The sequence below is a fragment of the Urocitellus parryii genome, chromosome 7 (genome assembly GCF_045843805.1).
Source record: "Urocitellus parryii isolate mUroPar1 chromosome 7, mUroPar1.hap1, whole genome shotgun sequence".
Taxonomy (NCBI): domain Eukaryota; kingdom Metazoa; phylum Chordata; class Mammalia; order Rodentia; family Sciuridae; genus Urocitellus; species Urocitellus parryii.
The window spans coordinates 56,054,822-56,126,910 of NC_135537.1; positions in this window are offsets into that span (position 1 = coordinate 56,054,822).

Sequence of the window (72,089 nt, forward strand, 5' to 3'; positions counted from 1 at the left end):
ACTATATAAAAATATATTTTAACTTAAGAGTTCATAGTGGTACTACACCACAAGTCCACTTGTTTCACCTTTGGAGCATCCTGAAGTGAAACCTGATGAACAGCAAGAATCTTGTATGTATCCTACCTTTCTGTATGACTAGTATTTGGGCAAATAAACTATGGATGAGGGGAAATTTCTCTTTATGAGTGTACTTTAGCATTTTTGTTTTCAAATGTTTTTATGAATTACAATTTTACACAATTGGAGGGTTCATTTTGACATGTCTGTGAATGCATATAACAGATTTGATCCATTTCAATCCCCAATATCACTTTTTCCCCTCTTCTCTTCCCTCCCCCTAATGCCCTTTCTCTAATCTATTGGTCAGCTTCCTATTAATTTATTTTTTTTGTTTAGTATTATACATAAAAGTATAATTCATATACTTTTATAATAAAAGTATAATTGATTTTGACATAATCACACTTTTTTTAAAGGTATTTGCTGATCTTTATATACTGGAAGATGATTTGTATGTCACCCCTCATTCTTCTTTCCAGTTTAAATAAACTTCTTGTGTAACTGTTGAACTTTGTGATGCCACCCCTCAGAGGACATTCCAAATTCCTTTTTCATCAAATTCTATAGTCAGTAGAACCCAGAAAAGAGGGGCACTCAGTCCAATCCTTATTTTTCAAAAAAGGGAGCTCAATTGCCCAAGTGGCAAGGTGACCTGATCAGCATCACACGGCTAGGATCTAGGGCTCTGATACTGGCAACAATACTAGCCCTCACCCTTCCCCAGTCTAGTGATCTTTCCACAAGCAATTTTTCTTAAAGGCAATTGCTTTTAGTTTCTCTTCCTTGTCTGGTTAATCTTCTCTTCTTCCTTTGTATCCTTCCAATCTTCATTGTCATGCTGGAATTTTCTGCTGTTAGAATGTTGGTGACCCTACTTTTGGTCAATACTTCAGTATTGATTTTTGTTGTGGATTTTTATTGTGGTGGAAGTTGTTTTCTTTACCCTTTTCTGCCTTTGTAGTATTTATGACTCCATTGAGACCTTTCTACAACCTTCCTGCTTTCCTAAGCCTTGCTGATTTTCCAATAACGGATAACTGGGAGTTAGGTTTACTCCTGGGCAACTCTATGAAGCAACCAGCATATGGTCTTCAAGGCCACCAAACTTCTGCCTCTCATGATAGCCCATCAGCACCCATACAACACTGCCAAATACTTAGAGAGCCTCACAGACACAGCCTTGCTCTTCTTTAACATTCAGGCAGCCATGATCTCATAGGAATGAACAACTGTTCTGGAACATCAGAACCTCCTGGCAATTCATGAACAGTGACAGAGCTCAGAGGCAATCGTAGGGATTGGGAGAGTTGCGGTACCTGAGAAGGCAGAATAGCACTGAAGTTAAAGCTAGTTAAGTTTCCCTCAAATGGCATTTTGGCCGGGATAGTACAGATCTTATTGGGCCTTCTTGATGAAGAGCTTCAAAAGGTTTTACAGAGAACAGAGAAGTTGGCCAAAGACATAGAAGAGCTCACTAAATGTGTCCAGAAGAGACCAGAATCAAGAAAATGTTAAGACTGAGTTCACCGACACATGAATACTTATCAGGTACCCCTAGGAAATCTTAGAGGTGTTTTTGACAGATTAAGGAAGCCTGGAATTCTAAAATTGGATGTTGTAGTGGCTTGAATGATGCCCTCTCTCCAGCAAAAAATTAAAAAAAAAAAAAAGACATGTCCCTATTCTAATTCTTAAAATGATACCTTATTTAGAAGAGGGATTTAGCAGATGTGATTGGGTTAAGGACCTTGAGATACCATCATTCTGTATTGTCTGGGTGGGCCCTAGATGCTATGGCAAGTGTCCTCAGAGAGTCAGAAGAGAACACAGACAGAAGAGGAGCAAGAATTGTGACCACAGAGACAGATGGGGGAAAGGCAGCTAGCTATAGGCAAGAATGGCTGAGTCACCAGACACTAGAAGAGAAAAGGAGCACCTCTTTTCTCCCCTAAGGCCTACACAGAGAGAATGGCACTGCTGACAGTTTGATTTTGGACTCCTAACCTCCAGAACCATAAGAGAAAACAATTTCGTCCTAAGTCACTGACTTTGTGGTAGTTTCAGGAAATTAATGCAGGCATGAAGAAAGCCAGATAAATATGGTTTACCTATGTCAAAGGTTCATCTTTGTTTAGGGGAACTTAAGGAAACATTTGTTACCCAGTAAAAGGACCAAGATTCAGCTCTCCTGTTACCCCTCATTTCCCGCTCTCAAATCCACGCAACGTTCTGCACGACCCCTTCTCTTTCTCATCTCCAGTAAAGATCTTGGCATCCAAATCGCATCAGCCTCTGCTGCTCATGGTAATGACAAACACATTACTCGCCTGTTATCAACCCTAACTTTCTAGGTAACTCTTTCTTGTATCTTTGAGTCCAAAATCTTTTGATTCCACCAGAAACCTTGATTCATTAACATACCAATTATCTAGGTTTCATCCCCCTCCTTGGGTTCTCACTCAAAGTGTAAATTCCATGGTGTGTCCTTAAAATCATTATGTTTCCCCTCACCATCACATTTATTGTAGCCTTTTGTCCATGATCCACTCCTTTTGATAAAATCCTATTTGGTCCATATATTTGATGAATCTTTAGACAAAGCACCTGTACAGCTGAACATTCTTAGAAAAAAAAGCAACCATGCTCTTCTTTTAAAATTGTAGTCCACGTATTATAATATGTTTCTACAGTCTATTCTGTCTTCCATCCCAACCCATGGCTATTTTATTTTATGTGTTTTCTTCTATTAAATCATCTGCCCACTTTCCCTGATCTTTACTCTCAATGATGAGTATGCTCCCTTTTGCTGAAAAATTAGATACAATGGAAGAGAGTTTTCAACACTTACCATCACCTCACCAATTAGCCAGAGAAGCTCCCCTCCACATTGTCTTTCTCACATAAGAATGCATAAATTACACACTCTTGACTAAGACCTGTGCAATGGAATACGTCCCCTCTCTTTGACACAAGGATGTTGCTCTAGCAATTCTCATCTGCATCATAAAACTTCACTTCTCTCCTGGACCTGCTTGCAATCTCACCATTATTTCTAACTTTTGAAAAATACATGCTATTAATCCCAATTCCTTCTCCATCTCCCACTAGATTTTCTTTCTCCCATTTATAGCAAAATTACACAAAAGTCTTGTTGATACTGTCTACCCTCAATTTCTCTTGGGCTTCCTTAAACCCATGTCAATAAGGTTGGCTCTCAACACATTATCAGCTTACTATTATCAAGGTTATTCATGACTTCCATGATATGAAACCCAATAGTTGGCTCTCAATTCTCGTTTGGTGTACTAGTTAGTAGTATGTGATATTATTGATCCTATCCTCTTTTAATTTTTTTCTTGGATAATATTTTCTCTAAATGACTTTCAAGAGATCCATTATCTCTTGTTTTTATTTCTATATTCCTTCTCTTTCTGCATATTCTGTACCTCCTTCCATGAACCCTGAATGTCTTAATGTTAAAAGGATAGCCCTCACAATTTTTTTCCTATCTATATTCACTCCATTGATGAATTCACTAGTTTGTATCTTTAAATCTGACTGTATGCTAATAACTTATGGCTGTGTTTCCAATCCAGTCTTTTCTCATTCTTTTATTTATGTACACTGTTCAGTTTTATTCATCTATACATGGATAGTGAACAGTTACCTTAGCAAGTCTACAACTAAACTCCCAATTCTCAAACTTTCTCCTCCTAAGTGTCCCTAATATGAATTGATGATAGACCCATTTTTGAAATGGTGTGAGCCAAATATGTGGGGTCAGTAGGTTGATATTGAAGTCATTAAATGATTTCTTTGATACCGTTGACTATTTAAAAAATGCATATAGAGCTAAGCTACTTTACATTTCCTCCCATCACTACTATACTCCTTAAAGTTATGCAGACTATCACTCCCTAGCTTTTCTTTTTTTCTTCTTTCCTAGGGTTTTGTTTCTTGTTCTTGTTTGATATTTTCCAGTACTATGAATTCTTATTTCCAGGAAGTTTTGCATTATCCTTTCATGGAACTTAGCTCCTATTTTGATCCATATTCTCCCTGCAGAAGAGGATTCTGACATTGTAATCTACCACATTTTGCTATAGTATAATCCCCTCAGTGATTTTGTTCCCTAATTTTTTTAAAAAATATATTTTTTTAGTTGTAGATGGACATGATATCTTTATTTTTATTTATTTATTTTTGTGTGGTGGTGAGGATTGAACCCAGGGCCTAACACATGCAAGGCAAGCACTTTATCACTGAACTCTAACCTCAGCCATGTTCCTTAAATTTAAGCATGTCACCTTTCCAACTGCTCATGTCAGTGCCACACTGTGAAGGCAAATTCATTTTCTTAATTCTTGTTTTTTCCCATCCTCACAGGATTACAGATGGCTTCCCAGGTCTTTGTGTATTCTTGTATCTGGCTCTTTTATGTTATCTTCTGAACAGAACTGAAAGCTATACTTCTCAAATGATGGAGGTGGAAAATAGCAGAGTCATTTTATAAGTTTCTGCCTAGATTAAACATACTAATCCAAAGTACCATTTCTAAAATCTTCCTTATCAGGGGTTATACACTATATTATGTATTTGCAAGGATATAAATTTAGCCTCACTATTTATTCACCCCTCTCATGATTTCTGTGTGAAATATGCAGTCTTTAAAACACTAAATACAAATGCTTTATTCAACCTTCAGCATTTGGACATAAGTGAATGATTTCACGTTAATGGTGGCAGTTTACTCTTCATCTCCTTTCTCCCTAAAGTATGTATAAAAAGTGATGGGAAAAGTTGGAAATTAAATTTTGGTAAATTTTGTGGAATTATTTATAATTTTTTGAAGATATAGTCCAGTGAAATATTAAGAATCCCTAACGAGATGCCTGATCTAGGTGGAAATTTTCTCACCACCACCGATTTAATCTGTGATCTTGTTCATATCTTATACATTCTCTGAGCTATTTTTTTTCATATAAAATTTGTAATTCAATTACTGGTTTACCATATCAATTTCAACTCTGAAATAGCAACTTTGATTTTTTTAATGCTACAAAAGATCTGATGGTTGCAGAAATCATTTTTTTATTAAAAATAGATTTTAAAGCAAATATTTTATTTTTACATTTCACTATAGTTGTACCTCAATACACCCAGCCTATTTAATCCTGTGATTGTAAAACTGAAAGTCACTTGCCAAGAGTTTCTCAGTTCTTTTTATGGAAGTAAATACATGTACATGTTATGATGGCAATACATAAAATATAAACACATTTCTGAGTTTTTTTCAAATTTCTTATATTAGAGTTGAGAAAATATAGACGTGTATTAAGTGAACTGTTTTCTTAATGATATAATTTTAAACACATTCAGGCTCTGGAGGTTCCCAATACCACCCTCAGGTTCAATAATTCACGACAAGGACTCACAGAACTCAGCAAAGCTCTTGCACTCCCAGGGCAATTTATTATAGTGAGCAGAAATATATTAAAATCAGCTGCAAGAAAAGGAACGTATTACTTGGTCCAGAAAAAAGCACATGTAGCACTTCCAGTTGTCGTTCACAAGAAGAGTCATGTGAATGGAGCTGTAAGAAACTCAGCTGATGGGGGGAGAAGGAGAATTGAAATGGAAGATGTTAGAGTGGCCAATTAAAGCAACAAACCAGAAGGAAAGAGCCTTAACTGCTTGCTGAGATGTTGTGAGTAATTGGCTGAAACTCACAAAAGGACAAACTCCTCTTATTCCTTTTTCCTATGGAAGGTGTGTAGGTGCAGGGTCAGGTAGATTCTGTCAATCTCATGTTGAGGAATCCCTCAAAGAAAAAACTCAGACAAGGCTTTTATAGATCTCTGTGGTCATAGGTCAGGTGACAGTGAAGACTTGGAGTGGACAAGCACTTAAGAACCCAAAGTGGTGTAAAATATGTTCAGTCTCTCCCCTTCCCTCTTCATAAGGAGGTGTTAGCAGAGGCACCGGAAATGGACCTTGGCAGAAAATTTCAGATAAAGAGACATAGTCATGGAGACCCTAGGGCTAGGGCAGTGTAGGTATGAAACAGCATAGCCAGCCAGGGGGAACTGAGCAGCGGGCTGCAACTCCCTTCTGTGACTGCTGTACACTGGCTGTGCCTTAGGTTGGTAAATAGTTCAGAATGGTCTATGGTCAGGCTTTTAAAAATCACACATAGGTTTTTCACAAAGAGAGGGACTCCTCACTTATTTCTCCAAGTAACAGTGTGTGACAGAACACATGGAGCACGTCCACCAGAGTCTTAGTGCACAGGGATTTTACTGATTATTGGTCACAAGAGCATGGCTGACCTTAGTCTCTCACTGCTCTAGAAGTCAAGCTCCTATAACATGACACAAGGCTTCCACTGTAAAACACAGTATTTGCACATATTACCTGATATGGTCCAAGGTTCCAGGCAAAGCAAAGACTCCTGAGGCAGGACATTCCAAAGACTAGAAGGTTAACTTTCAGGGAACGAGGGCAAAGGCCAGAACCTTCTGTTGCACAAGGTACTACATGAAACTATGGGGTAGAAATAAAACATAAGAATGATGTATACTCAAAAAATATACAGGTGGTATAGGACCATAGAAGGAAAAAATAATAAGGCTGAGTAGATAGTGCTTCTTTCTTGTTTCATCTACACTGCTACCATATTGTTGTGTTGCTTTGTTTACATCAATGATTTTCAGTGCCTTTGCATTCAAAAGCACCAGACTAGCAACAAAGATTGGTATTTATAAACCAGATAGGATGGTTCTTCACTTTTTAAAATTCAGGCAATGTATTTTACCTAAAAAAAAAAAAAAAAAACAAAACTTGCCCTAGAAAGTCTGAAAGAGTGGAAGACCATGATTTTTAATGAGTCATGTTTAATTAGTGATAAAAGAATGTCATTAAAAGGTTATAAGAAAAAAAAAACCATTTGTTCTTTAGGTTACAAAAAGTACTGTCATACTGATAGGACCACTCTTTGTCAAAATTTCTGTGAGTTAAATTCAATATCAAGTATTGTCTACTGCCTAGCTATCCTGTGAGGTCATTATGAGGCAAATTATGTGTCTTAAGATGAACAAAGACAAACAATTCTTGCATTCTTTGTATTCTATTCTAAAATTCAAAGAGTACCCTTTTAAAAACAGAGGATATTTTTTTGTTAACCTGGTAAAGAAGTTGTTTTCTCTGTAAGTGTCTTATAATGAAAAAATGGTTTTCTATTCATAATGTTAAGAATGATGAAAAATGGGATCCAGGAGAGTAAAAACTTACTGAACTTGATTCTGTGGAAGAAGTACTTGCTGTCTGTAGCCTCTGCATGAGGAAGAATACTGTGGTTGCCTGTAACTACCTCCTCCTCCTCCTCCTCTCCCTCTTCTTCCTCTTCTTTTTCTTCTCATTACTTGGCTTCCTTTATATTTAATTTTAACTGGTCTCACTCATGTGGATAAGCAGGCTGCTATGCATATATTGTGTCCTTGGTTCTGCATCTTCTCAAAAATGATTGAGAACTCTGCTGCTTCCTGAAGTAGATATGTTGTCCACCCTAAGTGAATCATACAAATTTGGCTATTTGAACAAAGACTTTCATGAAATTCTTCTTTTGTACAACTCTATCTACCTTTCTCTTCAAAAAGAACTAACCAACAACAACAACAAAAGAAGCTAGAACCAAAGAACTGAGATTCCTGCTCTTTCAAGCAGATGGGTCAATTTAACTTGAACATTTCAAAATAATTGCAAAATCTTACAAAACAAATCTTTAGAACTATTTGGTTGGATTTACTAGTACACTATCTGGCATACAGAATTCAACAAAAATACGTTGGTTGAAGTCATCAAATTAATTTATTCAACATAGTTAAGTGAGTTTATGTACTGAGCCATGGCCTTAATCATCACTTAAAATGACAATCTGCAAACTTGGAACTGTTCACACTTGGAAGAATAAACAAACTCAAATGTTTTAACAAAATATAATTCTCCTTTTCTAACTTGCTGAAAGTAACCATTATTTTTAAGTGACCAGAATGTTGTGTTTTTTTTGTTTTGTTTTGTTTTATGACTCAGTAGTGTATTGTCTCTTGTTTCTTCAAGAAGTCAAAGCTATCATTGGACAGAAGAAGAAACGATTTGAGTTGAGAAGCCATGATAAATGTATCCAATTCCATTTGCATTTAATAATCCAACTGATTGGCATTAGCATTAGGTTAAAATATTTATTGCACTTATTCAAGACAAATTGCATCAATATAATTTATTATTTAAGAACAAATGGGAATAATCTGTACCAGTGAAGATAACATTATGCTTCAAACCATGCTTGACAATGGGGGGTTTAAGGAAGTGTTAAACTACTGGTTTATAATTTATAAAATACAAAAATGTACTGGTAAATATTTTAACATCTTTAGGAAAGAAGAATTAAAGGTGTGACAACCATACCAAGGTTGGGGGTAGGGCATGCCCCAAAGACATTCCCACAGAAAAGTCTGCCAGAGAAACCTTTCAGAGAGGACTGAATTAATCAGACTGTCTCCCTGTGGGTCCTTTCACAATCCTATTGTAAATGAGCAAAGTAATTTACATCTAAACAGATTCTTCAATAAATAACTTCTACCAATGAGTCACATACATCCCCCTTTTCACTCTAACTGCCATGACTAAGCACTTAGTTTCTGAAAACTCAAAATGAAGTAAGATTTAGACTAAGAACACTTAAATAAATAAGCTTATCATTTTCTTAGTTTCACTAGATTTGTTTTACCACTGGGGAAATCTGCATTAATAAAACTGTTCTATTGTACTGTCATCATGAAGGATGCTGCCTAGATTTCCACTGATCTTTCTGTTACTCTTTTGACATCATCCTGAATATTGCTTTCCCATCACTTTGACATCATAGTATAGCCTCGCCAGACCTGTGGTGATATTGCTTTGCATTGTTTTAACATCACAGTCTGGTCTGTGTAGATTTGTATTGACCTCATTTTGCCATCAATTTGACATTGTAATTTGGTCTCCATGGAAACATGAAACCATTTTGTCATTACAATCTGTCATTATAATGTGGTGTCCATGGGCTTATCAAAATGGTTTCCATATAGCAATTTGACATCACAACACAATCTCTATAGGCTCCCCCTTGGAATGTTATGATGATGGTAAATTGCATCGAAATGAGTGGGAATAGAATTATGATAAGCATGAGAAAAATATCCATTGTATGTACTCACGAAATATTTTTCAATCTTATGTATGTGCATAATTTAAGGGTTTTTTTCCCCCTCAAATCATTGTGGTAGGTGACTTTTGTGATATGTATTAAATCTTATGTATTTTATATGTCAAACTCTTGAAAAAAAAATCCTCGTTGACTAAAAGTAAATTTTCTTCTCATCAACAATCAGAATGCACAAAATGTTATCTCTGTTCATTTCCTTCAGTTTTCCACCCAGTCACTGACAATAAAATCTGTCTTTGTTATATGATAAGAGAAAAACTCTAAGATGTTTCAAATTTAATTACAAGGGTCTGAGGATGGAGGAGAGGAGAGATGGGGGTGGTTATTCTGTTAACAAGTTAAGGGCTGAGAACAAAAGAGGGTTTCTTGAATGCATTTTAAAATCTTAACAAAAATTTCATCACTACCCATATTTGCTACCCTATCCTCTTTACAAGGCCAACCAATTCAAGAGCCACAATTCCTTCCCCTTAGGAATGCACACCTATCCCAAAACTTCCATGTCTGCAAAGAAATCCCACCCCTCTCATCTGAAACTAATATAGGTTCAGTGTAAACAATTTGTGCCTTCCTTCCCCAGATTTTTGTTATGAAAAATCCTCTGAGCTCTGGTCCAGTGGAAATTTTCCCAGCTGCTACTTAGCCCTGGTGCTGGTGATCAGTCCTTTCTTTTTAGCTAGCCTCTGTAGCAGTTCAATAAACCATTTTATTTCAGAGATATCTTGGTCTCTAGAGTTTTTGTTTCACAAACAACAGAGTGCTAAGTAAAGAACTCTCTCCAAGACAAAGCCCAAATTCTTCTTTCTGATATTTGAATTATTTTGAAATGCTTAAAATATAATTTTATTATTCCCTAAAATCAGATTTCGGCATTAACTTCCATAACTTTTTTATTTTTTTAGGAATCCTTGGTAACCAATACACAAGCAAGCTACTTATATTGTTTTAGATAGAAATATCATTTATTTTCAAAAAAAAAAATAAACCACAGGAAGAAAATGAGTGACACTGGCCTCAAAAGTGCTAACACCAAAGTGACTGAATTTGTTTGGACTCTCTCTAGTTCTCCTATTAACTTCTTTCTGAGTGGCAGTCCATTTTGTCTTATTTTATCCAGGTAGTTGAGGAAGGAAGCAAAGATATGATGGATAGCAATTGAGGACTTGAATCTCTAGGCTTAGGACCTACAAGGAATCAAATAAATCTGCAAAGCCATCCTCAACAACCCTGGTCTGAAAAACCTGAGAAAAAAAAAAATTCTCTCATCCAAGACTTCATTACTTGCTAATTTCTAGATTTATCATTGTAATCAGATGTGTAAGACAAGATGGGCCAATTTGGGTGGCCTATGATTCCTTTCACCAAGGTTATAGGAGTATTGTGATCCAAACCAAAAAAAGACAAAAAGAGAATTTCAGAATAAGAAATGGGAAGTCCTAGTCAAATGTGGTGGTGCACTCCTGTAATCCTGGCAACTCAGGAGGCTGAAGCAGCAGGACACAAATTTGAGGCCAGCCAGGTCAACTTAGTGAGACTGTGTCTCAAAATAAAAAATAAAACGGACTCTTGATGTGCCATGACCTATGCAGCAACCACAAAAGGTCTGGAGAAGGGGCAACAGGAGCTTAAGAAAAACACAGACACTCTTTTATGTAAGGCTGGGGCCAGGTGGGACACTGTCCTCTGATGGAGGAACAGCCATCCACAACTAGCTCAGCATGTTTATTATATAGAGTCCCATTTTTAGAAGTTAAAATGCAGATGCTCTGTAAATTGTTCAGAGCTTTTGAGTTATCAAGAGACTTCTTTGTGCACTAAAATGTTACAGAGTTAAGAACATTTTGTGACTATCCTGCTGTACCCAGAAACCCCATTGTACTGGTACATTTGCTAACTGTTAGTGTCAGAGATGAGTGCCTTTTGCAAAGAATGTTTCCCAAGCCGGGCTTTGCCAACACCACAGGATCAGTCCATGATCATTGCTCTTTTGCTCTCCACAGTGATGTAGCTCAGGGGTAAAGTGCCCCTGGGTTCAATCCCCAGTTCAAAATGTAAATAAAATAAAATAAAATAAAATAAAATAAAATAAAATAAAATAAAATAAAATAAAATAAAATAAAATAAAGAAAGAGAAAGAGAAGGAGGAAAAGGAGGAGGAGGAGGAAGAGAGGAGGAGGAGGAAAAGGAGTAAAGAAATGGGATGCTCTGGAAAGGAAAAATAAGGAAAAATGTTTTGGTATTCATGACAGCATTGTATTCTTACTTGCTGCTCTGAAGTTTTCCTTAGTGATTTCTATTCTCATTTCTAACAGCCATACTCAATTTTCATTTTCTAGGATTCCGTTTTTCATGTATCTCAATGTACCCTATTACAATATGTCATTCCATCTTTTACTCTTGTGACCAAATTCTGTTGCACTCTGCTATGTCATAGTCACAAATCCATTAAGCTAGCCACCATTACCCAGAGATAAAGATAATTTTTGTAAGAACTTGATACTGTTTAGACCTGAAATCTTTTGAATCATTATATTTCTCATTTATTTTTTATTTATAAATTTAAGATGTACACATCTTTTTCTGTGGAATATATCTGGAAAACAGGACATTAAAGAGCCAACAATGTTCTAAACAAAAAATGTATAATTAAACCCTCCAACATAAAGTGTTCTGAAATAATTTTAAATAGATTCTCATATTATCTCCAAACATTCATTCAGAGAACACCTTACAATATCTGTTTTATACATAAGTGAACTAATGTCTTTGAAAATTAAGTAGCTCTGATTCTAGTATATTCAGATTCAGACTGGGACTTACTGGGACATACTCTTAGCTCCCCTGCTTCTCATGTATGTAGATAAAGACTGAATTTGACCATTAGGATTACTGGTTTTTCCAGTTGGCAAACAGCACAATATGTGACTTCTCAGTTTCTGTGATCATATGAAATACACACACACACACACACACACACACACACACACACACACCACTACTGACCTTTTACTCTGGAAACCCATGGCTAATACAATACCTACAGAATTGGGTAATTTTCTTTTTGCTTGAGGTTCCTAAGTAATCCCATTTCCTGTATTTGACAGGAAGTGACCTTCCTTCATCACTTGTAAGCTTGAGAACCCTTTAAGTCAGGTAGCAGGCAGAGTTTTCTTTTTCAGGAGGGTTCCCTACAATCACCCTTGGGTTTTTTTAAACTGGTCATATCTGATTCTATGCATCATGTTTAAACATAACATTTTATTCAAAGCCTTGGTAATATAGCCAATGTTTCCAATTGTGTCCTATTGCAAAGAGAAATGATTCTTTAATGTAATTATACTGCCATGCACTCAATAATAAGAACAGTCAATAATATTTTCTGAATTCTAGAGGGATCAGGAAGGAAGAAAAGATTAATATTATAAATATAAATGAATTTTATTTCTGTTTACAAAACTAAAATCTACCAACTTATCACAAATATAGATAACTTAAGTGAAAAGGAAAGATGTTCCTTATATCAGGAAAATAGAATATTAAGGAATGAGCATCATTCAAAAACAATACTGTGATCATCCCATGTAATTAACTCATGCCCTACTTGATCTCCAGATAGCTGTTTCAGAACCTGTTCATCTTCTCCATTGGATTTCTAGAAAGCCTTAGTCCAGCTCTCCTGTAGCTGATTGCAAACAATTTCAGAGACAAATGTAATAAAACAAAAGCTACCTGTGATCAAATTTCTAAGAATTTCATAGCTTCTGAACAAACAAAATTTTACCCACACAAATGTAAGAGAAGGCTAAGTACTTTTCCTTGTTTGACATGTTCCCCATGCAATTCAACATATCAAATAAACCAAGTTAATTTTAGCATTTCTCTTTATAAGATAAAACAATGAATCCTTTGAAATTTTCCAGGGAACCTTTGGGAAATCTCAATATTAGTCTGAGAGCAAGATTTCATGTAGGATTTGATTTTGGAAGGGTAAGATTGCCAAAAATATAAGGAAAAAAAACCAAAAACTTTTAGCTGCTTTTAAAGTGAGAAGTCTTGATTCTCTTACATAGTGAAGGACAAAAGTTAATACACCGCATGGAAAATTGTTCTTATAAAATAATATTTTAGTTTTTAGACAGATTATTAAGAAATCTAAAATAAAAACTTTTACAATCTTTTTTGGAGAACACATCAGTAATCCAAGAAAAGATTGATCCTGTATTGATCATGTATTGTTTCTTTGAAGAGAAAAAATAAATTCCTGTTTTATATCAGTAAACTGTCTGACTTAATAAAAATAAAAAGCTAAGAAACCTTTCATAAATAAGTTTATTCAATCTTATAAGCTTTTACCACATATGAACTTTTTCCCCCCATAAATCTTCTACAACTTTCTATATCCATTCAGTGTTTATCCTGTATTATTCTCTTTCTCATTCAGGAACAATATCTTATTATAACAAAGTTATTCTTTTCTCCTTACAAAACACCTTCTTCATACCTTTTATCTTTCTTTATCCTTAACACGTACTACTTTCCTTAATTTTTTTCATAAAGAATTCTTTCCTAGGGGCTGGGGTTGTGGCTCAGTGGTAGAGGGCTTGCCTAGCATGTGTGAAGCATTAGGTTCAATCTTCATCACCACATAAAAGTAAATAAACAAAATAAAGATGTTGCATCCCTCTATAACTGTTTTTTTTAAAAAAGAGGTTTTTCCTTATTAATAGTAGTGCTTTCATTTATAAATGTCAATTACAATTTTTAACCATTAGTAATATTTTTACAAAGAAAATTAACAAGTAGTCAATTATGAATTGTCTGTCACCAGTATTCTGTAGCAAGCTAGTAATTTTTATGAACTTACCATCTCCAAATTTCATAGGTACCATTCCTCACAAAACATTTTTCAAAAAAATAAAAAATAGCAAAACAACATTATTAACAGATCAAATATACTTTGCCTCTCTGCGTCATGTAAAAGAAAGAAGCCATAAGAATGTCAACTTAAACTATGTTTATCAATGAGTGGTTATATAGCATATTTTAGTTAGAAATGATCTAGATATTTAATGAATGTCTAATAGTTGATTAGCTTGATAAAAATGAAGATTTCAAGTTATAAAAATATTTGGGCAGTGTTTTTAGGGAGACACATTTCAAGATTAAACAAAACTAGCCAGCATCTAGCTTAATTTACCTTTTCTTGATATTTATGGCACATGAATATTAGACAAGCCCTGCAAAATCAAAAAAGTGAAAAGGTTAAAAACATGATTTTTGTTTTACTGTATTAACATACATGGAGTAATAGTTACCAATCCATTGTCATTGTATCTTTACTTCTACATTTGTTTTTCGGTTGAATTGATAAATTAAACATTCAGGAGATACAATAGTAAAATAGACTTATTTCACTAGTAAATCTGATAGAATAAAGATGAATGCTCATATATTTAATGCTGATAACTCAGAAGGTTGTTTTTATTAAAGCAATAATAATCAAATAATCTTATATATTAAAGGTTTACAATAGTCATTGTGCAAACTAGCAAATAATTTGGGTTAGTTTCTATATTTCTGGAATTTTTAGGAATAGATAATTTATATAAGCACTGATTTATATTTAAAAAACTCATTCAGGGATTTTGTAATAATACTCAGGGGCAGAAAATACCACATATTTATGATATACACAAACATACACACACATACACACATTAGTATGTACAAAGAAAAACACAGAGATGTTATAATTTTTTTTTTATTCTAAAATTAAGCCATTAGTCAGGTACACACAACAATATATTCTAATTTTTATTCCACTTTATATTTTTATACAGATTGTGTTTCTCACAGATGGAACAAGTTAAGGTCATGTGCTTCATAGGAGGGCCAATACATTTTATCATTATTTGCCAAGAAGACTTCAGATTTTTTCTTTGCTCAGATGTAAAATTTTAAGGAAGCTGTGGAGTACACATTAGGTGAGAGGCTCAGAGGACATCAAACAGCTGTTGGGATGTCTCCAAAGTCTCATCTGCATGAATAAAATATCCAGTATATTTTCACTTGGACCTTTTTTTTTTTTTTTTTTTTTTTCTTTGCAGCCTCAGGGAGTTGCTTTTTGGAATCCTTGAATCCTTTGAAAGCCTCAGTAGGGACAAGAGACCAAAAGTTCAGGTGACCAAAGGGCTAGAGCAGGAAGGCAAAGGCCTAGCAGGGTGGACAGAGGGATGGAAGAAGCAGGGGTGAAAGGCATGAAAGGCAGACTGATGAAAGGATTCAGAGACTGAAGGAGGTGAAAGGAGGAGGAAGGAGCAGAAGCAAACTTCAGGGAGATGCCATACATCAGCCAGGTTGGGGAGAGCCTACCTTTCCTGAATAAGCTACTGGAGATCTTTTCTTCTTCTCTTAGTAAAATCACATGAGCAAGAAAGGAAGTGGACAGAGCTGGCAGAGCATCCAGATTGGGGGAATCCAGAAGAAACCATTAGTCAACTAAGAAGCCCTCATCATCTTAACTCATGGTAACTTTTTGCATATACCAGAGAAATCTGGGGCTGCATCCCAACACTGTTTGTTATTGAGACTAGCATCTTAAACAGAGAAGCCCAGAACTCTAGTGCATCCCCTTTTTACCCAGAATACAGGCTCTATTTTTCAGGGACCCTGAACCACGTCTAAGAGTATATGCCAAATGTTGAGAGTCAAAATCTGTCCTTACCACTTTAGCCGTCTGTCCTTGAAGTACTAGCTCAGAAATCAGACTCCCTAATGAATACCTGATCAATCAGCCAGGAGTGAAAGCAAAGGCTTTAAAGATACACACTCAGGGTTTTGGGTGAGAGGTACAGAGTCCAGCAATGAATATGATACTATCTAAATCATTGCACCAAAACTGTCAAAGAAAATCAGATCTGGACAATTCATAGAGCGTTAAAGACAAATTCTATTCAGAACTATTACAACAGAGATTAAAAAAAAAAAAAAAGACCTCAGTCTACATGTAGACTTAACTCAAAATACAACATGGACAAATGTGGACTGATAGCCAAGGAACAAGTATCAGTGGAAAATTACTAAGAGACATATGTACTTTTTTTGCTAAACTGACCTAATGAGATTCTTAATGAAGGCAAGCCAAAGTGTTCAAATATTGATTGGAGTATGAAAGGAAATACAGAATTCGACAAAATACAGAGCGTGATCATTTGTTGGGGTACAGAGTGCTGGCTAAACTGACTTGACAAGATTATTGCTAAAACTGAGCTCTTATGATCTCCAGGAATGGGATCAAATTAAAAAGGGCTCAGAAGAATCTGGCTAGAATTTGGTTAAGGAGAGAAGAGTTGTCACTTGGAATGTTGTTTACATGAAATGGCACTGAAATTATTGTTTAATTTTTAAAAGTTACTTTTAGGTTTGATTTCATCTGGATTCAGCAAATCTTTTAAGTCACTTTTTCACAAGTAAATATACTGTTTGAAAGTAATAAAATCATACTTAAAATTGACCAAAATCTACATTTTCCTATTAACATACATCAAAGTGCAATTTTTGTTGCTTAACAAAAATAAACCTCAAATTAAAATGTACTAATTGTATTTATACTTTGTAAAGACAGCAACCTTAAAAGACCAGTTGGAAAGAAGGAGACTTATTTTATTCTGGTTGTGGAATCTAAGTCTCTAGGTCAAGTGATATAACTCAGATGACTTCAAAAGTCAGGCAGGAATATAAGCAAATGGCTTGCTTCAAAACAGGATCTCAGTAATATTCTTTGGACAAAATCACTTCTTGAATATTAAGCACACAGGAGACTGTTTTAATGAAACTTGCAGTCTTTGTATTTTCCTTTTCAGTAGCAAGTGAACACCAGTTAAATACAGTAATAGATGGCAAGTAAGACTTACCCTTAGTATTAAGGAAACATCAGGGAATAGCAACAACTGTGGGCATTATGGATAAAATATGTATTTTTGAAAAGACTTGCTGCTCCTCAGTTCAAACTGATTACTCCCATGTGAAAATGCACAATCACGGTAGCCAGATAGCCTGATTTTTCAAGGGAAGCAATATATTCATATGCTAATCTGAAGTCTTTAGATATTAAAATGTTTGTAACCAATTTAAAATGATCAAAAGCATCATTCAGGCACTGTGATATCCAGATGCCCTATACAGAATTAGAAGTTCATGTAGAAAAAGATGAACTATTAAATAAAATAAAAATGCTGAAAGGGAGTGTTTTAAAGACTGCTGTAAGAAGTCTGCTACTGTTATAAGGTTCATGGAGTTCAAGTTCAGAGTATGGATTGAACTAATCTTTTATCAATTAAGTAAAAGTGTACTTTCCCTTGCTTGGGCTGACAATTCTCTAATTTAAAAACAATAGCCACAGAACTAATTGAAACCCTCACAGCTCAAAATTGCTAAGTAAATAGGTAGATTGTTTGCTAGGAGACCTTAGCTTTCAAGTGACAGGTCCTGAGGTTGAAGTTAGAATTTAGGCTCAAATTAAGATATAACATGGAATTCTGCCTTCCAATCATAGACATTTGCCTGAGGGAAGGTGCCCCTGGATAACTGCAGTCAATTTATTGTACTTCAATCAAACAAAAGAAAAGGTTACCTTAACTATATTCTAGAAACTCAGAGCACAATCGCTGTCTTATTTCTTCCTTCTTCTAACATACAGAGTTTTAACAGCAAAGCAGAAAGTTATTATAAGTAATGTTGATTTAAAATAAATGAAGTGTCTTAGGTGAGATAATCTAAGAGTCATTGTTGATGCTTTGAGATTCAACATCTCTTCTTTGTAACAAATATTTTTAACACTTCACACAATGAAATTCTAAAATACTTTTAAAATAACAATTAAGAATAGCAACAAAAACTCCTAACTCAAACATAAGAAAAAATAATCCAAAATATAGAATAAGATAATATACATTATAATGTAAACAAAAACATCCAAAAATGGCCCTGCAAATCAGTAGTACACACATTAAAACTGCTCTCCTGCATTCAGTCCGCACTGTACACATATTTTGCTTAGATAAGTGGTTTGCAGAGTTCTGTGAGCTCTTAGAACAACTGACTGGTGAGATGCTATGGTTTGTAGCTGAACTATCCCCCAAAGGTGCATATTTAAAATCATAGACCTGCTGGGCATGGTTGCACTATACCTATAATCCCAGAGACTCAGGGAAAAGAGGCAGGAGCATCATCAGTTTGAGGCCAGCCTAGACAACTTAGTGAGATCCTATCTCAAAATAAAATGAAAAGGGCTGGGGACATAGCACTGTGTCAAAGTGCCCATGGGTTTAAGCCCGAGTACAAAAAAACCCAAACAAACAAATAAATTAAAAAAATAAAATTTCCATTCCCCATCCTGCGACTTTATTAGGAGATAATAAAGCTTTAAGAGGTGGGACCTAGTAGAAGAAATTAAGGATATGGGGGCATGCTGTTGAATGGATATTGAGACCCTCACTTTTCTTTTCTTTGCTTCCCAGCAACCAGAAGTGGGAAGCTTTGCTCCACCACAGTCCATGCCATGCATTTCTGCCTCACCAAAGGCCCCAAAGCAACAGAGAAAACAAACTGCAGACTGAAACCTCTGAAAATATGAGCCCAAACAAACCATTTCTCCTTTTAGTTTGATTAGCTCTGGTTTTATTGTTACAGCACAGGAAAGCTGACTAACACAAGATTTTCACATTAAAGTATGTTTTGAAAAAGCTGTTAATTCATGTTAATGTATTTGATATTCTGAATGTCTTACAGAAATGAGATTTATTAATTCTATTTATCTTAATGATTCTCAATTTTATTTGATCAAAGGCATACTTTTTCTATAACATTTAATTGCATCTCTTTGGCAAACCAATCTCTAATTGCACTCAGAAGTAAGGTTTTAATATCCCAGGTACATCCATCCAACCTTTCATAGTCATTCTATTATATGAATTTTTACTGATATAACATGGAGTTCTGCCTTCCAATCATAGACATTTGGGGCCAGAAACAAACTCCCCATACCTAGACTAATTCATACATGATTATTATGACTCCATGTTTTTAATTTACATATACAATTATAAGTTTATATATAAAACATATAAAATTATAAGCTTAAACAGTTTGCATCTCTATGTTAACTTCAATTTCTTAAGACTTATATGTATGCAAGCGGCCAAAATATAGACATTCGCAAGGTGTGCATTTCAGGATATTATTTGAGACTAAAATAATACCTGTATTCCTAGCTTTAAATTATATATGCTATTCTGCCTTGCCTGTACATTCTTCTTGCACTTTCTCATGTGATGGTAAAATGAGGCTGCACCACATTAAATTTCATCTGTGACATTCCTAGTCATGACTATGTTAAGATTTCCCTATAGCTTTATCCTATGCTCTGCTTTGTCTACTATTTTTAAACCAAGGTATTGTTGGGTTTACTCCTATTACCAGGTCATTTGTACAAGCCAAATGAGATTGGCCCTAGTATAGAACTCAGGGAAAATTTGTTACCTTTCTTTCCTGGAGTCTTTCATTCAAAATTGAGAGAAAGTGCTATGTATTTGTGTGTATATGTATGTGTTCCCTTTTGAAATTCTTTCTCAAACACAATTTATTTAATCTATTATTACAATATTTTGTGGAAATGCCAAAGAAAGATGATAGGAAAACAAGATTTTTGCATACAATTCAATGGGAGCAAACCTATAAATCCATCTTTAGCTAAATGTAACACGTGTGAAAAATGAAGTGTGGAAAGAACATATTGAAAGACATGAAAATCAAAACAGATAGTAAAACTAACTATATGAACATCTTCACATACTACTTCAAGTTTCAAGGGGTTATGCAAAACTTTCTATTCTTTTTCAAATTTGTGGGTGTTTTTTTCCCACAGTGAATTTAGCACTACACTTTGAAGGCTTCATGTGTATGTGATGTAATGTTTTATTTTTCAGGAATCATCTTAATTATGTATTATTTTCACAACAGGGATGGTATCATGCTTTAAAATTTCTCAACTGATTTATTTAAAATTTCTCAACTGTATAAATTGTTACCCAATTTATCCTTAAAAATACTATGCTTTGAGACAATTTTTAATTTGTTATATTTTACTAGTTGAGTTATGAATCAGAATGTCAATTGTCATGAGATTTCCTCAGCAATTTAAAATATTTGATAGGGGGATTTTTTTAACATTATAAAGTTTTTTTGAAGCCATTTGAGATTCTGAGAATTTTGTTTTTACCAGATATATTTGTCCCTGTGGCATCTCTGTACACAAAAGAAATTACAGAGATTTTTTTTTTTTTTACCATTGCTCATCTGAGAAATTAAACATGAAATAGCTTTCCTTAGAAATATCTACTTTCTGCTTCAAATGCTCATACTTAAAACACCCATTCAGTCTTGCTTATAAATGACCATGGGGAACGGTCCTGAGATCACATGGTAAAGGAACAGAAGCACTCAGTTTTCCCACTCTCCTTTCCAGGACTTAAGGTATATGAAGGGAGCCACCTTAAAACCTCAGACTAGTTCCTGGACAGCAGCTAAATATTAATGAGTGATCTAAATCAGTGTTAAATGGAATGAATTTTAATATTTAGATTATTCTTCTGGACAAGGCCTATCCAAATCTGTCCTTGATACACAGACTATATGCACAATAAAAATAGTAAATTATATTTTAGGTTGATATCTTCATGTAGCAATAGGTAACTAGAAATCTACCCTTTAGATCATATTAAAATATTTATTATATAAAATATAGTTGCAAATATATATATTTATAAATAACTTATTTACTATTCGTTTAATAAAAAGCGAAGTCATGTTAGCTCCTTTTTTTTTTTTGTATTCCCTCAACTTTTTCTACAGTCCTCCAGTACAGTTTTTTTTTTTCAATTTTTCTTTCTTCAGACTATAGATGAGTCTGAGACAATGTGTATTTCTTCAGTAGAATATCTAAAAGTTTAAGCAAATGTGATTTTGTTGAGACAGACTGGTCTGTTACTTAATTTCAGAAAGTCTCATTTTTTTTTGCCTGTACCATACAAGAAAGAACAGTACTTAATCAATGAACTTTTAAAGATTAATAGTTATGATCTTTAATATAGAATAGGATGGAAAGTTCTCAAAATAATTTTAGATAGCTAAATTTCCTTCTCCTGAATTCCATATCTCATCAAGATGAAATAACAAGTAACCAGTTTACTCTCTCACCTGAAACAAAAGAAAATTAGAAAGAGAGCATATATAAAACAACATTTTTCAAGACACTAAAAATCAAACAGCCAAGAAAAGTTTTATATGGCCTAGATATAAGGTGTCCATCAAAAGCTCATGTGTAAGACAATGCAACAAAATTCAGAGATGAAAGGATTAAGTTATGAAAGCCTCAACTTAATCAATGCCTAATCCACTAAAAAAATATATACTAAAGGGCTATTGTAGGTAGGTAGGTACAGTGTGGCTGGAGGAAGCAGGTCACTGGGGTTATGCCTTTGGGGTTTATATTTTGTCCTTGTTGAGAGGATCTAGATCTCTATGCTTCCTGATTGTCATGTCCTGAGCAGTTTTTATCTGCCATGACCATGCACCATGATATTCTGCCTCACTTGGGGCCCAAAGGTATGGAGTTACCAGACTGTGAACCAAACCTCTGAAACTGTGAGCCAAAATAAACTTTTCCTTCTCCATGTTGTTCTTGTCAGGTCTTCTGGTCACAGCAGTAACAAAGCTAACTAAAACAGTGATCTTCAAAAGATAGGAAGCTAATTAAGTGATGCCAAGAGTATTCCACTTTATCTTGAGAGAGTTTCTATGCCGAGACATGTAGATGAGGAAGACAATTGGAATGTGAGGAGCCCCATGAGCTGAGGGGTTAAAGCTGAGAGTTTGATCAAAGTGCTTGTGTTCATGGGAAAAAGTACTATAAACAAGAGCTGTACACAGAAAGAAACCTAGATGCTAAAGTAGGCTCTTTCCAGTACTCAGCAGATGCTGATCAACACAAACCTTTGAGAGAACCACCTGTATCTCGGAAAAAGAATCACCTGAGATGATTACAAGTAAGGGACACAGCACTCACTTAGAGCCAGAATTATTGCCCATCTCCACCAAGCAGACTGCAGAACTTCATAATTCCAGAGACATCGGGTAGAGTACCCAGAGATGGGTCTTGCCTAATAGTTGGGAATAACTATCAATATACTGAGCACTGTTCTAACCCCACCTAAAATAACTTAAAAACTAGATGTGAAAAGAGTAAACCATACGTAAATTACTTAGGCACATTCAGGAACAAAACTCAAGAATATTTGCAGAAATACAAAAATGGCCTCCACACAGGTAGTTAAAATTCATGTCTGAAATCCAGTTAAAAAAATACCTTTTCAAACAAGTAAGAATAAATACCCTATATTGAGTAGAAAATTTAATGAAGTTGAACTTGAAACTGACACAGGTGTGAGAATTGCAGAGAATGTTAAAAATTGCTATTATACCTGAATTCCACATGTTCAAAATATTAAGTAAAGAGATATGAGACAAACACGCACACACACACACACACACACACACACACACACACGTTGGACCCAAACCAATCTTCTTGACATGAAGACAATAATGGGGGAGGTAAAATGTACACTGAGTGGAATTAAAAGCAGATTAAATAGAAGAAATTACACTTTTATAATTGAATAATTAACATACTTCACAAGTTTATTAAAAAATGGTTAAGAAAAAGCTATACTAGAATAAGGCCTTAGAGTTAAACAGAAAAAAGTAGGGAAGAGAAAAAGGATTCTGTAGCGTATACTGCTCAAAGTAGCTTGCACACATGGTCTCATTTATCGCAACAATATTGTACATGTTTTCAAAACAAAACAAAAATAGAAGTTAAGAGACTTCAGAAACTAGTCCAATGTTACACTGCTTGAGATTATATGAACGAGCATTTGAGTCATTTGCTTTACTCCCCTGTTCTCCTGGACATCTATTTGCTGAAACATGTATTTCTTTCCATCCTTTCAGTAGGAAAGAGGATAATAAGCAGAGAAGGCATACATCTTCCTGTTTAGGGCAGAAATGTACAATTTGAACCCATATATACTGCTTCTGTTTTTATTGGACAAACTTAGTCTATGCCCACATCACCATAAAAGGGAGGCTAGGAAATTAGAAAATTTCGTTTTTAATGGGATCCCCTGCTTATAACTGGCAGCTTTGTGGGGCCCCTCTCCAGCTTGCTCAAGAATGCTGTAGTAGAACAATTCAGTTCAGTAAGCTAATTTTTGATTTTATTGATACCTAGAGAAAAGAACAAACAGACAACCACAACAACAAGAATGAGGAAGAAGAAGGAGAGGCAGTTTTCCCGTAGAGTCAATGATAAAAGTACAATTTTTTAAATTCTGAGTTACTTAGCATATGTTTCTGCTCAACTGACTGATCTGTGACATTATACAGAAGAGATCTAAAAAAAATCTTCTCTTTTGGAGCAAACAAAAACAGAAATTATGCCTGGGGGAAGCAAATAACCATTATTGTCCTGGCCACTAAGAAATCAGATAAATTGTGGTTTGTACTATTTTTTTTTAATAACATGAGAAAGTCATTGGAAAGACTAGCTCCCTTTTGTAATGTTATACTTTTAAAAATATCATCTCCTGAAACAGAATTTAAAACAATAGGGTTATAAGAAATAGTGATTCCGGTATGTGCAACTTTAGGAAGTAATTCTCAAAACTTTTACTCTCTTTTTTTTCTAGTTATCTTTAATAGTAATTGCTATATTCTTTGTGATCTCATCATGTTCCAATAAATTATTTTGAGATAAAAAAAATGATTCTGGAAGCATACAACTGATAAATTAAATAAGGAAATAAAATCCTCATAAATAAGGCAAATCTCATATAAATATGTTATTTTTAAATTATTTTGTTTTAAAAATCTATTACTTGGGCAATTATTTTCCAATTTTGAGTGCAATGTTACATTTTAATAAGAAAAAATTGGAAAAATGTAAGAAAATTTCTATCAAATTTATATATATATATATATTTTAATTGTTGATGGACCTTTATTTTATTTATTTTTATGTGGAACTGAGGATCAGACCCAGTGCATCACATGTGCTAGGAAAGCGCTCTACCACTGAGTTACAACCTGAGCCCTCAAATTTCTTGGCCACATAAATATCATATACAATTTGTATAATTATCAAAAACTGATCAAAAAGTCTGTCATGGTGGTGAACCACTTTAATCCCAGGGACTTGGGAGGTTAAAGCAGGAATATTGCAAGTTCCATGACAGCTTCAGCAACTTAGCAAGACCCTGTCTCAAAATAAAAAAATAAAAATGAGCTGGGGATGGGGCTCAGTGGTCAAGTACCCTAGGTTCAATTCCAAATAGTGCAAATAAATAAATAACGCAAAACAATTTTGAAGCATAATGTGATTGGATCAATAGTTGTTTTGTTTCATATGCAAAATGATTTACATTTGAGAGAAAAAAAATGATAGAAGGGGTATGCAAATAGGACTCTTGAGATGACACTGCTATTCTGGTTTTTATGCTGTCTGAATATAGCCTTGAGTTTTGATCTGTTCCAGTACTCTATCTTGTCCTTTATAACTCTCTCTCTTTCTGAATGCTTTTGAAGAGAATGCTACGGATATGATGAGGAATGGAAACTGATTTACTGGAAGGGAACAAACATGTTTTCAGAATACCTGGTCGTATCATGATGATTGAAAGGTGTGATTAATGAACTGAAAAAAAACAAAACAAAAAAACCTTACTTTTGTTTTCTAAAAATAAATATGAATTTAGATACACCTCAGGAAATTTCCCACAAGTTCCCAGAAATAATTTTCTTCATTTTAACTTTATAGTTTCAGAAGATTTCTTTCTTTTGTACAGATTGATCTTTCCATTTTACCATAAAGCCTATACCACATAAATAAAATAAGTGCAATTTGTTCATTTTGTAGTTTAAACTGTTTAGGGAAGCAAGTTATACCATAAATAATTATCAGCATAAAATAAATTTGTCTCAGGTCTAGCTAAGATGTAATATGACTTTGTATGTAACAAACCACTACAATTTTAAGTATTTTCAATTTTTTATATACTGCTTCCACAAAGATAAATGGAGATTGTTCAAATATAAATCAAAAGTACAGGATTATACTCATGGACTTATGATAAGGTCCTAAATCTTGCTTCTAAAATTCCCATTAAAATTGTCTATGAAAATATGAGGAAAAATGTCTAGACCAGCAAAAAATAGTGAAAAAAAAAAAACCCTCTTACCAATATATCAGAAACAGGTGGAATCTCTCATAGATAAAATATCTAAGATACAATTTGGAACCAAATTAAATAAAAAGATAAGTCATTACCACTTCAAATGACAAAATGTTATACAATCCCTGTCTTCCACTTTCATTGGAGTATATAGTATTTTCAGTAAGCATTGAGAGTAAAACCTTATTGAACCTCAAATGATACATTCTGTTATGCTTTGGATGTAAGGTGCCCCCCAAAAGTTCATGTGTGAGACAATGTAATAAGGTTTAGAAGACAAATGATTGGGTTATGAGAGCCTTAACCCAATCAGTGAATTAATTCTCTTATGGGATTAATGAAGTGGTAACTGAAGATAAGTAGGGTATGGCAGGAGGAGGTGGGTGATTGGGGGCATGTCTTTGGGGTATATATTTTATATCATACAAGTGGAGTATTTCTCTGCTCTCTGATCATTATGTGAGCCACTTCCCTCCACCACACTCTTCCACCATGATGTTGTGCCTCACCACAAGTCCCAAGGAATGGAGCCAACCTTCTATAGATTGAGGCCTCCTCCTCTAAAATTGTTCTTGTCAGGTCTTTTAGTAAAGCAAAATTAGAAATATAAACAAAACACATCCTTAATTCAAAGAAACTTTGAATTTACAGCCAAATTATTGTTTCTTTAAGAAACAAGCAAATTTAGAAAATAGGCATTACCAGTATTAACATTCTCTCATGATATCCTAGGGTGAATAAATCTTCAAATGTTACCTACCAGTATTCTCCCTTTAATCTGAATCACCAAACATAGAGATTTCCTTGTGAAAAATTTGAGTGGTGATTCACACCTGTTATTAACAGAAGCTCATTCAGTTCTTTATTAAGTTTCACATCAACATTGGCAAGCATACAGAATGAGCATATTAAGCAGTGTGGATGTGATGGTGCATGAACGGGAAGCTTTTCATCCTCACTGTGCTCACCACTACTTCAAAAATAAAAATCATCTTAGGGTAAATGTAGAGATGAAACAATGTTGAAGCATCCTGTTGCTGAGGAAGATGAAAATCCTTCTTTTAGGCATCCTTATTTTCTGTGAGTTATTAATTTGAAATTCCATTTTATATGGGTCTGGAAAGGTAGAAAGGAAGCCTCTTCCATTTACCAATCCTATTCTTATCAAGAACACTGAAATTATTTTTTTCTCTTTCTCTGTTCTTGTTTGTGTTTATAGATAAGCTCTACATTGAACTGGGTAAATGGTTGATTATAGAATTCAACCAATTCTTAATAAGGTCTGAGGGAGGAATTTGGTTCCAATTTTGCTTTATTGAAAAAAAAAAAAATTGAACTCTGGTTCTCAACTGCTGAGCCACATCCCAGTCCTATTTTGTATTTTATTTAGAGACAGGGTCTGACCGAGTTGCTTAGCACCTCGCTTTTGCTGAAGCTGGTTTTGAACTTGCAATCCTCCTGCCTCAGCCTCCTGAGCTGCTGGGATTACAGGCATGCACCCCCATGCCTGGCCAAAAATATGTTTTTGATAAAAATCCATAAACTTATTTGGATATATTGATAAATATATTTGGATTTCTTTCTTGGCTTTGAACACTAATTGCCAGTTCTATTGTAATAGGAAAACTTAGAATTAAAAGACCCTGCAGTTCTGTGAAAGTATTCTGTAGCAAAAGAGATGGAAAGACAATATAAATATTCTTCAGCACCAACTTGATGTTCAAAAATTCATTTCTGACTCTAACTATCCTGAGTCATCTCAGGATTGAAAGCTTGGCATCTTTGCCTCCATTTTGCATCTTTCTCCCGTGCTCTGAGTCACATTGGATTCCAGGAACAACAGGTCTGATCCATAAACATCTTCTGAGGAGTTCACATTACCTCTTAAGCAAGAGAAGTTTCTCAATCATGAGCAATGCCCCACCTGACCAATCCCAAGATAATAATGAACCACACCACATGTGTCCAAGGGCATTGCTTTATTTGCTGTGCAAACCTCCTGCCGTGCAATCTTCCAGCTATGAGAGCTATCTTGCCCTCAGTTGCCTTTCTATCAAATATCAAAGTCATTATCAGCCTCTCAAAGACAGGGCTAAGGACAGGTTTACCTTATCTTTCCAGTGTAGCTATACTAATTAAAGTTTCTTTTGTGTTCTTTGTCAAAAATTTTCTGACTGGTCTTTGGGGTTAATGGCCTGATCCTGATTAGTTGGACTCCCCAGAGTCAGGCTGCTGACATAAGACACTGGTAAGGATCACACAAAACTGTCTCCACTTCTGGACTTCAACTAGTGGTTCCCAGGCTACCCACATGGCTTCCTGGTTGACTATAAATGCAGCGTTCCCCAAAATAACCTGTCAAGTTTGACAATTCTTTAGATTGATTCAATAAACTCAGAAAGGTGTTTTACTACGGTTTACTACAAAGGATATAACTCTGAAATATCCAAATGGCACAGATGTGTGTGAAAAAGTATGGAAATAGAGAGGCAGGGAATTTCCATGCCTGCTCTGGGTATGCCACCCTCCCAGCACCACACATGTTCACCAACCTAGAAGCTCAGAAAGAGATTTTTATGGAAGTCTCATTAGGTAGTCATACTTGAGTAAGTCAATGGCCACTGGTGATTGAACTCACCTTCCAGCCCGTCTCTTCTACCTGGAGTTCAAAAGCATGGTGCTAAATGTTGTAGTGTGAACTGATAAATGCAATCAATAAGAGTGTAAGTTATAGGTTATAAAAATATAGATTATAGATATAAGATTTTGATAAGTGAGACAAGACAATTATAAAGCAAGAACTGTTGGGGCTGGAGATATAGCTTAGTTGATAGAGTGCTTGCCTTGCATGCCCAAAGCCATGGGTTTAATCCCAAACACCACAAAAATAAATAAATAAATTAATTAATTAATTAATTAATTAATAAAAACATAAAAAAATTAAAAATAAAGCAAGAACTGTCATATGCAGGCCTGAAACTCCATTTTGCTTCCTTCTATAAAAAACGGTTACAAGAGCTGTTTCTGAGAAACTGAAATGAAGCTGTTTTCTACTATATCAAAAAGAAGAAGAAGAAGAAGAAGAAGAAGAAGAAGAAGAAGAAGAAGAAGAAGAAGAAGAAGAAGAAGAAGAAAGAAAAAGAAAAAAAATACATTATCTTCTGTACTTTGTACCCCAGAAAATGTACTCAACCCAGGATATGGTGGTCTTGGTGACCCAAGACTTTGAAGTAGATTCTCACCCAGGCTAACCACTTGTTTGAACCCAGGATACTGTTTTCTAACACCTGCTTAAATCCAAGATGCAATTATCTGAGTTGCTCTGCTAAATGCAGTTTTAGTTTCTGTGATTGGCTTGCTTGCATAACAATAAGGAAAGTCTCTGAACTGTGGTTTTTGTCCTTAAATTCCCAAGACACAGGCCAGGAAATTGCTGTTCCCCCACAGAGCTTCAGTCTCTAAGGGTGGGTGAAAGTCCCTGGCCAGGTAAATAAACCTCTCTTTGATTTGAATTTAGACGTAGAGTGTTTTCTGAAGCAGCTCCTCATAACACTAAATATTTCAGTTCTCAAATTCCATGCTTGAATTCTGTGGCTACCAGCTTCTATCACGAAGCTATGTAGGAACCCACCAGCATTTTTCTCATGAGCATAACCTCTGAAAGGGACTCATTATGAATAACAAAAGATACCTCATCAGTCATGAAATTCCAACATATTTTTTGGAGCTCTATGCTAGCAGCCAGCAAGGACAACAAAAAAAGAAAACCTATTATTTATTTGTATTACATCCACAGTGTAATGATCACTATAAACCAGTAATTCTCAATCATATGTGATTTTACTTCTAATGGCAAGGTCTGGAGACATTTTGGATTGTCATTAAAAGGGTGGATAATACAGTCATATATTTAATAGAGGCCAGAAATTCATCTAAATATTCCTAAACAAAGATTATGTGATACAACTATCAATAGTGCCCATGTTGAAAAACCCTGCTATAAAGAATGTAAATCATATGGTCATATTCTTATTTTTCAAGTTAATGTGATAAGTACCTTTTATATTTTCCAAATGTTAAATCAACCTTACATTCCTGGAACAGAACTAACTTGGTCATGATATATCATCATTTTCATATATGACTGTTTATTTTGGTCACATTTTAAGATGACTTTTCACCTATATTCATGATAGTTATTAATTTGCAGTTTTTTTTAGAAAGTTCTAATATGGTATGTTATGGAAAATAGGATTCATAAAACAATTAGGGCATCTACATAGATTTTACCTAATATTGTCCATATTATATACACTTTCCATTTGGAAAGTTTGTTGTTTTTTTCTTAAATTTAAGATTAACATTTTTTACCAAAGGACAATTTTGATTTATTTCTCTTGTGATGGTTTCATACAATGTGCTGTTTGAACCAATTCATCCATTTTTATACAAATTATAAAATGTATAACTGTAAAGTTTTCACAACATTTTTTAAAAAAATATCTACCTATGCTTATAAGGAAGGCTATTACCTTAATTCTATTATGTTTATAAATAGACACGCTTATTGACATTTTGAAGAAACAATTTTTAGCTTTACTTATTTTTTTTCCACTAGTGGTATTCTATTTTATTATTTTCTTCTTTCTTCAGGTTTGATTTTTTTAATTATTTTTGGTAGTGCATTAGTCATTGAATTTTCTAACACATGCAATAACAGATATGAATTCCTGTCCCTCCTACTCCCTTTCTTCTTTTTTCTTTTTTTTCAACAATTTTTAGCAACTTGTCACAAATATTGATTTGTTATTAATTTGTTCCCAATGTGGGGATCATTAACTGTTATGATTTTCATAATATAATTGTATTTCTGTTAGTTATACATGGATTATTTACTACCATCTAATTCAGTTGTCATGCAGTTGGATATTTTCTTATTGGCCTTATATTTAATGTCATTTCTTATTTAATGTCAAGGTTGTAATATAAGATGCCTTTAAATAATTGAACATAGTTTCAATTATTTAAAATTTATTCAAGTTTTCTTCACTTCCCAGAACATCATAAATTTTGATATATGCTCTGGATGCCCTTGAAAAAGTAAATTCTGAATTTCTGGACATTATGTTTTGTTTAGGTAAATTATGTCAGGTGTATTGACTGAGTTGCTCTAATTTACTCAACATTAATGTAAGAAAAAGCCACAAAAAAGTGATTTTTAAAAATTTGATTATTTGATCCTCAATTAAAATGTGTGCTAAGTCTCACAAAGAAATTTGTTTCTTTCTTCTTTCAGCTTTGTCAAATTTATTTTAATATATTTTGAATTTATATTACAAATGTATTATTTATACACATATTAATGAGTATGCATAGATTTAAATTTATAATAATTTACTGAATTTCTCAGCTTAACATATTGAAATTTTCTCTGTATCTCAGTATAGTTTCTCAGGTTTGAGTATATTTTGCTTTTTATTAGTATAGCTTCCTTTGATTAGTGTTTGCTGGTGTATCTTTTTTTATATCATTTTAGCCTTTTAGATCTTTTCCTTTAAGGAGTGTACCATAAAAAAAAAGATGTATAGATTTTTGTTTTATATCTAGAATAATAAACTTAACTTTAATTTGAAATATTACTTAATTGGTGTTTACTATAATTGCTAATAAGTACTTATTTTTTTCTGTTAAAGTCAACATTTATTATTGATACACCTAACAAACCAAGAATCAAAAGCAATTTTATTTATTCAAGGGTGCCAAAAGCCAAGTGCCAATGTCTTGGCTTGGCACAGAATCACGAGCCACCACACAGCTTTGTAGGTTCAAATAGCAATTCTTTATTCCCGATCTCACACCAGCTTCCGCACGCGTTCAGGGGCAATTCCCAATATGTCCGATCCCAAATCCTACTCCACGAGGCTTTTTCCAAATCCCATTTTAATCTCACGAGAACTCAACAAGCAGCAGGAACACCCTAATCCCAGCATCAATAATCTTCAACCTCAACTTCCCTAAAACTCCTATTGTCACGCCCTAAACCCAAGGACTGAGATACTTCCTGCAGGAATACACCCTAATCCTGGATCCACCCTGGTGATTGAGCATGGTCACCTTTCTCAAACACACAAGCAAGGTCGCAGCAAATTTCCAAGGCAAGTCCATTTAACATGGGGTACACTGGCAAGGATTACGATGCGTCATACCTACTTGGTAATGGCCCTCAGCACAAGGGTATATAAGTCTTCCAGCAAACACCACAAATAAAATATTGAAATATTGAAATATTGAATAAAATATTGAAAACTTTCCATCTAAACTCAAAAATGAATCAAAGATGTCAGTACAAAAACCATTTTGTATTGGAAGTCCCAGCCAATGTAATAACGTAAGAAAAAGACATTAAAATATGAGGATTTTAATGAAAAAACACTGTCATTATTTGCAGAATATGATTGTGCACATGAAAACTCCAAAAGAATTGCCTACCCCAGGATAGTGCAATATAAATATTCCAAGAAAGAACCTCTCTCTAGTTCCACAGTAATAAGTCTGGGGTCCCTGTACTTGAGTCTGCGTCTTTTCACAATTCTGTCTAGTTGATCTTTTTATCAGAACTCTTAAAATGGCTATCTAAGGTAGACTGCAGTACAAATTACTTAAGTATTTCTCTTCTATTAGAAAATTCAAAAGTTTTGCAGTCACCAATAATGCTGTAAAACACAGGTAAGTATCCAAAATGTTTCTTATCCCTAATAAGTATTCATTTTGAATATCCTGCTAGTTTGTATTTTACTTGACTCAAATATTTTATGTTCATCTTTGCCTTTTCTGACTTCTTTTAGAATAATCAAAACTATTCATAATTTATCTGTTAAGTACTTCCTCATATATTTACATTATTTTTCTTTTAACCTGCTTTTCTTTGGATTAATAAAATAATTTACATCCTTCATTTTTTTCTTATTTTTAAATTTTTTATGTCATAATATTTATTTCAGTATAAAATTTTCCTTAAGTAATTCCTTTCTTTTTCCTCTTCTTTTTTTTTCAATTTATTTTAAAATGTACGGATACTTGAAATGTTGTCATTCAGCTTTCATTTATTTGAACTCATCTTTATTTCAATATCATTTTAGAAAGATTATTTTTTGGCTATATCAATTTCTATAGCCAGGCATGGTGATGCATAACTGTAATCTCAGCTACTCAGGAGGATGAAGCAGGAGGATCACAAGTTTGAGGCCAGCCTCAGCAATTTAGCCAGACCTTCAACAACTTAGAATATAAAAACTTTAAAAATTCAAATGTAGGGCTGGGGATGTGGCTCAAGTGGTAACATGGTGGCCTGGCATGCATGGGGCGCTAGGTTCGATCCTCAGCACCACAAAAAAAAATAAAATAAAGATGTTGTGTCCACCGAAAACTAAAAAAATAAACATTAAAAAATTCTCTCTCTTAAAAAAAATCGAACATGACAGCACCTTAAAGTTTCTGTTCCAATTTCTATTAGTTTTCATAATTTCTTTAGGTATCAGATGAAATTAAAATAATATACTTTCTGGTTTTCCTCTCTAGCTCTTTTAATATTTTTCTCTTTGCATTGACTTTTTTGTAGTTTGAAACTATTGTTCATAGATGTGTTGATTTTGTTTGGTTTTTCCTGAATTTTTTCAATAATGTGTTGATGCATTTCAGCAGTTTTAAAATTTTGTCATGATTCATCTTCTTCTTTATTCTTTTTCCTTCCTTTTTCAGAATAGCACTTTGTACATTTAAATTCCACTGGTTACTTTTTATCTGTGTTTTGCATTATTTTCTCACATTATGCTTCAATACAAGTATTTTCTATTAATCTATTTTCTGGCTAACAAATCCTGCTGGTAAAACCAATGTATAAGTCCTAATTCAGATATTTATTTAAGAATGTACAATTGGTTATTATTATACATTCTCATTCTGTTTCATTCATTCATTTTTATCTATTTTTCTCTACCATTTCTTTTAGATATTTTCATACATTTGTGACAATTTAAAGTAACTGTTCTGAATATCAACATTTGGATCACATGGTAGTATGCTTTTATCGTCTCTCTCACATCTTTGATTATCAATTCAATAATCCTTTTGTTGTCTCAAACATTGAATGTAATGATGGATGTTTCTGTTAAATGTTTTAGTGGCTAAATATGATTTAAATTCTATCAGGAAAGTTTTATTCTTTACTCTGATGAGCATAAAAAATGTGTCCTACATCCTTTAGTCATAACAGGTTGAATTTTGTCAAATCTGGCCTCCAGTTTTGATACAACTCAACCAATTCTGGTTTTCCTGTTCCTAAACTATAGCCCACCATTCCTTTCAATCAACATCAAGTGAAAACTTACCTCCTCAGCCCTATTGAACAGAAGGAGTATGTTTGACTTTTCAGAAATTTTTATTTTATTCCTTTAATCTCCAAGCCCTCACATCTTTAGAATTTATATAAATTTTTAAAAAGCAGTGTGTGTGTGTGTGAGGTTGCTTGAATTTCTAGTTATATCAGTCACTCCAGCCCCCTACATTCACTAAACCCTCATCTGGTTTCTTCTCAATCCAGGTATCTGTCTATCCTGCACCCAGGATTTGAAAATTCCCTTAGGGACATTTTCTGGCACTTCATTTACTCTGAGTTTCTCTCTTTTGTGCAGTTTGGGAATTGTGCTCCTTTGGTCCTATTTACTTCTTGTTTCTCTGATAGTCTTAACATTAGATGGTTGTAATATACCATTCTCTGTCAGTTTTATTATTGAAAAAGGTCACTAGTGAGCTATATCATTAACATGACCAAACACCTGTGTGTCTTTCCACAATGTCAGATTTTGTTGACTAACAAATTAAAGATCATCCCACTTTTATCAGTGGCAGTTCACTGAGTACTTGTGGGTCACCTGGTAGTCAACAGCAGAACAATTGCTTTTTTTTTTTATTCCAATTTTAAATGCTAATACTTAGAACACTAAGGTTACATGTCACACTGTACATAAACATATTACAAAAATGCTAAGAAGATGTTAAGGCAACCACAAGGGTTCAAGAGGCTGAGCTAAGAGCAAAGGCAGAGAACAGATATAAATGCAGAAAACCACTGCATATGGTCAGATAAGATTACCAAACAAATCAAAAGAACTTGTTCAGGGCACTGAGCTGTCAAAGTGCAGTAACTTATTCTAGTGTAAGGTCCAGACAGTTGATAGCAGTTTTATAGTGTCAGCTTGAGATGCTAGCTTGGATTGGGCCATGTATGGTTGTTATGGGCAGGAGAAACCACACTCTGCTAAGACCAGAGGACAGAGCACAATCTCTGTATTGATTTTCCTGGGCCAGGTTCATGACAAATGACCAGGGGACAAGCTCTCTGTGCCACTGTTTCCAGTCTTGGGGTGTGCTTCCTTTTATGGTCTTCAAGTGAGCGGTTGCTTCATTCCTTGGTCCGTTGTGTCCAATAAGCTCGTGGGTCTGGTTTTTCTGTTGTGAGTTTGATAAACCCATGTATCCATGTGCTTCTGATTAATTTTGTAAGTACACAGGTGGTCATTTTTATTAACACTATTAATTTATTTATCAGTTTGTGTCTTATGTCTGTATAGGCAGATGGTGGTTGTCTACTTGTACACACGAAGTGTAGAGTCATTCTACCTGAGCACTTACACTCCCAATGGAGTGGCTTATGGCTACTGCTTTATAAAATGAGTAACTCAGTTTTAGGCACAGCCTGAAAACTTCTATAGAATATGTCATGGAGTAACTCAGAAAGGGGCTCAGCTGGCTCTCCACAGAATCATTAGCAGTTAAACTTCTTTCTTGTTTTAAAATAAGACAATATTTTGTTCCACTATAGCTGCAGTGTTGATCTTAAGGTAATTTGATAACAGTGAGAAAGCAAAGAAAAAGTCAAACCTTAAAGGGTCTTTGTAGCCCAGTTGTACTATGCATAATAATCCTGTCTGCCTTAGTTATAAAATCATAATGCCCATTGGTTTTGACAAAACGATCAGTTTCAGACAGTGCTATTTGCATCCTTGTCTAAGTCTCATATAGAAATTAATACCATTTCTGTTTAATAACTTAAGACAAATTTGTCTTTTTGGAAAAATTTTGTATTCAGCATAACTAATAACACTTCCATTAGCTTGCAGAAACATCTCACAGATATTTTGGGATTAGTAGATTAGTTTACAGAATATCTGTATCATAAAACTGATGAGACTCCTAAGCCAGTATTAAGCATGTCTCTTTGCAGCTGCAATAGATTCCACAACTTAAATCTCTGTTATTTGTCTTCTAATCCATCCTCTTTGTACAGAAAGAGCAACCCATTTCACAATCAAATCTTGGGAGCTATTCATCTTCTCTTTTACCTTTTAGTTAAGGCAAAAGAAAAAAAGAAGAGTATAAAACAAGATATTTACATCATCGTATATATAGAAGATCATAAGCAAATCAACCAGTGTGTGGGAAGGTTTTGGAAAAATAAGATTTAAAATTTTACTAAAAATAAAAATGTGTTTTAGTACAATCACCCTGTATACTGGGAAAATTCAAGATTAAATGTAATTCAATAAAAAGAGGATAATGAAAATAAACAAAGAAAAACTGGTTGATTAAATATTTCTTTCTAATACAAGTAGGAAACAAAGGTGAATTATAGTATAGCATAGACAGACAGAAATTAATCATGTGTTCAATTTCCCAGGAAGAAGATAAAATGACATTTAAGGTATTTTAAAATGGCACATTGGGCATTGACTTTGAAGATATTATTCCAAAGATCTAATAATAGAACATAATCCATTTCATTTAGACTTCAGTTAAATGTGTTTTTGATGTAATAATACATTAACATAATATTCTAATATTTTAAATTATGACTTCGGGTCATGACTAATTAATCTATGGGGTTTTATTAGACTCTGATAAACCCTAGAAAGAGTTGGTAAAAAGAAAAATGATGTTTTAATGACTTTTGTAAAGCATTTTAGTCTTTAAAAAGAAATCTGACTATAAAGGTTTAAAATTAAAATTAAATTATTATTTAAGGTTTAACTTCTTTGATTTGTTTGGACTGAGCATTAATAGAGATACTTAAATAAGTAGATACAAACTGCCTACTGCCTTACTTAGTTTCAGAATTGCTATATGATTTTATATATATATATATATATATATATATATATATATATATTTTTTTTTTTTTTTTTTCCCTGTTTGGGATTCACAAAAAGGTGGCGGAGGTTAACATCCGTCTTTCCAGATGTGAGAACATTGACATCATCACCTAAATAATTTGCATATTTTTTATATCTAAAGAATATTGGGATTATTGATCTATAAAAATTAAATAACTATGAACAAAGGTTATACGATTTTCTAAAATCAGTTCATTTGATATTAAGTGTACTTAAATGCAATGTATATAAGTATAGTTTTCCAAAATAAATGACTATGAATAACAGACCTAATAAAGAGTCTATTTTCCCTCGAGATCAAAACCACCACAAGTTTATTCTTCAAGAAGCTGCCAGATCTCAGGATCTCATAGCTGATTCCAAAACAGAAATGGAAAAGTAAAAAATTACAAGGGCAGACAACTTGCAACTTGCCAGAATAATGCCAAAGCGTTTATTCAGTTTTCTTCTCATAAGTCAAATGATAATTCATGAAGATTTTCAGCTTTTCCAGAGCTCAGATTTTCACTGTAATGTAGTTTTCATTTGTTGGTATTAAATTAAGTCAAGATGGATTTTTTTAAGCTACTATAAATTATATACCCACTAATATGCAAGCTCAGAGGTCCACAAACAAGGTCCTGAAACAAAATGAGCCTGCCACCAGCTTTTTCCATGATGTATGATCCAAGTGTGTCTTTTACATTTTTAAATATTTGAAGAAAATTTAACAAAATAATATTTTGTGACACATGAAGATTAAATGAAAATCAAATTTCAGAGTCCATTAATACAGTTTTATTGAAACAGAGTTAAGTTAGTTACGGTGAACTCTCCATTGAAATAATAATGTTTTGGATACATTGAGTTAAATAAAACCGATTAGGAAAATGAATTATAACTCTGCCTTTCAATATGAATATTAGAACATTTAATAGATATCTCACATTACATTGCTATTGGACAATGTTGCTTTGATGATTGATCTCACTAATGATCTACAAGAGAGGTGTGAATAAGAGTTTCATGTCTCTTTTAATAGAATAAATTGATCAAAACAATAGAATAAGTTTCAAATCCTACAAGAGATTGGAGTTATTTAAGCTAACAGTTACAGAGAATATGGTAAAGTGATAAATAATGGCATCATGAATATCAAGATTTATCCCATTCAAAGTCCTAATATCCTAATTCTCCAATTTCATTTTTTAAAATTAACATTATAAGACTCAATAGTTTTAGAAAAAAAATGGATGTAGTACCTTTAGATAACTCATATCAACTAATCACCCAAAACATCAATTATATTATTGTTTTAAGCCCCAGAACAATTCTGTCTCAGAAAATTTTACTTTAATATCAAAATTTTCATTAAAGCACAAATAGTCTGATTAAAATCAAGTTTAGTGTACTGACTCCCTGTTTGCCAAGGTATCCTCTCACTCATTCCAGCCTTCAGATAGCTTGAGAGAACTGTGCAGAGATATTCTGAAAAATAGAATGTAAGACAAGTAGCCAGGGCGTGAGTATGTTGAGGTCCTTCCAACAGTGATTTATTTTCTTACAATCAGTGGCTATTTAAAAAAACAAATGTTTTTACTAGTGCACTGTATACAAAATAGCAGTAGGTACTCTTTTTGACATTAAAAAGGCTACTTTTTAACTTGATATATAAAGTTCAGTACAGAAACTTTTTGAGAATAATTATTAAATGACATGAAATATGTAAACTTAAAAATAAGCACATGTGATTTATGATTAACCATAAATAAAAAGATACTTCCTAACTTACAAAGTCCATCCACATCTTTTAATAACTTGAGCCATAAGAAATTATTAATTATGAAAATGGTAATTTCACATAGTTCAAGATGACAGATTAAAAAGATACTGATAATGGGTATAATGGCTACTTGAGCTGAATTTTTAAGAGCAGCATCTTTTTCACTCTATTAATATCATACCTCAGGCTAAAACTAACACTAGATAGAGGTACTTAGTATAAAATCTGTTATATTGCAGGGACGCTAGATCCGAATTATCTGAGAAAATCCTTCAATTATGCAAAAGGGAGGGTCAAGTAGGCTAGTTGATTATCTTTGGAGGGGCAACCAATAGATTTTGTTTAGGATTTTCAATCTTAGAACAACTTTCTACCATGACAAATTATATAGCATATGGAATTGGCAATTGGACAAAGGGATTTCAAGTCTACTTTTTTCCTCTTGTGCTTTCATTAATAACTGCCTTCCATACTTATCTGTCTGAATCACACCATTAAATGGAGATTCACACTGTGGGAAGAATTTTTTTAACAGAAAGTTTTATGCAATGTAAAATACTCCCTCTAAAAATTAGGATTTTATATTTATCCAAAAACCCAATAAACAGATATCCATATCTAAAAAATACTATAATTCTTGTTTTGGATTTAGTAATTAATTTATCACAGCCTGGTAATTCCAGTTGGCACAGGATAAAAATTTCATGAACTATTAAGCAGTTTTAGCTATGTTCCTTCCTTCTTCATAGACATGATGTGAGAATACACATAAGCCTACAGTCTGTTGAGAAGAAACTTGGGATATCAGTTCATTCAACATCTACTTAGTGCATCTTCACAAATGTATCAGAAATTGGAAATAAAGAGATTATTTAAGTCTTTGTTCTATAAAAATTCATAGTTCTCTTGGAGAGAAAAGTCAATGAATAGTACACACGTGGCAGCTTAAGTGTGGTTGTGAATATTGTTTGTTACTTGCCATACAAGTTATAAAATTATAAATAATATATACATTGTTTTATTCTACTATGGAAGTTATAACTTGTTATTTTTGTTTGTCCTTCCTATAGGAAGCTGACTACAACTAGCAATGTGAGGATGTGGGTCAAATTATTGTAATAAGAATGTAAGTGAATCTATAGTAATTGGAATGAGTTTAGAGATATTATAGTACAAAATATACTAACTTTGTTTAATTACAAATTTTAATTTTATGACTATTTATATTTATGACTCCTTTGTTTTGGTGATTAGTGATTACATAGCCAGAAGGCAAATCAAACAATTAGAGAATACAAAAAATCCAAATACTAGAAAACAGATTGTATGTCTTCAGCTCCATATATAAATAATTTCATTTTAGGTGTTTATATATGGAGAGGTGGTGGAAATAGTAAAATATAGACAGCAATATGGCTGGGAGAAATAAAAATGAATGAAAGTGTACACATTTTTAAGATTCTTGCAGGTCACTGATTCACTTTATTGATAAAAGATTATGAAAAGTAGTGATCACAGCAAAAATGACTTTAACACCTTGATCTAAATACAGGTAAGCTTGTGCTTAGATGGCTGCCTTATTCCATGAACACCAAGGCCTCCCTGGAATGTCAAATTCTGAATGCTCACAATTTTATGACAAAAAAAAAAATATATATATATATATATTCTGCGCAAGTTATTTCATAGATTCTTCATCTAAAACTGGTCTAGATTATCTTGGATGAAATTGAACATTTTTATCACCCATTTCCCTTGAATAGTTTTGAGCGAAAAATAAACAAAACAATTTGGGAGAAAATAATCTTTTCTTAGTCATAAATGGAACAAAACCAAAACACTTCAAGACTGATGGTCTTCAATGTTAAGTTCCATCAGAAACCCAACAAACAATCTGAATGACTGTATTATTTTCAGAAATTGTTCTGAAGAATGGCATGTAATACAGTTCTGATCAACTTTTTATTAGGTTAAAATTCATGATTCCTAAATATCCTCCGTATTTGGGAAGCAGCACAAAAAGATGGCTATAAAAATTTCTAGGGATATTAGAGATTAAAAGCATTATGGACTCCTTCATGTCGTAAACAAAATGAAGCATATCTTTGTGGGCAAAATTTTCTTATTAGAACAAATTTGCAAGTACAAATTTTAAAGTTGTTTTTCAGACCTGAGAGAAGTTAAAAATTAGGAAACTATCTTTTAAAAGACCACAGTCATTGAATTTAACCAGGAAAGTTGTTGAAATTTATAAGATACAAAATTTCACAACTGCTCCATCATGGGCATAAACTTTGAATTATAAGTTGGTTAACTTTCTAAGAATTATGGCCATTTCCTTATTGCTTTCAGTAGATAATTATCATAGGCAATTTTGAAATTTGAGATATTTTACCTTGAAAGTTAAGTAAAGCAGTTATTCCTGATTAGCTGACTTTTAATCTACTAGTCCTGAATGTAGATGAGATGAAATTTTAATGTTTTATCTTTTAGTCACCAATATAGATGGCACATTTGCCTTAAGATCCTCCCTGAATTCTTTCTACAGCAACTATTGCCCCTTAAATTCCACACTTTCTTCTTGTAGTGTTGCTGTGTGGTACTTTGCTGTGGGTATAAATATGAGAGACATGCAGTCCTCCACCCCCATAGGAAGTCACCTGAATTTTCTTTTAGCACTCAAATTATTCTGTATGTATTTTCCATTATTTTCTAATGAAGGGCTCTTGTTTTATTCATCTCTTTTTCCAGCAGCCAGTTGAATGCCCAACTCATTGATATATTGGATAAATGGAATTGTTGGAATGAAGTATTTCCCTTTTCATAAAACTTTAATATCTTTTGCCTATTAAAGAAGATCACTTTCTATTCTTCATGACTAAAATAAGAAATTCAATGTAATCCCTTATGGGATGAATGGTGCAGAGGAAGAATAGAAGATCTGGTACATGTTGTCCTGTAAATTGTGTTCTAAAGTGACTATGGTTGTCTCTTCATCCTGTATCTCCACAGCCTGGCTCAAAATCCAGATCCTTGTGGAGGTGAACAATGTTTTTCTTGATCAGGCAAGAAACTGGTAGAACATAGGATTGGTGTTCCTCTCATTAAATTATATGTGACACAGCATGTATTGCTTAACTTCCACAGTTCCTTTTCACTTCCTGGAAAAGAAATTTAACTTATACAAATTTGATAGAAAGATCATCTAGGGGAAATGTTTTCAAAAAATGTTTTGTAAATTGTTAATCCTGAAACAATTATATTAATATTACTAATATATTAAAATATGAACACACTCTTATGTTTTCCTTTTCAATATTGCCTTATAAAAAAGAGGAAAATAATTCTCCTTAATTTCTCTGATACATGCATTAATGTTGTGATTGGATATTTTGATTTTATTCCCTTCCTTTTTTTCTATAGCGTTATTGATTTTGTTTAATAACTGCCATTCTAAAAATATTTTAAATAATAAGTTTTATAATAATTCAGAAGGTAATTAATATTTTTGTTTAGTATAATTTTCAGTTCTAGATCAGTGCAGAAAAGAGAAAACTTAAAAATATGTTTTTTGTAGTGTTTTATTAACTGACTGACCTATCTTAATAGAAGTCTTAATAAATTCAGAAAAATTTAGTGTATCATTACTCCTCAGGCTTTATGCTACAAATTGAAATATACCACCACAAGTTGTCTATTATATGAGAAGTTAATAATTTGTTTTCTGGTTTGCTCTTTTTTGACTCCGTAGAATTCACTTCTCATTAGGATAGGTGTTTACCAAGATTCTGTACCATGACTCTTCATTTGAGTTTGAAAAGTCATTTGCAAATGTCCTTAGCTTTCTTTTTTTCAAAAAAAGAAGAAAGTGGTTAACACTGGTTAATATTCTGACTTTTTGATCATAATAGATGTACAGTAGTAGCTCACTATGATTTTAATTGTATTTATCTGATCACTATTGAGGTTGAGAATCCTTTCAGATGTTTATTGATGTATCTTCTCTGGGAAAATATCCATTCAAATATTTTGCCCATTTTTAAATTGAATTATTTGTATTTTTATTGTTGACCTGTTATTCATATATTTTTGATACAATTTTCTCATCAGATATGATTCATAAATATTTTCTTCAATTCTGTTGTTTATGTATGCCTTCTTTTGGTATTGTGCTTTGTAGCAAAAGTTCTGTTTGACTGAAGTTCAGTTTTTCTGATATTTTTCTTTGGTTGCTCATGCTTTTGATTTCTTATTGTAAGAATATTTTGCCAAATGCAGTTTCATGAAGGTTTTTCCCTATATTCTAAGACTTCTATAATTTTAACACTTATATTTAGGTCTTTGATTTACTTTGAATTATTTTTTATATATGGTATATGAGGCTGAATTTATTCTTTTGCATGTGACTTTTCAGTTGTCCTAACATCATTTGTTAAAATTACTCTTCTGAGAGTAATTTTAGGTGGTTTTGATATCCCTGTTGAACATCACTTTATGATAATATAAGTATATACCCCAAAGAAATGAAACCATACCTACTAAAAAACTTGTGTATAACTACTTATAGCAGCATTATTCATTAGCAAAAAGATAAAAACAAATATGCATCAAGTGATAAAAGAATTAAAACAATATGGTGTACTCATATCATGAAATTTAACTTGACCATTAAAAAAAAGAACAAAAGATTCGTATACACTGCAATATGAAAACATTATGCTGAGTATAAGAAGCTGATTGCAAAATATTACTTAGTATATGAATCCATTCATATGAAATGCCCCAAGCTAGGAAAAGTGTATAGAGAGAAAGTTGCTAAGTACTGAGTGTGAGAGGGGAGAGTAATGGAGAGGTAACTCAACCACACATGGTTTCTTTTTGCAATGATGATATTCTTATGTTCTAAGTGTTATAAATGTTTGAAATTGATCATACTAATTGTTGCATATATGTGCAAACACATTAAAACAATTGAATTGTATATTGGAAATGGATGAATTTTATGGTATGTGAATTATATCTTAATTAATTTTTTTTTTCAGAAATGACTGAGGTGTCTGAGAAAAAGGCTAAGAATAATAGCTGTTGACTGCTCAGGGAAGGAAGAAGAAACCATGAAGGATCCATGAAAGAGAATTCACAAAGCCAAACAATCATATTAGCCTAGAAGCCAAGCAGGGTAAAAGTTTCAGGGAAATGAACTACCAAAGGTTTGAAACATGTTACTGATAGGTTTAATAAGGAAGGATTAAAACTTGACAGCAATCCTTAGTGAGAAAAGTGAATCAGGAGGCATCACAAAACCAAAACTTAAATATACTACAGAGCTCTATACTAACAAAAACAGCATGGTATTGACACCAAAATGGACATTAAGACCAATGGAACAGCATAAACCAGAGAGACAAACCACATAAATATAGTTGTCTCATATTAGATGAAGGCCCCAGAAACATACATTAGAGAAAAGATAGCCTCTTCAACATTTGATGCTGGGAAAACTGGAAATCCATATGTAGCATGAATGAAATTGAACCCCTATCTCTCATGCTGTACAAAAATCAAATGGAACAAGAACCTAGGCATTAGACCAGGGACACTGAGCCTACTCAAAGAAAATGTAGGTCAAACTCTCTGTCGTGTCAGCTTATGAACCTACTTCCTCATCAAGACTACTAAAATGCAAGTAAAATCAAGAATCAGTAAATGAAATGGTTTCTAATTAAAGAGCTTCTTCACGGCAAAGTAAACAATCAAAAACACGAAAAGAGAGTCCACAGAATGGGAGAAAATCTTTGCCACTTGCACCTCACATAGAGCATTAATCTCTAGTATTTATCAAGAACTCAAAAAACTTAACACACACACACAAAAAAAAGCAAAAAAAAAAAAAAGCAAACCCAATAAATAAATGGGAAAAGGAAATGAACAGGTACTTCACAAAAGAATAAATACAAATGGTCAGCAAACATATGAAAAAATGTTGAACAGCTCTAGCAATTAGAGAAATGCAAATCAAAACTACACTGAGATTTCATCCTACTCCTGTCAGAATAGCAACAATCAAGAATATAAATGACAATAAATGTTAGTGAGGATGTGGGGAAAAGGTTCATTCATGTATTGCTGGTGGAACTGCAAATTAGGGCAACCACTTTGGAAAGCAGCATAGAGATTCTTCAGAAAACTTGGAGTGGAACTACCATTTGATCCAGTTATCCCACTCCTCGGTTTATATTTAAAAACTTAAAATCAGGGCTGGGGATGTGGCTCAAGCAGTAGTGCGCTTGCCTGGCATGCGTGCGGCACGGATTCTATCCTCAGCACCACATACAAAGATGTTGTATCCTCCGAAAACTAAAAAAATAGATACTAAAAAAATTCTCTCTCTCTTTAAAAAAAACACAAAAAAAATAAAATCAGCATGCTACAATAATGCAGCCACATCAATGTTTACAGCCAAGCTAGGAAACCAACTTAGGTGCCCTTCAATAGATGAATAGATAAAGAAAATATGGTATATATACACAATAGGATATTATGGCTTTATGCCTTTTGCTGGTAAATGGATGGATCTGGTGACTATCATGCTTCCTGAAATAAGGCTATCCTAAAAGACCAAAGGGTGAATGTTCTCTTGGATATGTGGATGCTGACACACACAAGGAGGACAGAAAAATAGAAGTTCAGTGGATTAGACAAAGAAGAATGAAGGGTCAGGTGGGGACAGGCATAGGAAAGACAGTGAAATGAATCAGACATAATTTTTCTATGTTCATATATGAATACACCCCAGTGAAACTCCACATCATGGACAGCCAAGAGACTGTGATCCTAATTAGAGTAAGTTATAATCCATGTATATATAATATGTCAAAATATACTCTACTGTCATGTAGATCTAAAAAGAATAAATAAAAAAATAAGGAGTTAAAAAAATTGACTACTATATTTGGCCCAGAAACAGGTATGAATTGGATAATACTCATTTTGTTGCAATAATAGAACAAAAACTTATGATAAAGAGTTTGAGAGAGAAAGGGGGAGGGAAATTTTTATCATAGTGAATTAGGCAACTCTTTTAAGGACTTTTTAAAGAAAGGAGAAAACTAGGAAAACATTTAACACAGGGTGAACCCAAATTGGGAGGTACTTTTTTTTTTTTTTTTAAGATGAAAGCAACACCAGCAGTTTTGATTGCTGGTAGTAATGACTTATTTGGGAGAAGAACACTGATGATATAGGAGAGGAAAAGGTGTCTGAAATCTTGAGTAGTAAGAGGGAGAGGGACCTAGTGCAAAAGTATAGAGTCAGTGCACTGAGTTCTTCCATCTTCTCAGGGAAGAAAATGGAGCATTGAGCACAGATGAAAATTCGTGTGCATTTTTGGTGGTAAGTGCATATGGAATTTTTTCTAGTTGCTTCCATTTTCTCAAGTTATTCATGTACGATTGAGGAGTACAGAGTAGTGTGTAGGTTTGAAGAAAGAGAAAAATACACAAAGTAGTTATCTAGGAGAGAGAAGTAAATGGACTAGAAAGGCGTAGTGTAGTTATTGCCAGGTAACACATTAACTGTTCTCTAGAAGTTATTGATCATGGATTTAATATGAAAACTGCCAGCATGGGTTTCTGCTTCTTTTCCTCTATATTTCTCTGGGCACTGGGGCAGATGTGGGGTAAGCAGAAACATGGCTTGTGATCAAGTGAATAAAGTGACATTGGAAAAGAGCCACGGAGTTGAACATGGTTAAAGGGAGAATCTGTAGTGATAGGCATAAATTTAAGTTATACATACAGATAAATGTGGGAATAAATAGGATAAAGAACAGCAACAGGTGGTAGATCACAATATAATCAAACGTTGCTTAGAACTAGGGCACAAAACTAAGTTTAGATGGAAAGATTAAGAGGTGGTAGTGAGAGAGGGGGTATATCAAATTGATATTTTGGAGAAGTGGTAAGATGCCAAATTACTTCTGAGTCCCACAAAAGTATCAAAGAGGAAACATCCATCATGAAAAGAGAAATACCATGGAAGTATGTCTCATCAAGTGAGTCAGCTGTCAATGAGAGCAATTAATGTAAAGGACAAGCTGGAGTAAAAGTTGAAGATGTAGGTGACTTAGCTGACATCTAAGTTTTAGATGGGATGGAGGAAGAGTTTCAGTAAATGAGGAGAAAATGAAAAGAGGGTCGGAAATACATGCACAGATATCTTTGGGATGAAGGTGATCTAGGAATCATGGACTGCTTCTGGTGCCTCTTCTGAATATTAATAAAAGATTTTAAAAATAAGTCCCAGTGATGGTTACAGATACTTGCATTGGGACTATGGATTTTGAGGGTCAGGAGGAATGGGCACTCTTACCAAGAACACACATTTCTGGACTTGATTCCTGTAGAAGGATATCTGATTTTTGCAGAGGTAGGCTTATTTTCCAAATAGAGGCTAGATACAAACAAAGCTAATATATTATTCTGAGTCACTCTTGACTCTCATCAATGGTAAGATGTACAGTGATGGCCTTATTATCTAAATATGGTTCCTACTTTTATAATGTGTACCATGAAGACACCTCTCTAAAAGTTAGCTCCATAAGAATACTCCCTTTGAAGATAATGTCATAATATCAAATTTTCAATTATTTCCACCTTTTAACGTGCTGCTTTTTTAGCCTGATACTAAAATTGTATATATACCAATATCCTCATTTTATTAATTCTCATGATAGAGAATAGAAAGATAAATATTTATTCTCCAGAGAACCAAGAACTGTAAAATAGGAGGAGACCAGGTAAATTATGTTGTTGTTGTTTTTTTTAATGGAGATACTGTACTCACATAAATCTACTTACTCTTGAATATTGCTGAAGGATTACATATTTGTGTTGAGTCATTGGGATCCCATATCTGTTACAGCTGCCAAATGCAATTTCCATCCAAATCAACTTTGAAAATCATCATTTCCTTTTTCTTGTCATGTTGTACATGATCTCTTGACACCTGTCAAGGGTAAGATGCACAAGGATGGTCTTATAAACTCAATATGGTCACTACTTTTATAAAATAATAAAAAAGATGCTTTGTAAATATTAAAGAAGATACTACACTGTCATGCAGTAAGGCTGGTTATTCCCTTCTTTCTCCTTTATCAAAGAATATGATAGAATTGTCTCCCTGCTTCCTTAAAGCAATTAATGATCACATGACCTGCTTTGGCCAATGAAATATAATGTGACTTCTGGACTTAAAGAACCAGTATGTAATTGAATACATGCCTTATTCCTTGTCACTTTAGCTGGAGATATTACAGATTATGGATGATTCATTGTCTTGGTTTGCTGATCAAGGATTATATAGCCAAGAGACCCTGCTAATCACAGTGGGCCTAAAGTGAAAGTGAGAGACACAACTTCATTTTTTTAAGCTTGTGATATCTGAGTTAAGTGTGTTACTATATTTTAATGTAGCTTATCCCATCAGCTATACCACAATTCTTTTTTTTTTTAGCTATGTAGTTTAAGGGTATATTCTTATTTTATAGTTTTCTTCTTATCTATCTTTAGTTTTGTTCTCCTAATTTCTTTTCCAAATTCTTGAGTTGAAATCTCGTTCATTTGTTATTAATCTCTCATTCTTGACAGGTAGATTTATGTTATAATTTTTCCTGTAAATGTTGCTCTATTCTCACAGTTTTCAACATACTCTTTAAAAAAATATATTTTTAGTTGTTGATAGACCTATGTGGTGCCGAGAAATCAAACCATGTGCCTCACACATGCCAGGCAAGTGCGCTACCACTGAGCCTCAGCCCCAGACTCTCAACATACTCTCTTTTAAAAATCATTCTATGCTGCATGTTTCATATCTTTCTTTATGATTTTCATTTTAGCAAAATAATCATCTGATAGTATACAATTTAGTTTCTAGTCACAATATTTTTTAAAATTTTCTTTTATTTATTAATTTCCAGTTTTATTGAATCTTGATGAGAACATGATATAGTGTTGTTGATCCTTTTGAAATATATTAAGGATTATTTTTGCTCTACTAAATGTTGAAATCCTTTGTCTTTCTTTTTCTGATGCTGGAGATCCAATCCAGGGTGCCTCACAGACAACAGGCAAGTTCTTTACCACTGACCTACATCTCCTGCATTTGTATGTTAAAAAATTGTGAATGCCTGAACAGTGTGTATGGTCTTGGTAAGCTCAATTTACAGTTTATACTAATGGTATTCAGATCTGTTTCTTTCTTGAACTCTGCTGTCTTGATCTGTCAATTTCAGAAAGGGATGTGTTAAACTCTTCAGCCAGGATTGCTGACTTACCTGTTTATCCCCACAGTTCAGTCAGTTGCATTCAATATACTTAGAGGCATTAACAGACTGTCATTTATTTGTATTGTTTACTATTCTGAGTTCCTTGAAAGCAGAGACTCTTATCACTGTAACATTCAAAATAAAAATTTAAGAGTCTCATTATAGTTCATCTTAATTCACTTTTACTGAATTTGGACAAGGGAATAGTAATGCAAAATTAATTTTAAAATTTCTCTCACGAGAGTTATACACTTGCAATGATATATTTGCACATGTTCCGTGCTATTTCGTACAGGTATAAAATATGACTGGACAGGCAGAGTGAGCAGGAAGAAGCTAACCAGTTTATAAGAAGATATAACAGATGGATACATTCTCACGATCTAAAAAAGTTGTTTGCTGACTTTTGATAATCATTTTCATACCTGCTTAAGTTAGAAAAAAGGACAAGACAAATATTTTAATGAACATTCTAGAATATGACTGATTTTAGTCATCCTCTGACAAATAAAGATTGTTATTTATTGCACACTGCAAGCTTTTTAACCTGCCTCAAGACCTGGGTACACACCCTCAAAGACATACATATTAATGGTGGGTCAATTCTGGAAACTGTAAATAAAAAAGGTTTAGTTCAAAGCCGACAAGTTTTCAAGTTAGAAATCTTTGCAGATCACAAGATGTAAAGATGTAACTTGACAAACTGCTAGAAGTTCTAATAGCAAATTTAGAAAAAATTGAGCTTTTTCCTAAAATAAATTTTTATGTGCATATGTATATACACATATATATTTATATATGGAATTTTAAGTAATTATATATGTATATGTGTGAATATGAATATATACATATATGTGTGTATATATATATTATAAAGGAGTAAGAATATAAGCCCAATTTTATAATTTTTAAAATTCATTTACCCTGTCTTTTAAAACGAATATTGACATTGTCCTTCAACATTTTATGTAGATCATATTTTATGCATTTTATTTCACTTTTTTTGAATAACTCAGCTAAAACTTATCAAGCTCTAATGACAAAGGGCTTTCAGAGAACTAACAAAATAATCAGAACTTGAATGCAATATAAAGAAAATGTAAATAAATAGTTAAGTTAGCTTTTTGTGATATTTAATATCCTAATTTGTACAATGTAGATAGATGCTGAATGCCTTGAGCTGATTTTATATATAATATCTTATGATTCCAAACACAAGGAAATAATATTCTGAAGGGTATTTCTAAGTAATAAATGGAACATCCACAAAATGAGGGTGAATTTACAACAATAACAAAGAATCATCATGCATTGAAAGTGTTTTATAGCTTTTGCAAAACTTTTTCAAACATTATATCAACTCCTAAAATAGCTGTGCTTTAAGACAATATCCCCATTTTATGGAGAAAGAAACCAGAATGGACACAAGTTAAATTTCTTGTCTATTAATCACAGAGGGAGAAACCCTGGCTGAAGCTCATATTTAAGTGTCTCACTTCAAAAACAATGCTTTTTCCCCCACAATGCCTAGGAATTTTTCATTAGTGGGGGCAGTTATCTAATTGTGCCAAATAATATTGCAATAATTGTTTCTTATTATCCTTTCTAATTATTCTTAAGTGGAAACAACTGCAAATTGCATTTTTTGAGGTAATGCATCTCACCTAAAAGTGGAGGCTTCTTTTCTTCTCTGCAACTAATAGATCTTGATCTGCCAAAGCTACTGTAGATGTGTTAAGACTGTGAGGCTAGTAAAATGTTAAATTAGTATCTTTGTACTATTGTCATAGTATTAGGACTTAACTAGTTGTGATTGCATTTCAAAATCACCCATTATTTCCTACAATGTGCATATATATATGTATATGTATATATATATTTCATATATATATATATATATATGAAAATTGGAATGTATTACAATTCATATTACACACATAGAATAAAATTTTTCATATCTCTGGTTGTATACAAAGTATATTCACATCAATTCATGTCTTCATACATGTACTTTGGATAGTGATGTCCATCACATTCCACCATCATTTCTACCCCATGTTCCCTCCCTTCCCCTCCCACCCCTCTGCCTTATCCAGAGTTCCTCTATTTCTCCCATGCTCCCCCCTCTACCCAACTATGAGTCAGCCACCTTATATCAGAGAAAACATTCCGCATTTGTTTTTTGGGGGGATTGGCTAACTTCACTTAGCATTATATTCTCAAACTCCATCCATTTACCTGCAAATGTCATGATTTTATTCTGTTTTATTGCTGAACAATATTCCATTGTGTATATATACCACATTTTTTATCCACTCATAAACAGAAGGGCATCTAGGTTGGTTTCACAGTTTATCTATTGTGAATTGTGCTTCTATAAACATTGATGTGTTCCTGTAGCATGCTGTTTTTAAGTCCTTTAGGTATAGACTGAGGAGTTGGATAGCTGGGTCAAATGGTGGTTCCATTCCCAGATTTCCAAGGAATTTCCAAACTGCTTTCCATATTGGCTGCCCTAATTTGCAGTCCCACCATCAGTGTATGAGTTAACTTTTTCCCCACATCCTTGCCAACACTTATTGTTGTTTGTATTCATAATAGCTGCCATTCTGAATGGAGTGAGATGAAATCTTAGAGTAGTTTTGTTTTGCATTTCTCTAATTGCTAAAGATGATGAGCATTTTTTCATATATTTGTTGATTGTATATCATCTTCTGAGAAGGGTCTGTTCATGTCCCTGGCCTATTTGTTGATTGGGTTTTTGTTGTTGTTGTTGTTGTTTTAATTCAAAGATTGTTTTTCTTTTGCTGAGAAGAAACTTCTTAGTTTGAATCCATTCTATTTATTTATATTTGATTTTAATTCTTGAACTATATGTGTCTTATTAAGGAAGATGGGGCCTAATCCAATATGGTGAATGAAGAGTAGGGCCTAATTTTTCTTCTATTACACCCAGGTCTCTGTTTTAATTCCTAGGTACTCGATCCACTTTGAATTGAGTTTTGTTCATGGTGAAAGAGAGGGGTTTTTTTTTTTTTTGTGTGTGTATGGGTTTAATTTCATTTTGTTGCACATGGACTTCAGGTTTTCCCAGCACCATTTGTTGAAGAGGCTATCTTTTCGATAATGTATGTTTTTGGCTCCTTTGTCTAAGATAATTGTAATTTTGTGGGTCAGTCTCACTGTCCTCTATTCTGTACCATTAGTCTACCAGTCTCTTTTGGTGCCAATACCATGCTTTGTTACTATCACTCTGTAATATAGTTTAAAGACTGATATAGTGATGACACCTGCTTCACTGTTCCTGCTAAGGATTTCTTTAGCTATTCTAGTTCTCTTATTTTTCCAGATGAATTTCATGACTGCTTTTTATATTTCTATGAGGAATGTCATTGGGATTTTGACTGGAATTGCATTAAATCTGTATCTCTGTATCATGCTTTTGTTATTATGGTAATTTTTATAATATTAATTCTACCTATCCAAGAGCAAGGTAGATCTTTCCTTCTTCTAAGGTCTTCTTTGATTTCTTTCTTTAGGGTTCTGTAATTTTTAATATACAGATCTTTCACCTCCCTCATTAAGTTGATTCCCAGGTATTTTATTTTATTTTATTTGAGGCTATTGTAAATGGGGTAGTTTTCCTCATTTCCCTCTCAGAGGATTTGTCACTGATATACAGAAATGCCTTTGATTTGTGGGTGTTGATTTTATATCCTGTTACTTTGCTGAATTCATTTACTAGTTCTAGAAGTTTTCTGGTGGAACTTTTTGGGTCTTCTAGGTATAGAATCATCATCAGCAACTAGTGCTAATTTGAGTTCTTCTTTTCCTATGCATATCCTTTAATTTCTTTCATCTGTGTAATTACTCTGGCCAGTGTTTCAAGAACTATGTTAAATATAAGTGGTGAAAGAGGGCATCTATGTCTTGTTCCAGTTTTTAGAGAGAATGCCTTGAATTTTTCTCCATTTAGAATGATGTTGGCCTGGGGCTTAGCATAGATAGCTTTTACAGTGTTGACATATGTTCCTGTTATCTCTAATTTTTCTAGTGTTTTGAACATGAAGGGGTGCTGTATTTTGTCAAATGCTTTTTTTCTGCATCTATTGAGATGATCATGTCATTCTTATCTTTAAGTCTATTGATGTGATGAATTATATTTATTGATATCTGCATGTTGAACCAAACTTTCATCCCTGGGATGAATCCCACTTGATCATGCTGCACAATTAATATGGTTTTGTATTCGATTTGCCAGAATTTTATTGAGAATTTTTACATCTTTGTTTATTACAGATATTGATCTGAAGTTTTCTTTCTTTGATGTGTCCTTGCCTGGTTTTGGAATCAGGGCCTCATAGAAAGGCTTCATAGAATGAGTTTGAAAGTGTTCCCTCTTTTTCTATTTCCTGAAATAAATTGAAGTGTATTGGTATTAGTTCTTCTTTAAAAGCTTATAGAACTCAGCTGTGTATCCATCCAGTCCTGGGCTTTTCTTGGTTGGTAGGCTTCTGATGGCATCTTCTATTTCATCACTTGATATTTGTCTGTTTAAATTGTTTATATAATCCTGATTGAATTTGGGCAAATCATATGACTTAAGAAATCTGTGGATGCTTTTGATATTTTCTATTTAATTGGAGTACAAGTTTTCAAAATAATTTCTAATTATCTTCTGTATTTATGTAGTGTCTGTTGTGATATTATCCTTTTCATCACAGATGTTAGTAATTTGAGTTTTCTCTCTCCTTCTCTTTATTAGCCTAGCTAAGGGTCCGTCATTTTTATTTATATTTTTCAAAGAACCAACTTTTTGCTTTGTCAATTTTTTTCAATTTTTTTTGTTTTGATTTCATTGATTTCAGCTCTAATTTTAATTATTTCCCACTTTCTGCTGCTTTTGGTGTTGATTTGTTCTTCTTTTCCTAGGGCTTTGAGATGTAATGTTAAGCCATTCATTTGTTGACTTTTTCTTCTTTTAAGAAGTGAACTCCATGCAATGAACTTTCTCTTAGTACTGCTTTCATAGTTTCCCAGAGATTTTTTATGCTGTGTCCATGTTCTCATTTACCACTAAGAATTTATTAATCTCATCCTTGATTTATTTTAAATCCATTGTTCATTCAGTAACATATTATTTAGTCTCCAGGTGTTGGTGTAATTTTTATTTTTTATTTAGTCTTTGATTTCTAATTTCATTCCATTAACATTATAATCTGATAAAATGCAGGGTAGTATCTCTACTTTTCTGAATTTGCTGAAAGTTGTTTTGTGGCATATTATATGATCTATTTTAGAGAAGAACCCATGTGCTGCTTGTTGAAGGATGAAATATTCTATATATGTCAGTTAAGTCAAAATTAATGATTGTATTATTGAGATCTATAGTTTCTTTGTTCAAATTTTGTTTGGAAGATCTATCCATTGGTGAGAGAGGTGTGTTAAAATCACTCAGATTATTGTGTTACGGTCAATTTGACTCTTAAACTTGAGAAGAATTTGTTTAATGAACATAGATGCTCCATTGTTTGGGGCATATATATATTTATAATTGTTATGTCTTGTTGGTGTATTGTTCCCTTGAGCAGTATGAAATGTCTTTGTTTATTGCTTTTAATCAACTTGAGTATGAAGTCTACTTTATTTGATATGAGGATAGAAGCCCCTGCTTACTTCTGCAGCCATGTGAATGGTATGGTTTTTCCCAACCTTTCACCTTCAGTCTGTATATATCTTTTCCTATCAGATGAGTCTCCTGGAAGCAGCACATTGTTGGGTCTTTTTAATCCAATCTGCTAGCTGATATCTTTTGATTGGTCAGTTTTGGCCATTGAGATTCAGAGTTATTATTGTGACATGATTTGTATTCCCAGTCATATTTGTTTATTTTTGTTATTTAACTTGACTTGTTTTCTCCTTTGATTAGTTTTTCCTTTAAGGTACTACCTCCCTCTACTGATTTTTATTGTTGTTTTTTGTTTCTTCTCCATGGGAATATTTTACCAAGGATGTTTTGTAGTGCTGGTTTTCTAGCTGTTAATCCTTTTAACTTTTGTTTAATCATGGAATGTTTTTATTTCATCATTAAATATAAAGCTTAATTTTACTGAATACATGATTCTTGATTGGAATCTATTTTCTTTCAGGGCTTGATAAATATTGTTCCATGATCTTCTAGCTTTCAGGGTCTGTGTTGAAAAATCTGCCATTATCTTAATTCGTTTCACCCTGTATGTAATCTGATTATTTACTCTCCTGGCTTTTAATAGTATCTCCTTTTCCTCTATATTGGGCATTTTCATTATAATGTGCCTTGGTGTGGATCTGTTGTGATTTTGTACATTTCGTCTTCTGTAGGCTACTTAAATTGGGTTTTCCAATTTATTCTTCCTGTTTCAAAAGTTTTCTGATATTATTTTACTGAATAGATTGTTCATTTCTTTGGTTTTGGAACTCTATGCCTTCCTTACCCCAATAATTCTTAAATTAGGTGTTTTATGCTATCCCATTTTTCTTGAATTTTTTGCTCATGGTTTCTTACCATTTTTACTGTGTGGTCTGAATTCTTTTCAAGATTATATATTTTTTCTTCATTGTCTGATGTCCTATCTTCCAAGTGGTCTACTCTGTTGGTGATGTTTTCAATTGAATTTTTAATTTGATTTATTGTTCCTTTCATTTCAAGGATTTCTTTTTTTTAAAACCTCTATCTCCCTATTGAAGTAATCTTTTGCTTCCTGTATTTGTTTATGTATCTCCTTGTCGAAATGATCTTTTGCTGCCTGTATTTGCCCTCTTATATTGTCCTTTGATTCACAAAACATTTTAATCATGTACATCCTGAACTCTTTCTCTGTAATTTCTTCTTCTGGTATCTTTATTTGCTTGGGGCACTTTCTTCCCTTGTCTTTTCAGGTTGCTCTTTGTGTCTTCCCTTCTATTGTTGTGGGTCCAGGGTGTTATTGTTTTTACCCTATAGGCTTATAGTGCTCCTGTTGGGTTCCAATACCTCTCCTTTTTGAGGAAGGGTGATGTTAACATATCCCAAAATCAACAATATACTACCTATTAAGATATTTACAGTTTGGTCACTATGTACAGAATGTTGAATTCAATTATTATCTATAGATAATCGGTATTTTTGTAAAAGAGCTTATAGTTTCTGACAGTGGGCATAGGAGGCACAGGATGACATGCTGAGGAGGTAGGATGTGAGGATATAGAGTTAATATATATTAGGATGTATGAATGAGAAATCTAATGAAGAGCCTTAGTAGCAAGAAAATAGACAGGAAGTAATTTTGGATAGACAAGTATGTGGGAAGACAGTAGAGTACATAAAACAAACATACATATGAATTCAGAAAAATAAAGGATGTTAAAATAGTAAAAATTTGAGGAGAAAAAGAAAAAAAAGCATATACAACAAACCTCTAATATGTTATTCAGACATTCTAGTCCTCAAACTCTGAATTCATGCAAAGTACTTGTATTCACAAATGTTGGAGATGTGAGGGTGGGAGAATAGAGGAGTAGAAGAAAAGGAGAAAAAAGAAAAGAAAAAGTCTTGAAGGAAGAAACCAAGATTCTTGATTGTTTGGGGATCAATTTCTTTCCTGCTTCCCTTGTCATCCAATAGGGGGGATTGTCTGTTGTTACCTGGCATCTCCACCTCAAAGTGGTGAAGGTAACCAGGGTGGGAAGGCTGGTCCTGGTGGAGGGTTCCTGGAAGTGAGCTGTGGCATCCATCAGTTCCTGCAGGGAGACTGTACCTCACGGGTCACTTTTTGAGTCTTCTCCTATGACTTGATTGCCCAGTCTATCTCCTTATTTTGCCTGAAGATTTCCCAGTTCCAGGTGTCTCTGTTAGTCTAGAAACTTTTGCACCATCTCCCTCTCCCTTAGTAGTTCCCAATTAAGGAAACTCTCTCACTGGGGCTCCTGTGGGCAGCACCCTGGTCGCACTGCGCACTCATCCCACTGAGAGATTTTTTGTTTTGGGTAGCTACTGTGCTGTGTTACTGCCAATGGGGAGAGGGGGTTTTGGAAATCAGGTACCTGGCCAGCTGGAGTTCCAATCGGGAGCTTTCCCCACCAAACATGGCAAGGAAAGTGATCCAAGATGGAAGTGGTCCACTTCAAGCGCCAGGGGTGTCAAATGGGGTTGGGGGAGCTAGGTGATGGTGTTTGATGTGTTCAGAGATGAGCTCTGTGACAGTCAGTACTGCAGCTTTTGGCTCTCTTCAGAGTCAGTGAGATATTCCCAGGTTCAGGCAGATTACTGTAGGGGACTGTGTTCCTTGCAAGATGGAGGAAATGGGAGAGCCCCTCATTGGTCTATGGGGGTCCACAGGGTAGTGGCCACCAGAGTTCCTAATGGTAGGTATCAGTTGAGTGTCCTGTGTGGGAGCAGAGCAGCATCTGGAAGTTCTGCAGGGGTGCTGATTCCGTGAGCCTGCTGAGGCACTTGTGAGCCCTGCATGAATTAGTACTTTGCAAGTTGTGTGTCAAGATCTGGGAGTCCTGCTCCAAAGATGAGGTCCAGAACCCTGTGTGGGGGCACAGCACTGCTGATATCTGTGTGAGAGTGATAGGGGAACTCTATCACTCTCAGAGAAGCAGTATTCCCATTAGTTGAGACTCAGGTCACAGAGTGACACAGAATTCTGTCTCCCTCTGGCCCGCCATCTTGGATTCTCCTACAATGTGCATTTTCATATGGTAAAAATTCACTTGATTATATCCCACAAAGGTCATGAACAGGATTAAATTGAGGTACCTCTTAGAATGTAAACCAATTGCTAAGCGTTTACTGCTAAGATATCAGTGCATCTGGATGTTTACCAAGTATTCTTAGTTGCTTAAGGAGTTCCCAAACTACTTTGAGCGTCCTTTTGAGGATACTAAAAGAGCTTTGAAACAGCCACTAAAGATTCATCCTCTGGGATTGTATTTCTGCATGCATGCAGGACAAAGTAACTATTACATTAATACTTGTTAGTCAAAGCACTGGTATTGTTTAATCCACAGTTTCAATTCCTTAATTACATGGCATTCCCATGAAATATGGGAGTGCTTTTATTTCCACAGGCAAACCCAAGCGATTAAGTTAATTCCAAATAAATGAAATGAGGTGGTAGGGAGAAGTCAACAATACCTATAGCAAGATTGGAATTAAGGATATTTGATACCCAATTTTAAACTCTAAATGTGGTTTCATGGTTTATGCAAAAATCCCATGAATATTATTTAGAAGACAGGAGGTATAAACTTTTCAGATTCACTAACCTAATTTTTACAAAAATCTATTGTTTAATGGCATTAATATTTTGAAAGGATAAACAGCATATTTATATGTATTCCAGAGGAATTACTGTGAGATTTATCTAAACATGCTTGTGCTTATATGGATGTGGGCCTATGTGTGAAAAATTCTCTCATTTAAATCTATGGAATTAGCTAACTTCTTTTGAAGTAAAGAAAGACTATTTTATAACAAATTTTGAAGTTTTCCTGAATTACTTCCTTATGTAAAATTATTTTCTTGCTCTTTGATCTTAATCCTGTTAAAAAAGCAAATTTTAAAACCATCTGGTTATTTTGGTGGTGAACATCGCACAGTGCACAGTGTGCACATAATAAGCTAAGTAAATTTATTTTGTTTTGTGGTGAGTTTGATATGAAAGGAAAGAACTCCTGCAAGTTCTGAATTTAAATACCTTTGAATCATTACTTCACATCTATGCTTTCACCAAATTATCACATTCTGTTAAATTTATTCACAAAATGGAATAATGAAGAGGAGCTAAAGATGCAGACACTAAATAAAAGGAATAAGCTTTACTGAAGTGCAGATTCATAAGCCATGTTTTCATTTAGGTTGGAGAAAAGGGTTCAATCCAAAGGCCATCATGCATGGAGTATTCCCAATGAAGTAAATTTAACTCAGGAAACATGGAAGCAAGTAATATGATTGAATTTCAAATATGCAAACTTGACTGTACAGAAGATTCTGAAGAATTTTAGTACCTTTCAAAACACAGGTACACACATATCTCCAAAGAGAGTATAGGCATAGTATAAATACACTTTAGAAATATTTAAAAATATGTTATGAGCCAGGAAAAAAAGTACATCTTTTTTATTTTTCCATTTATTTAGTTTTCGTCTGAGTAACATTTCCAGTGCCTCTGCTGGTAGTGAAGAGTTAAAGGTTACTGTGAAGAAATGCAAGTTCAATTTTTACCCTTAGAGACTCAAATACTTTGTTGGAAAGAGCTAGTGATTTCTGTATGGTATCAGACAGCTCTGAACTGCTCTGCTAAATATTCTGAAACCATGCTGAGAACAAATGCCGCAAATCTTAAAGTCAACACAAGTGGAAGATGCAGAAGTAGTAAAACAAACAAGCTCAATTTTCTCAAACCCTCATCCAAATAAGAGCATGGGCAGTGACTTCTCAATCAGACATTCGTTTTGGCAGAGGAACCATTGCTTCTTTAGACTGCATCCAAGGGAAAAAGAAAAAAAAAAGAAAAAGAAAAGAAACAGGGAAAAATTCATACTCATTAGGCTGTCAGGACATGTGTGGTGAAAAGATAGTTGCTTGAAAAGAAATAGATTGTGAAGATGAACATCTTTCTAAGCACTGCTTAAATTGTCTCTGATGTAGCACATTATTTTGCCATAGGGATGTACTATAAAAATATAGTCTGTATCTCCAAGGAATGGAATTGCTTTTTAATTATTTCTGGCTCAATAGAAACACAAGTCATAGAAATAATGTTCTATGTTTGATCAAATGGCTAAAAAATAGTGATCAAAAAATAATAACCTCCCAAACACATGTGTAAAACATAAAGATATTCCAGGATTAGAACAATGTAAAGAGAGGCAAACTCCCCACTTTTACCCCACCCAGTCACAGACTTTTTTCCATGTACTTTATGTTTGATCAAAATTGCTCAAAAGCAGATGATTAAAAATTAAAAAAAGAATTCCCAAATATATAGGTAAAAATATAAAGATACTACAAAATTAAAACAGAAAGATAAACTCCCCCCATATAGATCTTTTTTCCCATGTGACTTATATTTGATGAAAATGACTAAAGACAGAAAATTTAAAATAAGCAACAAAAAATAGTCTTCTCAAAACAGATAAAAAATATATAGAAAGCTCTTTCAGGATTAAAACAGATTCTAAAGATAAATTCTCTTACCCTCCCCCATCACACTGAATATTTTCTTTCACATGCTTTCTGTGTTCACATCCATGACACATTGAATTAATTCTTTTCCCTGAGGGATGGATTACCTTATCTAGTCTAGGCATTTCAGTAGTTGACAATGAACCCATGAATTAATCTGAATATAGAAACTAATTACAATGAAACCTGTTCAGTGTTTTCACTTAAAACATTTCCTTACCCTTAATGGTAATCTTTAAAAGTCCAAGACAATTGGCACAAAGGTAATAATCTTGATTTAAGAAAAAATTTTTTCTTCCTATGCTGATGTACATTATTTCCAGTGAGTCACTGAGATGGCATTATACTTTAAGGTTAGCAAAGTGCTCTTTGGGTAATTGCACCCACATGGTCTCAAAGGTCAAAATGGCTAAACATTTTAAGGAGAATATAACAAAAAAGACAAAAAGTGGATGATATAATAGGGGCAAAATTCATTCAATCAAAAGGAGATAACCGAAGTCACCTATCCCCCTTGGTGTCTCTTCTTCTGTCCCTTCCCCACTCTCTATAATGTGACAGATGAAGGAACAAAAACGTGTATATAGTTGATAATCATTGATAAGTTTATGGGAAAAATTATGACAAATATGTATATATTTCCCATTATATCAAGAAAACTTACTGAATCCTTAGAATAGCTTTGGCTTCTCAAAAGATTCTAATCATTGTTACCAAAGTTTTTAGAGAGCTAGTAAAATAAATATTCATATAAATATTCAAATGAATATGCAGGTATCCTCTATACATATTAAGGTTCTTACACATGTTTATTTTCAAGATTTGAGGACTATGTAACATAGATAGTTATGGCTTGAGGAAGATAAGGCCATCAATTGTAAAAACTTTTTTGCTTTTTCCCTACAGAATCCCCAAATACAAACATTCATAGAAACTTTAGTTCAATTCTCTTTTCATAGATGAGACAATTGAAATAAAATCAATAAATGTTCCTGATCACAAGTCCCAGGGCAAGGACATAAATTCTTTTGAGTCCAAATACATTCTTCTCCTCACCAGGATTCAACATCTCAGCAAGTTTGATGTACACAAAGGTAATGTAGATCATTGCATTCAGTTGGGAATGGATTTATCTTCACTCCCAAGAACTGCGTGGTATCCTCCCTAGATGTTCTAGAAATGCCTTTAGAATGACTAATCTCCAAATGTAGTATGAGTAAGCCTTGCGTTTCTCCTCAGGGAGGATCCCCTTGGCAGAGGGGATCCCTCATCTGCATCTTTCAGTAGTAGCAGTGTTCTGTCCTCAGAATAATTCTTTTCCCTCCTTATGATCTTTCTTGGGATGTTTCTAGTTCCATGATTTCAACAAAGACAAATGTTGATTATTCCAGGAACTGAAACAGTCTAGTTACTACATTCTTACTTGCTGATTTTAGATTCCTAAACCTGTATTTCTATGCTCTACTTCAGTCTATATAAATGCCTATCAAACTGTGGTCATCTCTACATTGATGATTTCTCAGACATCTAAAACAAAGCTTTTAGATTTTTTCTTCTAAGATTTGTTTGTACTTCAAATTTTCTTCAACCTCCATTGAGTTTCCTGTTAGGTACTCACTGGTTTTTGTTTTTCTCTTTTGCTGTGCTTGGAATTAAACCCAGTGCTCTGTACATACTAGACGAGTGCTCAACCACTGAACTACATCCCAGCCTTAGGTGCTTCCAGTTTCTTAAAAGATGATAATATATTTTAAATGCCCCCTAATATAAAATTCGTAAGAGAAAATAAAGTTCTCAGATAAATGCAGTCAGGTAACTTTTTGTCATAGAAATGGTAGAAATAATTGAACTATGGAAATTAATTTCTGATGCATGATAATTCTAGAGTCATGTATAATTTTTGGAATAATAGAATCAAGTTTTCAACATAACTGTGGGAGTATTATTGAAAAACTAAGATTGAGTACTCATGGTGTGCTCAGGCTAATGATTCCCATTAACCAAATACTTAAAAATTGAATTCTAATCATCAATATCACCGAGATAGTCCATGGATTTTAGTAGGGGTTGGTTTTTACTCATTTTAGTGTCTCCTAAATATATAAATAAGCTACTGATTACATCAACTTAAATCATTGCTAAACTACATATATGAAAGAACTATTAAGTTTAAAGTTATATTATTGAGTTTTAGTTTGACTAATATATTAATACTAAGCTTTACTTTAAAATTATCTCTATTTTCATGAAAAATAAGTATTATTTTCAGGCTCACTTTAAAAGTGCAAAAGTGAAAACCAAGCTAATATGGTAGAGTAGATAATTTTTATTAGAAATTTTAGTATAGATCTAAGCCCGGAAAAGTTTTAAAAAGAAAACTATAATAAAGAAGGACTGGTATCTAAACTTCTAAACACTTCACTAAGTATCAGACCCTTAAGGTTTCTCACTCTCACCTCAAGCTCCCACATAATGGCCCTCATAATTCATGTCAGCAGGGGCTTGTTGAGAGGGTTGTCATAGCTCCGTGGTGTCATTCTTCAATTTACTGATTGTGCTCATGGTGTAATAAGGAATAAAAAGTCCTATTGGTGATCATATTAAACTCAGAAAACTGGTATCAAGAAACAAGTATTTATCATAAAAATTATTTCTGGCTATATACCTGTGACCATGGGTGTACATTAAATGAAACAATCACATACCAAAATATAAATAAAAGTAGTTGTAAATCTAGTATGTGTCGGATTTTAGCATTAATAAACTTGACATTTCAAGTATCTTCTATTTAGAGATAAAGATTCAATAAACTCTGCATTTAGAACACATTGTCTGATATTTAACCATCCTCACAAAAAATCTCCAGAAATAATTTTTAAAATAAATAACTAAAGTAATTAGGATCCTTATCTCTTTTTTTTAATTACCTTCCTCCATTCCTTATTTAGTTTCTTTTGACCTTAAGTTATATAATTTTGTTTGAACATGATCTACATTTTAATTATATGTCTTGTACTGTGCATTTGATTTTTCATGGTGACATGCAGTTTAAGAACAATAGGAGTTAGACTTTGAGAGGGTGTATTTTCCAGATTCCCTTTATTTGAAAGATAATTGATCAGCATCAGGAAAGACAAGGTTATGACTCATAATAGCTATAGCAGTGCATGCTGTTATAGGGCAGTCATATTAAGAAAGAATGTAGAGAAACATTAGGAAATAAATAAAAGGAGAATGCTAGAAAGATTTAAAGGATGTCTACCTAAAGCGACTTCACCCTCATGGGCTGTAAGAATGGCTTAACAAGCTCATGTTGACCCTAAGGTGCCTGAAGTTTCAGATGCTAGAGATTGACAGTTGGTCAGGAAATGGTAACCCTGTTAACCCAACATGATTCTGAATTCAGCAGTATACTGAAGAGGATCAGTCCCTCTCATTTTCCTGTGAAGAAGTAAGAAACTGGCTTTTTTTGTGCTTGAACAGCCTTGTCCATTAGGGAGCATCAGATAAAATCCACATAGGCAAGGGATTCACCCAATGTTCTGTGTGTTTTTCTATGTGGATTTCTTTTATAAACTGTTAAAACAACTGTGTCATGAGGATACTATCTCATTTGAAAAAAAAATTAATGCATTTGCAGAATGAACTATCAACTAGGCAAATCATTGATTTGAAACTCATCTCTTAAAAATTATAAGACACACATTTTAATTAATTCTTTGTTATTGTCATTCATAGTCTCTGTTCATAATAAACAAAGCAAAAAAAGAAAAAGGCAGGTCAATCACTAAGGCAAGCTGATCAAGGAAATTAAATGGGATTATTGTAAAGAGGATGAATTTGTTTAAATGTAAATAAAAAAATGAGTTAATATCTTTAGCACTTTTTCTTTTTTCCTATTAATATATTAAGATTGAATATTTCCAAGTGTACAAAAGTATGTTTGAAAACATTTTTAAAAATCATGTCTCATTTTTAATCTCTTTTTCTCTTCCATTTTTATAAATGAAGAGTCCAAAAATAAATAAACACAAACAATATGAATCAGATATGGATAATTAATATTGCCTATTACTTCCTTATGATAAAATTTTGGAATTTCTGAGTCAAAAGATAATAAAAATTTAGAGATTTTTGCTATTTATTATATTGTATACCCTGAGCAGCAACACCAATTTTCCTTTTATTTTTTACAGCAAACAAATTTTCATTTTTTAAGCTGGTTTTTAGTAACTTACTATGAATAATAGCTTCTCATTAGTATAAAGCAAAGAATCTCAAATTATGAGTCAAATCTTTTTTGTTGTTACTGTTTTTGTAAACAACACCTTGTTTCAATACAGTCACCCTCTTGCGTACACTCCATTGTAGCAATGTCACAGGAATACTGGGGCAGAGACTTCATACAAAGCTGGACATATCTACTATCAAGACCTTGACAAAAAATAATAAATGATAAACCTTGATATAAATGGCTGCATATTTTCTTCTTGAAAACAAAATCATTTCATCTATTTTCATTTGTTCCTTTGCTCACCTATAAAAATTGTGCATTAAAGCATTTATTTGTTTTTTATGTTGATTATGTCATATGTGAATTTGTAAAGTAACACTCAGACTGGTTGTCATTGTTTTATTGACTTTACTGCTTTTGTCATTCTGGTTTGTGGATTTTATGTACTTTCTTGAGGAAAAATAGTTCCTACTTTTTGAAGTTTTTATGAGGACTATATTAGTGCATCATTGACTACATCTGTCACAGTCCCCAACTAGAGTAGATTCTCAATAAATATCTCATTATTAAGGGTTAAGATCATACATTCAGATTGAATAGATTATGCATCTTCTTTTATATTTTTAACTGACTTACTTCAGACAGATAAGTAAATCTAAGTCTCTGTTGTTTTTGCATGTAGAGAAATTAAGCACTTCCCATGTGAATTGTGAAGTCCAGATAGAATAACCCTTTTCTTAACTATATAAAGTACTACAAATGGTATACTTTAAATTTTAAAATATCTTACATCTTACTGACTGTATACACTTTGTTCTACCTAATATTTATGTACTTAAACTAATCTCATTTTTTTCATTAGTTTTAGAGAAATTTTCTGAATTTGTTTAAACTTTACCCAAATTTTTAAAAATTGTGTTTTATTGTATAGCATTATTTATTTCTTTAAATTCTTTAAACAATTTTATCATTCTCCTTTTTCTCATGCCCAGTTTTTTTCTCCTTTTACTGTTTCTTGAACTTACCCATAAGTTAATATGACTTTTGTATTTCTCTTCTAATATTATGGGTATTTAAAGCTATGACTTTCCCAACCATTCAACAAAGGGCAAAATCGCATAAGCTTTTAAATATTTCATATTTCATCTCTTTATTCAGTGAATATAAATTTTAATTTCTCTTTTCCCTAACATTTATTTAATGAAGTTTAAAAATGTCTAGGCAAAAAGAAATATATGTTATTAATTTTACTTCTTTTCTAAAATCAGAAATTAGATTATGGGCTTCTTTTTTCCCTTTAAAGTAGAAATATATAGTGTTCCTCTTTATTAATGATAATACAAATCATTCTGTGGGCTATAGATGATATTATATATTCTCCCCTTATATGAAAAAAGGTTAGGAAAAATTGATTAAATCAAGTGATTAAAGCACACTACTTAAATCTTCTGTCAACATTTTTTATTCATCATTGGTTTGCTTATCCTACAAAGTATAATGAAATTAAGCTATGGGAAATCTTTCTAGAAAATAAAATATTTTCAGGCTATTCGTTTGGACTTTCATATTCACTTACATAATGCAAATCAAAAGAACCTTCTGCTTATAATCTTTTTCATTTATTTTGCAGAAAAATACATTAAACGGAGACTGCCAAAAAGAGAGAGATTTTCATTAGCATCTTTTTGAGTTCCAATTTTTTTATATATTTTAATTGTGTTGCTTGAGTCTTATGTATTAGATATCAATTATAACTATATTTCTAATCTATGAAAAAAAATTTTTCTATTAATGCCTTTCCAACTTAAAAATCTATTTTCTTTCACTTCTTTTAGTTGTCAAGCTAACTTTTTTTCCCTTTTTAATTACATGGCCTCATTTCTTAGGCTCTTTCCTTAAAATCTCTCTCTTTCAATTTTGCATATCATATTATTTTAAGCATGTCAGTGTATATTAAACATGATATAATTTCGCTCTTTATTCTTATACAATTTGAGATTCTTTGATTTCCATAGCTCTGATGTATTCCTGGGAAGCTATTTCCTGCATATATCAAGAAAAGACCTGAAAAGGATGTGATCTGTTACATTAGGCTTGCCTTGAGATTCCATACAGAGTTATAAACTGCCTTCTGGAATGTTGAAGATTAAGTCCAACACTCATATACAGAGTATGTTATGGTCTAGATATAAAAAGTGTTCCCCAAAGAGCTCATGTGTTAGGTAATACATGCATGTTCAGAAGTGAAATGATAGTATTATGAGAACTGTAACCTCTTCAGTGTATTTTTCATTTAATTAATTAGTAATTTGAATGAACTATTGAGTAGAAACTATAGACAGCTAGGGCATGACTGTAGGAGGTAGGTCACAGAGGGTATGCCCTTGGACTATCCTTGGCTTCTCTTTCTTCTGCTGCTCTTTCTCTCTTTCTCCCTCTCTGTGTTTACAGACTGCTATGAGCTAAGCAACCTTCTTTCACCATGGTCAGCCTCATCTCAGGCCTCGACCATCAAGTCAGCTGACCATGGACTGAACCTCTGAAACCATGATCCCAAAAAACCTTTTCCTCCTCTATGTTGTTTTTGTCAGGTATTTTGATCACAGACAAAAATAAATAAATAAAGATAAAAACCAACTAATCCAGCTTCTGAGAAAAGAATAAGAAGGAATGGGAAAATAAAGCCCATCCATAGAAAGAAACAAACAGGAAATATCAATTGTTCCTGAGAAAGTTCAAACACTGCTTTAGATAAAGACTCAAAATTAACTACTACAGTTCAAAGAACTATAAGAATCTGTATCTAAAGATTTAAAAGAGATGATAATGATCTCCCCAAATAGAGAATGTTGATAAAGAGACAGAGAGTATATAGAAGAACCAAAGTAAAGTTCTGGAGTTTAGTTAAAGTACTAAAATTCAGTAGAGAAGTTCAACAAAACATCTTAGCAAACAAAAGCAAAAATCAACTAAGTCCAGCGTACATCAATTGAAATTATTAACTTAAATGTCCATAAACTAATGAATAAATTAAAAATCTAATGCATTATATAATAAAAAGTAATTCAGCCATATGTCATCTAGTTCTTTTGCCTACTATGTCTTGAATGAACCTTGAAAGCATTATGCTGAGTGAAAGAAAGAAGGTACTGAAAACTCTCTCTTAAAAAAAATACATAAATACATGATCCCAACAATGTAAAAAATATATGTGAACCAAAAATGTCAAGGAAATCTATTAATCATTAAAGTGGATGATTTTGGATGAAAAAAAAAGACTTAAATATAAATTGTTCTTAATTACCAAATCCATAGAAGCAGAAGAGATTTGTGGTTGCTGGGGTCTGCAGAAAGGGGGAATGGGGAGTGACTAATAACAGTCATGGGATTCATTGTTAGGATGACAAAATGTTCAAAAATTTTATATAGGTGCAGTTGCACAAATCTCTAAATAAAATTAAAATATTTAAAAATAACATAAATATTCATTATGTGAATAAAGAAAAAACAAAAACAGAAAAGCATCACATTTTATACTTTAAAGGGTGAGTTTTAAAATATATACATATCTTCATAAAGTTACTACAAGAATTAGCAAGATTTTCCTGTTCAATTTTTAATATTATCTATTTAATGCAACATCTTTCTTTATTATTAAAATTGTTTAATTATTAGCTGTACAAACAATGGGTTTCACTGTGACATTTCCATACATGCACTTATTATGTTTTGATTATATCCACCCTCATACTAACCTTTCTTTTCCTCCTCTCTCTGCCCCATCCCCTTTCCCTTTCTCTTCCATATTCTATGTTTTCTCTTTTCAGATCTTTTTTTTAAATCATCTTCCACATATGAAAAAAAATTAAAAAGCATAAAATACTTATCTTTCTGTAGAAAATTCTTAGCTCTCATATTTAATTGATTTTTGTTTTTCTTTTTTAAGCTTAACCTAATATTTGCTCTAAAATTTCAAATTAAAAAAATTGTTTATATGATATAAAAATGATATTATACAGATAGATAATTTTATTTTTATTGTTTCTAACCAAATTTGAAAATACCTTTAAAAAACTTTTATAAAATGTATGAATATATTCTCTTTCTGCACAATAAGGTTCAAACCATAAAGATTAAATCATAAAAAGAATTTAGGGTTTGATACTATATATACAAATGATATTAAAGTATTATAATGAATAATAAAAATTATAAATATCAAGAATGTGCTAATACATATAATACATATAAAGATTGATCTTGATAAAAATAAAATCATTTATTCTTTAGTTTGTCATTTTTATTCATCATATCAGTAAATCGTCACTGTAGTTAAATATATTATCCCCAACAGTTTTAACAACTTCCTTTTTTAAACTTATAAATTTGTGATACAGTTTCATATCAGTGCATGCATATCTTTAATTCCTTTGTTGTATTCTATTATATGTACATATCTTAATTTCATGTCAGATTTATAAATTGACTAGGTTAATGAACTTTAGAGAAGTCTTAATATAATGTAGCTATGTTCTGTAGAGAGCAATTATAATAATTTTGCACACTATGTCCCTTGGAGCCACTATTAGAAAATACTTGACCTGAAGGCCCATTTGCATGACCCATTTCCTTTGTTGTTATTCACATATCACTAAATAAATTAATATTGTCCTTTTAGGAACTTATGTGTAGATTGCCAAAACTGTGTTACTTGCTTACATTAGTCAGTATCAAAACCTAAAGCTTCTTCTGCTGTGAAAATAATAATGCCTTCAAGTTAATTAGTCTTTTAGATTCTTCTATGAGATTATGACTAAAACATTGTTTTATACTCACTTGTCAGAGACAAGTACAACTAAGAATTTGGACTAAATAAGAATTCTATTATTATCCTTTCTTTGGAAAATAAGACTCTGAAACTAAGATATTTTAGAAGGAATATATGAATAGATCCACAGAAGGTGTTTTTTTAATTAACAATTTAGAAATAGCAACATATATATATATATACACATACATATGTATATATATAATATACATTTATATATTATATATCTATATATATTTTGTAATTATGAAATACCTGCTACTAGCAAAACAGATATTGTCCCTGCCTTAAAGGAGCTTAAAATCTACCCTACTGGGATAGACAAACATAAGTCAACTAGTCCCATAAAAAATGTAAACTTGTGAACCAATTTACTCTCTGACACCATTTTTAATTGCTTCCCAACAACCAACACAGTAAGTGGTAGAATTGGGGCATAGTCCTGAACAATTAAATGGAAAGGTAGTCTGCTAAGGGGTTCTAGGAAAGCCTCTATTCTTCTGATATAAAGAATCGAAAACTACTGGAATGTCCTTTCCTGCTTCTCTTCTCTCTGGAATGAAAATGTGAAACTTAGAGGAAGAGCATCATGAGATTTAGTGGTGATGAGAGTGAGAATAAAGTTACCTATCCTCTATAGATGAGGGAGTGAAAGGTCAGAAAGGCTTTTTTAGAAGAAAAATGAATACCTATTTTCTCTGTGTTTCTTCTTGTGATTTGGAATTTTAGGTGAATGCATTCCATAGTAACATAAAATTCAATTGTGATAAGTGATAGCTGAAACACACAGTATCTCAAAAGCATAAGCTGGGTGATTTGTTTCAAACACAGGCAAGTCCAGGAGTGAGAATTGACATGAGATATGAAAAATTCGTAGGTGGGCACAAAGGGAAGAAGTGAGGTGTGCGAGGAAATAGGAGAAAGCATAGAACAAAGAGATCTAAGAGGAGGAGTATGCAGAGGATGGGATTTAAGGTAATGGTTCAATTTGAGGTCAGAGTTTTAAATCCTCTTTAGGAGCATTGTTTTTATTATTACCACTATGAGAAAACAATGATGAAGTTTAACCAAGCAAGGGATTGTGGTAAGACTTGCTTTTTTTAATTTTTTAGTCTTTATACTTACTTCTTTTCATTTTAGAGAATGGATTGGAGATCATTAAAGCAGTCTATTCCAATAATTTACTCTGAGAAATGATGGTGGGTAAAGCAAGCTGATGGACCCAGAGAAAGCTAGTATTTGGTGGTTGGAAGGAACGTATCAGAATTACACATGGAAGTATCACTGGATAAAATATCAAAATGACTTATGGATTTCATGTTTTTCTAAGCAAAATCCTAACAAAGCCAGTCCCTGTCTAGACAATAGGGCAAAGGACTACAGTTAGATGGTTCAAATCTAGGGTTTGATTTTATAAATATATGTAGAATCTGAGATGTCTTTAGCACTTCTAAAAAAACAATGAAAGGCAAGAAGTTGTATGTATACCTCTAGAAATCAATTAAAAACTAGGAGATATTATCTTGGAACTTTTCTGATTGTATATGCTGATGGAAACTAAGAGTAAAAATTACAACACAGAGAGACATTATGAGGACAGAAAAAGCTAGGGTTCAGGGTGAAAACTTAAATAACTCTTCCAGGTAGCAAATGGATAAAGAAATTTGTGACTTTTGAGGACAAAAACAAAGTAGGGGGAAAAATGTAGAATACTCACAGGAATTCAGTGAAAAGGAGGACAAATTAAGAGGGGATTTTAAGAATTAAAGCATTGTTTAATTTATCAAATGTTATTGTTTGAATGAGGACTAACTAGGTAAACATTTAGTTAATATTTTAAATATAGCACAATGTTTGAAATTGAATTCAGGTAATAATTATATAAATATTCATTAAATTATGTTTTCAATCTTTATGCAATTTTTTTTTCAAAATAAAAGTACTGGAAAAATTAAATTTTAGAGCTCAAACTAAGATTCAAATATTTTAAAAATCCAGTTGAAATATTAACTGTATCAGTTCTATGTCTTATTTAAAATCAACAAAGACCATCAAAATTACACCAATAGTTAGAAGATATTGTGGGATGTCTCAGCAAAAGGATTTGAATTAGGCTTATAGGGTGTAGGATAGTACTGGTAGACTTTGAGGCAAAGGGAAGGAAGACAGGGCCACATCTGGATTGGATGTTGTCAAAAAGCAAGGTCATAGGGTGATTGCTTTATCCTAACTTTGTAACTAGGACATAGATTAAAACAAGTTTAAAACTTCCATTTGTAAGAAGTCTCTCAGGTTCCTTAGAAGAGGGAGATGCTAAATCTCTTTTTTTTTGTAGCTACACTGTGGCCATTTTTTATCTCAATACAAATATGAACATGAAATGGTTTTCTCTGGACTTTGCTCATTTATGTTCAGTTGGAAACATAATAAATTTATATGTAATAAGCTCAAGGTAGTCATTAATTTTTTTGTTTGGTTGAGAGACAAAAGATCAATTCAAATTAGATCAAAAGGGGGTCCCCAAGAACTTCAGTAGATCCTGAATCCTAAACCAGACTTCTCATTATTCTACCTTCTATTTAATACTTAGTATTGGTAATCTATTAATATTAGTCATTCTGAAGGACTTGTAGTAATCTTTTCTTCTGAGATATATACATATATATGTATGTATGTGTGCATATATGTGCTCATATATATTAATTAAACACATCTGAGATCAGTTTATTTCTACTATCTGTTTATTGAACATTTGGATACATTTTTTTTTTTGTAAAATGCCTGTTGAACACTCTTGTTCACATTTTCCAATGAGCTTTCTGCTCCT